General features: G+C 41.5%; 2 protein-coding genes across 2 annotated transcripts; one reads left to right on the forward strand and one right to left on the reverse strand.

The window, feature by feature from the left end:
* Window positions 1–14,589: 14,589 nt before the first annotated feature.
* On the forward strand, window positions 14,590–43,388 carry PTER (phosphotriesterase related; the record flags this gene model as incomplete). Its single annotated transcript, XM_082648139.1, is given in 7 exon segments — window positions 14,590–14,901; window positions 14,904–15,023; window positions 16,479–16,724; window positions 16,726–16,745; window positions 36,704–36,808; window positions 36,810–36,836; window positions 43,178–43,388. Coding segments are annotated over 7 exon segments (1,041 nt in total).
* A 3,226-nt stretch (window positions 43,389–46,614) lies between these two features.
* Window positions 46,615–53,415, reverse strand: C1QL3 (complement C1q like 3; the record flags this gene model as incomplete). The annotated part of the gene is made up of 2 exons (XM_082647584.1): window positions 46,615–46,794; window positions 52,828–53,415. 2 exons carry the CDS (start codon window positions 53,413–53,415, stop codon window positions 46,615–46,617), a joined length of 768 nt encoding a protein of 255 aa, XP_082503710.1.
* Window positions 53,416–72,089: the final 18,674 nt, after the last annotated feature.

Below are 72,089 nucleotides of genomic sequence, written 5' to 3' on the forward strand. Positions count from 1 at the left end.
GCCTCCTTGCAAAAATCCTCTTAATGTTCTGCAGCATTGCCTAAATGTCACCTCCTCCAGGAAGCCCTCGCAGCCCCTCCAGTACTGATGAATGTTGTCAAGGCAATACTCCCCAGAGCACTTGCTTGTACTTCTTTTCGAACATTTACTGCACTCTGCTTTATATCATAGCTGTCCCACCAATACACAGAAAATATCAGTTTGACATTGGAAGCTCACCCTATGTCAGGCACTTGTGTTGGAACGCTTCAGCTTCCTAAGGCAGGAGTGCTCCTTTTTCATCTTTGTTTACCATAGTATCCTTCTCCAAAGGAGATCAGCAGATCCTCAGCAAACGTTTGTAACACCAAATTGAAATGTACTCAGGTGAAATCTGTGGACGCCTGGGAGGCAGGCTCCCTTATGTTGCCTTCCTATGCTCTGAGAATTCAAGGACCAAGTTATCCCCTCAAACCTACAAATCAAAGTTACTTTTCTTAGTATTTCGAAAATTATAACAGTAGCTGGTCACAAGCCTAGAACGAGGCCACAATGCCAATGAGAACATCAGATTGCTTCCGGCTGAAATTACGTTCCATCAGTGTGGAATTGAAGAGTGGATGGAACTCAAGCTGTTCATTGGTTGAACAGACACTTTTTGAGCATCTGCTTCTTGCCCATAACTAATATAGCTCAGAGGTGGTACCTACTTCTGCGTGTGTGGGAAGTAGTGTTCAAAGCAAAAGTAGTTATATGTATAAATCCTCTTCCTCAAGCATGGGTGGCATTTCTCATATAGGCATCTGGGTAGAAAACAGATCATGTTTTGGAAGTCTCTAGAACAAGACAAGGAAGGCTACAATCAGGTGAAGAGTCCTCTGGCTCTCCTTGGCCTTTTTCTGCAGGAGAACTGGCAGGCCTACCATTTTTTACACCAAACAGGCTAAATGTGACAATCTAAAAGCACATACATGGTACTGATTCTTTTTAAGCTTAGCTAATTCAGCTAAGCAGGATAGTGAAAGTCAAGACTTTTTGAAGACAGTCTACTGTGTGGTCTTCAAAATAAATAACCTGAGATGATTTTGCGGGAAATGCCTTTTAGATAGTAGCTACTCGTGCAGTAGAAAGGCTTTCTGGGATTCCAGGAAAGTTATTTTGAAATTAAACTCTCTTAAAAAGAAATTAGGGGGGATGTCTATACATTTAAAAAATTAGCTGTAAGAGTCATTATCCAGTTTTACTCCTTATAAAGGAACGGTTACTGCTCTGAATCACCTGCAGTAATTTTACTGAGTGTTTTTAGTTTCTGGATTTATATTTGGTGTCTACGAATTCAGGTAGGAACTTCCTTGAAGATGAAATCACTTGACATTGTTTCTATATGCTCAAGAGTCTTGCTCTTATTTCGTAAGGGAAAGTTTTTTTTGTTTTGTTTTGTTTTTTAAAGAGCATATGTGGGCTTCCCTGGTGGCGCAGTGGTTGAGAGTCTGCCTGCCGATGCAGGGGACATGGGTTCGTGCCCCGGTCCGGGAAGATCCCACATGCCATGGAGCGGCTGGGCCCGTGAGCCATGGCCGCTGAGCCTGCGCGTCCGGAGCCTGTGCTCCACAACGGGAGAGGCCATAACAGTGAGAGGCCTGCGTACCGCAAAAAAAAAAAAACAAAAAAACAAAAAGAGCATATGTATTCCCATGTAGTACCGTGTTGGGTGCAGAAGGATAAGCTACAATGGCATGTTTACTATCTTCTGAGAGTTTAGAGTGCAAAGATACAGGAAAGTTGAAAAAACAAACATGGCCTCAAAATCCATAACCCCAAAACTTTTGGGAAAACAGTTTTCCATGCTTTTAAATAAGTTTTAGTGGTTTTGATTTAGGGAAATAACGTGATGTACCATAAATGGGACATGCTATGATCTTAGAATTATTTATTGTTAGATGCATATGAATAAATATTCCAGTAAAAAAATTTTTAGCCTTTTCTAACAACCATGAACCTGTTCTTCTTTTCTGGTCCTGGTTCTACTTCTGTTTACAATTTCCTTGCTTTGGCTTTAATATTTGTTTGCTTTATGTGTCTTTTGTGTAAGTTACCTCAAATCCTTCGCTGAATAGGGCTGGATTCAAACAAGCAAGCATATAGCTCTTAATTAAGGACTGCTATGTGCCAGGCACTGCCAGGGGCTGAGGACTGAGAGCCAGGACATGGGCTCTGCCCTCAAGGAGCTCAAAGTCTGATGGACAGACATTAACACAAGATGTGAGTTTCAAGGGTAAACTCAGACTATGAGAGCACCTAGAGTGGGCATCTTATCCAGAATGCTTGAGCAACAAGGAGGAACATCATGAAAACCTTCCAGTTAGAAATGATGCCAAGGAACTTCCCTGGCGATGCAGTGGTAAAGCATCCTCCTTCCAATGCCGGGGACGCGGGTTCGACCCCTGGTCAGGGAACTAAGGTTCCACACGCCGCGGGGCAACTAAGCCTGCGCGCCACAACTACTGAGCTCGTGCGCCTCAAGTAGAGCCCGTGTGCCGCAAACTACAGAACCCACGTGCCCTGAAGCCTGCGCGCCACAACTAGAGAAGAGAACACCTGCATGCCACAACTAGAGAGAAGCCCGTGCGCCGCAACGAAAGATCCTGCATGCCTCAACAAAAGTCCTGCATGCTGCAACTAAGACCCAAGGCAGCCAAAAATAAATTTTTAAAATTTTAAGATACTTAAAAAAAAAAGGTTGTTATTTTCAGCATTTCAAGGTCCTTTTTTTAAAAAGAAAAGAAAGAAATGATGCCAAAGCCTCATCCTGAAGGCCTAGTACAAGTTAGCCAGGACAGGAAAAGGCTTGAGGAAGTAGAGTGGGAGTAGCTGGGATTTGTCAGCTCAGAAAAAAAGAGGCAGAAACACAGTCAGAGACTTGAGACAGGTGCAAGCATGTTGAGTATCTCCCATAGGCTCTACCTGCCAAGCACAGGATCTTACACTTAAGGGATGCTCAAGAAATATTGATGGAATCTATGATAACTGGCTTTTTTTTAAAAGGATGGAGAAGCTGGATGTGAAAGGGTTAATTTGTGGAGGTTTCTGCAGAGAGGCGGATGGGGCTATGGCAGAAGGTACCTGAAGTGCATTGTGACAAGGGGGTGGGGCGAGCAAGGAGAATGTACTTAGGACCAAGTCTCAGGTGCCCTCAGGACCACACAAGCTTGAAAATAGAGAAAGCTTCTAAGGAAATGACACTGAGTTGAGAATTTAGCCACAAAATCAGTGGGGGAGAAAACAACACAAACTTTAGAGTCTGTAGGAAGATCGTGAGTGGAAGAGTCTGGCATTTTTGAGTAACTGAAAGGCCAGGGAGGAGAGGGGTCAGGGAGAAAGGGTAGAGTGGAGTGAAATGATTGGAGAAGGAACCAGATCACGCCATGCTTTATAGCTTATGCCAAGTATGTATCCCAAGGGCAATGGGAAACTTCCAGGGGATTTTGAAGGAGGGACAGAAATGATCAAATCTATGTATTATCAGGATCCCTAGTCTATGGAGAACAAGTTGGAGGGGGACCCAGTGGATAGATAACTATGTTTATTTCATCTTTTTGTTTTTCTGCTAACCTGTCAAAGGCTGTTAACCTTCCTTGAAAAAAGATTATTTTATGGTTTTGTCCTTATATGGTTTATCTTTACTTAAAATTTATATTGTTTGATCCCTCTTTTTCACTTATAAATAAATGATGACCCATACTGCATCATTTCTGACGTTTCCTATGAAATGACTCATTGACTATGCCCCCATCTGCATCCCTAACCACACACAGGAGTGTATTGCATAGTGGGATTTGTGGTCCTTGAGTGGCTTGACTGTCATAACATTTATTCAGGCTGCTGAAGCTTTTCCAAAATTCTCGTTGGGCTCCAGGATTTCAACGAGAGTCAAGTTCAATCCATGAAGGGCTCGGTCAAAGAGCCTGAATGTAATCAAAGCGAACCACAGCCACTGCAACGGCATGTAATTTGATCAGAAGTATTTGCACATGAACAATATCAAATCTCAGGCTCGACTGGCAATTAGCAATTCTGTGATAATAAAGAAGAAGCTGAAATAGCTCTTGAGTTAATAAATCTTTGTGTGTCTTAGCTGAGGATTCAAAATCTATATTCTATGAAATAATGCCATTTGCAGCAACATGGATGGACCCAGAGATTATCATACTAAGTGAAGTAAGTCAGACAGAGAAAGAGAAATACCATACGATATGACTTATATGTGGAATCTAAAATATGACACAGATGAACAAATGAACTTACCTACGAAACAAACAGACTCACAGACATAGAGACTTGTGGTTGCCAAGAGGGAGGGGGAAAGGGGGAGGGATGGACTGGGAGTTTAGGATCAGCAAATGCAAACTATTATATATAGAATGGATAAACAACAAGGTCCTCCTGTAGAGCACCTGGAACTATAGTCAATATCCTGTAATAAACCATAATGGAAAAAATATGAAAAAGAATATACATATATATGTATAACTGAATCACTTTGCTGTACACCAGGAACTACTACAACCTTGTAAATCAACTATACTTCAATAAAAATAAATACATAAATAAACCAAAATCTATACCCTATTATTTTACAGGTGACAATAGCATAGGCATACGATAGTATAGGTTTACACTGGTAAGATTGACCTTTTCTCATTTTACTCCCTTTTAATGATATAAATGAAACAGATATACATTAAGAAACTGGAACATAACATTACATTGTAATGAAGAAAAAAATTATCTATCTTTACTGTCTATTGCCCAAGATACACAATACACTTTAAGTTCTACTCCCATGTAGCCATATACACTCACCATAAATTTACAGTTTTGTATTTTCTTTCACATGTTATGAGAGCATTTTCTTCTATCCCTAAATAGTTTTTGAAACTACAACTTGAATGTTTGCATAATGTTCCATCACAGAGGGAAACATTCCTGTATTATTGGATATTTTGGTCACTATTCTAAATAATGCCAAAAAGAAAACTTCGGGCATAAATATTTTTTACAGGTATCTAAATATTTCCTGAAGACAGATCCCCAGCAGCACTATAACATTTAAAAACTCTAGCTACATATTGCTAAACTGCTTTTCAGAAAAGTTGGGCAAGTTGGCACTTTGCTAGGGTTACGTATAGGAGAGCCATATGTCACCATGTTCACTATGCTATTACTCATCTCTCACAAGCCAGACAGTGAATGAGCCATCTGTGTTTTAACCATCTCCCAACTCATACTTTCTACTGGATTCCCAAAAATGTGCCCACTTCTGCTAACTTTTAGGACTCAGTTGCCATTTAGAATGGAAAGCTTTTTTTTTTTTTAATGTGAAGCTAGATTTCTATCTATGACAAATTCCAAATGGTTAGCTGTGTTTCAAGTGTAAGTTAAGTTCCTTAAATGTGGTATACATTTTAAGTACTTTTATTATTAAGCATTGTTCACACAAAATTGAAACCAAGCTCCCCTCTCTGCCACCATGTTTTAGAGCTTACCCGGCAGCAGCAATTCCAAATAAGTATCTTATTTGATATTTGGACAGTTTTCCATTATGTTGTATCCATTGGCAATTATTTTATTTTATTTTTTTTTTCGGTACGGGGGCCTCTCACTGTTGTGGCCTCTCCCGTTGCGGAGCACAGGCTCCGGACGCGCAGGCTCAGCGGCTATGGCTCACGGGCCCAGCCGCTCCGCGGCATGTGGGATCTTCCCGGACCGGGGCACGAACCCGCGTCCCCTGCATCGGCAGGCGGACTCTCAACCACTGCGCCACCAGGGAAGCCCCGGCAATTATTTTTAAAAAATACATCATGCTTGAGGTTTAGTCTGTAGGCTGGAGAATTTTATATGTGTAGCCACTTCTGTCTTCATTTCTCACTAAGAAGGCATAATTTAAACTAGACTCTCACATTTGTTTGTATATAAAAGAAAAAGTAACTATTTGTGGGATAATCCATTGGGATTTGGAGTACAGTTGTACATATTATGTGCCCTTTCTACTTGCAAACTTCAACAAAAAGGGGGGGATTTTAATCTTATTGGAATGATAGAGTTATAGTAAATTTTCCTTTATTCATTTTAGGATGAAACTTTTTGCTGTTTCACTCATTAGGGCATAAACAGATGACTCTATTTAGTTCAGTCCAGTTTCACAGGTGCAAACCAAATGCTAGATACTATGTAAGTATAGCGGAGAAAAGAGAGATTTCCCCATTTCCCCTCCTACACACACACACACACACACACACACACATACACAGAGCACCTAGTCAAATGGAGACAAATCCCTTAATAGATCAATTCAGTACAATGTGACATTTGCTGGGATATACTTTTAAATTTCACTCTATGATATACTCACTATGAGTGACCGTCCCCACCATTAAGAGGTTTAGATAAACCAAATCTATGCACTAATGAAATGACCATTCAAAAACTAGTTCCCGTTTTAGCATTCCTGTTTCCTTAATCCTAATTTCTGTTCCTGCCTAGCATCTGAGTATCTTTTTCTTCAACTCTGCTGACTGCTGTAAATAGTCATCAGTATCAAGGGATATGATGCAAATAGACTGCAAAGTAAAACTGAAAATTAAAAAAAAAAAAGATGCAGTTTGTCATGATTTGAGAAAAGTGATATTGGAGAAATGCTATAATGTATACAAACCCAAAATAAGGATGTGACAGAATTAGACCTTTAACAACCCAAGAGGAGAAATTAACATGGATTAGTGCTTCAAAAGAGAATACGCAGCATAAAACTGGTTAATAGGGGACCTGGGTAAAAAAAAAAAGATAAAGTCTTCAGAAATATTTTGGCAAAAATAACCTTTTTCGTAACTGGGGTGTGAAAGTCAAGTAAAGGATGTCATATCACCTAATTTCATCAGAAAAATTATACATTCAGTTAATTTTTTAAAATCCAACATTCAATTAATTTTTTGTTCCAACCGTTACGGCACACTGATAATTAGGACTTATTTTACAGTATTTTATTTTTCTAATTTGAAATTTTAATCAAGTCCTTTAAATATGACCCACTATTCAGCTTTGGTCAATGTACATTTTGATTACCCGCTGCTGTGTAGCAAACCATCCCCCAAACCACAGGTTTCACGTAACAGCCATTTTATTATCTCCCATAATCATAATCCTGTGGGTTGGCCAGACTCTGCTAGGTTAGCTGTAGCTAGGCCTGCAGTCATGGGGGATCTTGGCTGGGTTCAGATGTTCAAGATGACTTACTTGTCTGGTACCTTCCCAGGGACGGCCACAAGGCGGAGCTCAGTGGGGTGACTCGGGAGCCTCTCCCACTATCCACGTAGTCCTAGGGTCCCTCCTTCTCCACACGAGAGGGTAGCCAGACTTCTTACATTGCAGCTCAAGGTTCCCCAAAACACAAAAGCAGAAGCTACTTCCAAAAATTTGGTTCCCCAACTGACATAGCATCACTACTGGTTAAAGCCAGTCACAGGCTAGCTCAGTCTGGAAAGAGGCTGCTGCCCCAGGACAGGAATATTGGAAAGCACAGTTCACTGAAAGCCAGCTATGGAAAGCAGCTAACACACTGTTGGAAGTCCCTTCATTTAAAAAGGCATTTCCAGTACCAGTTCTCTGTGGATAATGAAGGCCTCCTGTAGCTGTAGTCACTTCAGTGGGTCATTTCCAAAAGTCCAGTGAGTTGCGATGTCAATTGAAACAGTCAATCTGCTTCTAAAAACCATGGGCCTCAAGTGAAGGAATTCCTTTCTAAGCAAATTAGAGCCTCAGTTTGATTCATCAGCTCCAACCCCTTATTGTTAGGTTTTTTTAGAGAACAAATTTAGGTTCATCTGCCTAAGGATACTCAGCAAATATTTGGAAAAGAATTCAAAGTTTGGCAAATAATAATAATTCAGGACATGTACCTGGGGCTTTGTAATTTAGGTAACGCTTTTAGGTACTATCTTATTTGCTTTTCGTTTCAAATCTAAAGCAGTAGATCAGGCAGATCTATTGCAGTTTTCAAGTGAGAAAATCAACTCAACTCACTGTAAGCTTTAAAAATTTCCACAATTACACAGGTAGGAAACATTGGAGCCAGAACTTCAAGTTCAGGGTTCTTTCAAACCATCCGTCCCTCCTAGCCTCTTGGAGAGTTCTCTTTTAAGCTTAGAAGTAGCTGAAAGTGAAATTCATTCATTCATTCTCTCTTTCTCTGTCTCTCTCTCCATGTATGTAAGTATTCACATGTATATAAAATGTACATTTTTTTTTTTTTTTTTTTTTGGCTGCGTGGTTTGCAGGATCTTACTTCCCTGACCAGGGAGTGAACCCGGGCCCATGGCAGTGAAAGCAGCAAGTCCTAACCTCTGGACCAGCAGGGAACTCCCTAAAATATACATTTTAAAAAACATTCTTAAAGTACAGCCTTTATTCATAGTTAATAAGTGAAATTGATATTTAATGGATGAAATTCATTCTCTCTTATTATATGTATGTATGCATATCTATATAAAATACACATTTTAAAAACTGTTCTTAAAGTACAACCTTCATTGATAATGATTTCTAGAAAGTCAATAATACCCATTTCAAGTTAAAGGCTATCATAGAAGCATGGATGTCATCCAGAAGTCATCTGGTCAACCCCTTCATTTCACAGATGGGAAAATAGCCTCAGAGTGTTAAGTTATTTGCCCAAAGTCACACAGCTGTTTAGAGGAAAAGCCAAGAGCTTTGACTCTGACCGGACCATTCTTCCAACTAAACCAGGCCACCTCAAGAATAGCCTCCCAAATCAATCTGTGTGAGGAATATAGATATTTTGTGGACAAGACATTAATTTGATTTGCCAAGAATTAAAATTAGCACAAAATTTAAGATCCTTAATGACTAAATACAGTTAAGGACCAGCTGTGCAATTTGCTCAAAATATTGTTGTTTCCAGGAGACAACCTATTGCTAGGAATCCATGGAAGAAAAAAAAACCCAAAAAAAACGCCCTCTATAATAAGCTGAGAACTAACTTCACCTCAGAGAGTTCTTTACGAAGAAAAAGAAGTTTTAATTATTGTATCCAGTAACTTGGTGTATGTTTCTCTTCCAGGACTGCATGTTAGCAAAATCAAAAAGTCTCATCAAACATCCTCAAAGCACTGAGTATGGAACCTTCTTCTGAGAATAAGAAGGGCTAAGATGAGCTAAGATCTTAGCTTTTCAAATGAAGAAAAACACGAAGGTCCGTTCAGTTCTGCAGACAGCAGCATTCTGCCAACATTGCACAACGATTACTTATGTTACTATGATAAGTAGTAAGCAATATTGTATTTTGACCTCCATAGAAAGAAATGTTGTTTTTTCCCCCTCTCTTTTACCCCTACACCCACATCCTTCCTCTCTTTCTTTTATTGAGGAGAAAATATTTACCGTTTGTTGACTGAACAGGTAATGGATTCAAGAAGCCAGCAGTACAATTTACCAAAGTTACAGTGTGTATGACTTGAAGGGTTGACTAGTTAGCACATGGTTGACTAAATTAAAGAGTCAACGAAGTCACAAGCTCCATCCCTTCAGTGAAGAGCCCGGTGTAATTTCAGAGTTTAATAAACACTTGAATGACTTGACCTAGCGGTTTAGATGAACCGTTCTCATCAAGGAGCACAGGATGGGGAAGCGCCGAGCTGAGCCAGAGGAGGGGGGGGCATCTTTCCCAAGCACACCTGCCTGTGACCGCATTTTTCTAGGAATGTCACTTCCTGTGTACATCTCTGCCACCATCTTCATATTTGTTGTTTGAGATTTGGAAATATCCCGAGTTTGTCTCTCTTACTTCCTTAGTCAAATAGCAAACAAAAAACATAAAAAAACAAAAAAACTTGGGGATGAAACCCGCCATTTTCCTCTGAATTCCAGATACAAGTTGCTCATTTGTATCTCTGAGTAGTTTTGTTTTATGTATGTCACAGTTTGAAGAGCTTGCTGGGTCCCCATATTGTTCTGTGTACTGAGGTGGCTGGATTTCTTTCTCTTTATTCAGACATGGCTATTGATCTCTGGACAGTGTTTAATATGAAAAGTTATAAATCTCCACGCAGGAGAACCACTTAGCCAGAAATATTTGGGCAAGTGGACATGTGGGGACGTGTGTGAGGAGAAATTCCTCGTGTCACTGTTGTTCGGCCACCGGATGGATGCTGTTGGAGAGAAGGCATGTCAAAGGCTTGAACCTGCACATGACGGAAGTATTCAAACCAGCTTCCAAAAGTATTATGCGGTGTTTAAAATATTTTAGTCACAAATCGAATGTCAGCTTTAAGTGCAGCGTTTATGGAGTACTGGCTGCTCCGTATGATGTAACCCATAAAAAAATACAAGTGCCCACACATTTCCATGAGACAGCACTTTTCTCTAAGGAGCCCATTTATTTGGGGGATACTACTTTTATAGCACCAGCAAGGCCAGTGAGAAACTTCCATCTGTTGTACTTCTTTCTGCTTCTGCTGTCTCACCATCTCCACTGGCGTCAAGCTCAGACTAAGCCACCACTGGATTCTGTCCAGATTCTAGCAACACCCCGCTGGTCTCTGCAGGCACACTGGCCCCGCTTCTGTCCGTTCTCCGCACAGTTGCCAGGTTATTCGGATCATATCTTCTCCTGCATAAAACTCTGAAATGTTTTCCCATTTTTTTAATCCGTCAGGGTTTGATTAGGGAAAGGAAACAACTGTAAGTGAAATGGACCAAGGGATGTATTACAGAGCTTAGAACTGACACAGTTGTTGAACAAGTGAACTGAAAATCAGTTCATCCAACATCAACTTGCCAATTTCACCATTGCTTCTAAAATTATAAATTGTGTATCTCCAATCTGGTCTAGGACCTGGTACAGCGGATGTAGGGGCAGGAAGAGGGCTTATGTCTGTGAAATTGGACAGTATATTGCTGTTAAAGAAATTCCACACATTCATATGTTAAATATTCAGAGGTTCAGAAGTCCTACTCTCTGAAATATGAGATATAATTGAAATGGATCTCCACCCTAGGTAGACAGAAAAAACTCTTAAGAGTAATGGCTAGGGTGAAATAGCTGTGGCACAATTTCAGTGAAATGAAACTAAAATTGCTCCCAAACTACCTACTCACCACCCAACTCCAGTAATTTAGCCAATTTGCTAAACTTTTTTTTTTTTTTTTTTTTGCGGTACGCGGGCCTCTCACTGTTGTGACCTCTCCCGTTGCGGAGCACAGGCTCCTGACGCGCAGGCCCAGCGGCCATGGCTCACGGGCCCAGCCGCTCTGCAGCATGTGGGATCCTCCCGGACCGGGACACGAACCCGCGTCCCCTGCATCAGCAGGCGGACTCTCAACCACTGCGCCACCAGGGAAGCCCTGCTATACATTTTATAAAAGTTCATTTATGCATATGTTTTCCAAAAAGACCAATCCTGCATATTGTCTCTGGTTGCCAGCCCAGTGGTATAGTAGTGCTGTTCTCTGATTCTGTTCCTCTTTTTTTTCCTTTAAATTTCTATGTTCTTTTTTTTTTTAAATTCCATACCCATTGGAATTGGAAGAGTTGTTTCCTCTGGTCAGGCTGTCATAGTAATTGAAGATTGTCCTCAGTCTCTCTGACTGCTCAGATTTCATACCTGAAGTACAACAAAGCTTGTGGCCGATGTGTTCATAGCTCTGGCTAACCCTTTTCCCGCTACCTTCTGTGCAGGTGTATACAGTGTGGCAGCTTGCCACAGATGCTCTGTAAAATGCCTGAAGCCTCCTTTTTGCATGGGGTGGGGGGTCACTCCTGTTTGCACAGTTGTGCACTGCAGCTTTCACTGCCCACTTACCGTCTGTATTCTGTGCACTCTCTCTACGGAGGAGGGCCATTAACAGCCCCTTGCCTGCTGGCTGAGAAGAGAACAAGTTCCCGGGTGAATATAGACCCAAAAGGGCTCCCTCACTGCAGAGGAACTAGGAGATCTACCTGCATATTTTAATCCACTAAAAGATACATTCTAGCATACAGTGGTGTTGGCTATAGTTCTTTAATCGTTTATCTTTTAAGTGTGGGTTACATTGTATGTGATCACAGAAAGCACCAACTAGCTGTGCCTGAGAGTGTTAGAGGAATTTCCCAGAGGAGATGACATTTCCTAGGTGATGTTTTTTTCACGAAGACTCGCAGCTTGTGAGTTTGAAACTTACCAACATTGCTCTTTCAAATCTATATCAATTAAATACGCAGTGTGGTGCTTTTCTAGTAAAAGTGATAGTGTTTCGTCAGTTTATCCAAGTTTCTGGCCCCTGGCAATTCTCTAGGAACACATCGGTGAGGCCATCAGCCAGAAGGAGGGAAAGAACAAATGAATCCATATGGGATATTGAGTCTATTATTAACGGTACTTTGATTTCAGAACTAGCTACAGTAACAAGGAATAAGGCATGGAACAGTGAGTCCCTAGACATCATCAGTGGAAAATATTGCTGTCTGTAGTGACTGGTAGCTACAGACTGATTCTCTAAATAGATACGATCTTCTTCTGCTGTGCCCGCCACGTGAAGTATTTAGCTTTTGGAAGCCTGGCTTGCAGACGAGCACTCTCAGACAAAAATGAATGGCCATGCTAGCCACAAGTCCTAAAGTTCTCTGCCAAACAGTCTAAATCAATCATGTATGCATTGCACGCTAGTATATATCAAACACCTGCATTCCAGATCATTGTAGTGGCTTGATGTAAATGGGCCCCGTAACTCAGTATTCCTCTTTCTCCACCCTTGATTTATTTTCACCTTGTCTTATGTATGCGCTACACCCATTACAGACTTGTGCTATACCCATTGCTTTTCTAGTCAACCACTTCCTCTAGAAAGAAATAACCCAGGACGTATATAATAGTTTCCAGAAGGAGCGTAACAAACCTACTATTTTCTTGAAGGTATGTGCTGGGTGCCAGACACTCTTACAGGTCTTTTTACCTGTGCTATGTAATTTAATTCCCATGGCAGCCTATGAAATGTGCATTGTTGTTCTAATTTACAGATGGGAAAACTGATTCTCAGAAAGTCACAGAAGGCCATCAGAGGGATGTGCCTCCCCCATCAAAGGGGGAAAATGGTCACAGAATGTCTTTTAAAGGAACAACGTGAAAGAACAAATATTTAATGAAATATCTAAAAGAGGTAAATTCATAGGGACAGAAAGTAAATTGGTAGTTACCAGAGCCTTGGGGAAAGAGAGAATGGAGAATCATTGCTTAATGTTTACAGAGTTTCTGTCTGGAGTGATGAAAAAAGTTTTGGAAACAGATACTGGTGATGGTTGCATAACATTGTGAATGTAATTAATGCCACTGAATTGTACATTTAAAAATTGTTAAAATGGCAAATTGTAAGCTATATATATCTTACCACAATTAAAAAGAGGGGAGAGGAGGAAAAAAGAAAAAGGAACAATGTGAGAGCTTCGAAGGACACTGTTTTACTCAGGTCCCAGCAGACCGTTTTCCACCGTCCGTCTGGGTGTGTCTGGTTGGTGCTCCAGTGGGACACTGTCTCTGGCCGTGGTTTTGCCCCTGACTATGTACCTTCACCACTTTCAGGATCGTCTTTTTTCTTCCCAAGCCAAATCCCTTCATTTAGGAAATGAAAAGCATTGGAATCGGGTCCTTGCTGTCACCGATAGAAACTTGGTGCACACTTACCTTGTGTCACAAATGACAGAAAACAGAGGATAAACAGAGAGGTATTTGCTCTTTTTAGAGACAACAGACTTCAGTTTCAGTAACTCAGAGTCGCTCATTACGCCTAAGAATTTTTGCTTTTCAGTATTTTTGAAGTGTATTTCTGAGGTGCCCCCTAGGCAAAATAAAACATCTAGAATGGAGAGTTTGTTTTTCTTTTTCATTATTCAACCTAGATGTAGTCCCTCCAGCTGTTTTGGGGGGAATAATCTGTGAAATCGTCGTAGTCAGAGATTTTGTCGTATTTCTCTTTATCTATCCAATTTCTACATGGCGGACCTTCAAGAGAAATTGGTTCACGTGGATAGTGAATGAGTCATGGAATGATCAGTAGCTTCAGTAAATTTAATTTAGCCGAAAAATGATAAATGAAACAGTTCTGATACGTGGCTGCTTTTGAGACAAGTTATTGATTATGAAGTTTTGTTTTTTTTTAAACGGAGATTATTTTTGAATTATCCAAGGCAGCATAGCTATGACTAATGAGGTAAAATGAAGCAAAAGAAAAATGTGAACTGAATACCAAGAGATACTTCCAGTAGATTGGGATTAAATTAGGCAGAGGAGTCCCAGTGGAAGCGGTTGGGGGACATTTAACGCCACGCATGTCACTTAGAGCCGCAGTGAACTTAAGCAATTTACAAGCAGCAGACTCTGACTTTGGCAGGATGATAAGTGAGATCGTATCTCTAGTCTCATTGATTCTCTCTCTTATACCGGTATACGTTCACAGCTTCACATCCCCTATGGACAGAATTTATGTGTGTGTTAAATTTTCTGATTACGGTTTTCTTTTTTCCGGAAAACACTCTTTTTAGAACATCTCCTGGTCCCATCAGAAATGTCTTCCTTAAGTGGGAAAGTCCAAACTGTTCTGAGCCTTGTGGGGCCAAGCAAACTGGGCTGCACCCTGACCCACGAACACTTGACAATGACTTTTGACTGCTCTTACTACCCACCTCCTCTGTGCCGTGAAGTGATCTCCAATGAAACTATTACAATGAAAAATTTATTTTGGATCCAGAAAAACCCTTATTCCCATAGAGAGAATCTGCAGTTGAATCAGGAGACGGAAGGCATCAAGGAAGAACTGTTGGATTTTAAAGCCCAAGGTGGAGGAGCTTTGGTGGAAAACACAGCCACTGGGATCAGCTGAGATGTGCAGACCTTGAAGCGGATTTTGCAGAAGAGACTGGCGTCCACATCACATCCGGAACTGGGTTTTATGTGGATGTAACTCGCTCTTCAGAGACCAGAGCCATGTCAGTGGAGCAGGTCAAAAGCCCTAATTTCTTGGACAATATTTGCGTGTAAATTCAGAATCATCAGAACTTCAGACCGTGGGTTATCCCCACGTGTCATCTACATTTGGAAATGTCACTGGCTCAGAGGCACGCTGTAGAAGTTTGCTAGCTAGCAAAGGCATCTGTCAATGGGACCTAAATTAGGAACATTTCACTTCATAAAGAAAAAGCATCCAGGAAGGAGATCTTAATGCACTGGTCACCGGAAGACCCAATGGGTTAATACTTAGATTCATGTATATCATGGTGCGCAGTAGCGGTGGCACAGTCTGTGTGTAAACCTCAGTGTTCCATTAGAAGCTTCAGTTATGCAACCTCAATTTTCTTTCTGGATTTTATAATAACCAGCAATAAAAATTCACTGTCGGGTGAAACCTGGCAGGCAGAGACTTGGCACAGTTGCGAATATGTTTCCTTCTCCTTTTACAAACCAGGAGGGGTAGAAGAAAATCCATTTTCCTGTTTTTGTCATAATAGGATCTTAAGCAAGAATGGGCAGAAGGAAAAGTAAATCTTTCAGGGGCAAAAAGAAAGGATAAGCCATGAAGCCGTTTTGTATGTGTGTGTGCTCTCCTTCTCTATATACGTAGAATATACATTTAGATGTGTGTTTACACATATATGTATATATTTATATGTATCTTCCATTGCCTGTTTCATAGGCATAGAACGTCAGCTGCAGTCTTTGCAAAGAGTCAGTTAATCTTTAAAATACTTAATATTTCAAAATTTTATCTGCATTTTTTTTCCTCAGGCCTTTCCCTTTTATACATTTATATGATTTGAAGACTATCCTGATATCAGGGATTACACATTCTTCTAACCACTCAATATAAGTATTATTGTGTGTGCTGTGAATTTGGATAAAGGACAGAATGAATAAGAGAAAATTAAAGAATTACTTGCTACAGTTGACATAGATTCAGAGGCAGTCTTTTTACATTCTGGGTGCCCCTTAGGTTAAAATACAGATTTTTATCTCAATGAACGAATGTACAATGAATGTACTTCTCATTAAGTCACTTTTTCCCCTGCAGCCTCCTAAAGCCATGAATTTCTTGGTAAATAATCACAGTAAGTTTTATGGACTCGTTGATTTAGAGTAACTTGTTTTTCTGATTTAAAAAATTTTTTTATTTTATATTGGAGTAGAGTTGATTAACAATATTGTGTTCGTTTCAGGTGTACAGCAAAGTGATTCAGTTATACATATACATTTATCGATTCTTTTTCAAATTCTTTTACGGTAACTTGCTGAATTTGAGATTTGGTCAGTAAAATGCCTTTCTCATTGACCAATACTAACTGAATGAATGTTGGATACATTTTTAAAAGGATGAGTGACTGAATGACTAAATTCATTCACATACTGTGGTGACTCTATGTTGATAAAATCCAATCTATCAATTTTCATTCTCTTCCTTAGCTTACTGATGTCCTTGTTAATGAAATTCTCCATGGAGCTGATGGAACCAGTATCAAGTGTGGCGTTATTGGGGAAACTGGTTGCTCCTGGCCTCTGACTGAGAGTGAAAGAAAGGTTCTACAGGCAACAGCTCACGCTCAGGCTCAGCTTGGCTGTCCTGTTATTATTCACCCGGGAAGGAATCGAAGTGCACCATTTCAGATTATCCGAGTGCTGCAAGAGGCTGGAGCAGACACCTCCAAAACAAGTTATGTCACACCTTGATAGGTAAGCAGACCATCTACCAATTAGTGCAAACCATCGCAAGATTCATGAATGATCAAATAAATAAAATCATCAGATCAATAAAGCACTAGAAAAAAACTACGAACTACTTGGAAGATAGTATTTATAAAGTTTTACCATAGACGTTAATAAAAATCACCAATGCCATTTTTGTGTCCCTACCCCGTGTCAGTATCCTAGGTATTTTGCACAAGGCATTTCTTTTAATTTACTTAATCCTTCATAATGCTTCACAGTTGGTGTCCCCACTTTGTCTCAGGGTATGATGTCACAGTTGGTGCTAATTCCACGTGCTCAGTGTTTGCCAGTAGTTAAGAGTGATAAATTTATCTGCAAATATAAAGGGAAGGGGAATTGAATGGCTTTCACCCTGAGAATAAACACACACATAGAAGTGTTGAGGTGTGTGTTGTGACTGGTGGTTTGAATCATCTAAATTTTGGAAAATGCACGGCAAAAAAAATAATAGTAATATGTATATTATTTGTTTGGCGGTATTATATCTTAGTTTCCTATGGCTTCTGTAACAAATTATAAGAAACTGGGAGGCCTCAAACAATAGAAATGTACTCTCTGACAGCTCTGGAGGCCAGAAGTCTGGAATCAAGGTGTTGGCAGGGCTGCGCTTCCTCCAGGGATCTACAGGAGGAGGGTCCCTTGCCTCTTCTAGTGTCTGGTTGTTCCAGGCTTTCCTTGGCTTGTAGCCTAACTTCAATCTCTGCTGTCTTCACATGGCCGCCTTCTGCTCGTCTGTGTCTCCTCTTTTGCTTCTTATGAGGACCCTTGTCATTAGATTTAGTGCCCACCCAGATCATCCGGAATGATCTCATCTCAAGATCCTTAACGCAATTATGTCTGCAAAGACCCTTTTTCCAAATAGGGTCACTTTCAGAGATTCAGAGTGCTGAAACATGGACATGTCTTTCTGAGGTCCACCACTCAAGCCCCTCATATTGTATTAGACCCGTAGGGCTCAGCAAAATAACTGACTATATAAATAGACGTTGGCTGCAGTTATTTGTATGAAGAAGCCTAACAATGCTGCAGAGGCTAGACATCGGCCTTTACGTTGAATTGATGAAAGAATTAACACAGTACCAATGAGACTGATAATACGTTACAATTAATTCTATCTTGCAAAGTGGAATACAGCCATGTTAGCAGACTGATCAATCCTGATCATCAGACCCGACAGTCTGTTATTTAATAAACGAATGCTCCTACAGAACGTATTGGTAAAATATATTATAATTGTGGCAGAACAGAGAAGCCAGTGTTAACGGGGAACCTTAGGGACCTCAAGGTAAAGGCAGTTGTCCTGGCAGCTGGGCTGCTGTTGAGATCAATACTTGGCTATCTTCAGGAATCTTCTGGTTGTACTGATAAAACAGAGGGATGTTTCTGGATACTGGTCACAGAGGTAGTGCATCGCAGTGTGAAGAATAGAATCTTTGGACCCAGAGACATGTGCTTTTAAATCTTGCCTCTACCATTTGCTATGCAATCTTGGGTAGCTTCATTTGAATTTAAAATAATGTATTTGATAATATACTTTTGTATGATATGGAATATATGTAGCACCTTTAATCAATAAGGATGATTTTTGATTCTTTTTAAACAGTGTGAAGTATATCAGGCATACAAAAGAGTATAGATAATATATATTTAAAATTTTTTTAAATATTTATTAAGTTCTTGAAAACATTGCATTCTGCTGTTATTATATAAATCCTCTCTATATGCCCCTTAGACTACAGTTGTTAATCATGATGTTCAAATATTCTATATTCCTACTGATTTTTTGACTGCTTGATCTATTGGTTACTATGAGAAGTATGTTAAAATCTCTCATGGTGGATTTTTAGTTTCTGATTGTACATATTTCAGTTTTTGCTTCATATATTTTGAAGCTATGTTATCACATGCATACAAATTATTATATCTTCCTGATGAATTGAAACTTATATCAACATATATGGAGCTGTTTTATCTTGCAATGTAAGTACTAGTGTTTTATTTTATTTTTTTATTTTTTAAATAAATTTATTCCATTTATTTTTGGCTGCGTTGGGTCTTCATTGCTGCACGTGAGCTTTCTCTAGTTGAGGTGAGCGGGGGCTACTCTTTGTTGAGGTGCGTGGGCTTCTCATTGTGGTGGCTTCTCTTGTTGTGGAGCACGGGCTCTAGGCACGCGGGCTTCAGTAGTTGTGGCACGTGGGCTCAGTAGTTGTGGCACACAGGCTCAGAAGTTGTGGCTCACGGGCTCTAGAGCGCAGGCTCAGTAGCTGTGGCACACAGGCTTAGTTGCTCCATGGCATGTGGGATCTTCTCGGACCAGGGCTCAAACCCGTGTCCCCTGCATTGGCAGGTGCATTCTTAACCACTGCGCCAGCAGGGAAGCCCAGTACTAGTGTTTTAAAAGCTGTTTTATCTGATGTTAATATGACTGTACCAGTCTTTTTGTGTTTGTCTTTATAATTTACATGTGTCTTGTATAAAAAGCATATGGCTGGGTTTGGAGTTTTACCCATTCTCTTTTTTTATATGCTAAATTCAGTTTATTTGCATTGACTATGTTTACTGATATGCTTATTTCATTTTTTTTGTCATAGTTATCGTTAAAATTTCTTGATTTCTTTTTATTGTTTTTTTTTTTTTTTTCCACCTCCATATTCTATTTATCCTCTTTACTTCTTTGGAAGGTATGTGTACGATTTATATCCTATTAGTAGTTATAGTAGAAAATTTAACATGTATATTTAACACATCAAATTTAAACATTTTAGAATATAGTAAACAGGGCTTCCCTGGTGGCGCAGTGGTTGAGAGTCCGCCTGCCGATGCAGGGGACACGGGTTCGTGCCCCGGTCTGGGAAGATCCCACATGCCGCGGAGCGGCTGGGCCCGTGAGCCATGGCTGCTGAGCCTGCGTGTCCAGGGCCTGTGCTCCGCAACGGGAGAGGCCACAACAGTGAGAGGCCCGTGTTACCGCAAAAAAAAAAAAAAAAAAAAAAAAAAGTAAACAATTTTACCTTCCTTCCTTCCTAGTAATACAAGAACTTTAGAAACTTCAGTTACTCACCATCTAAGTCTTAGGCTATATTTTCCAGGATGTGGGGTCTACCTGATTTTTTTTTTTTTTTTTTTGGTCACACTGCACGGCTTGTGGGATCCTAGTTCCCCGACTGGGGACCGAACCCAGGCCCTTGGCAGTGAAAGCGTGGAGTCCTAACCACTGGACCACCAGGGAATTCCCTACTTGATTTTTTTTAATCCCAGTGATAAGAGATTATTTTATTATTAAAAAACATGGTTAATGTAGATTTAGATGAACTTTTTTGCTTTTTTTCTTGGCTTATCATTTCCTCTCACATCTCAGACCTTTATCCTTAAAGAATTACTTATTTCCTGAGGTACATCATTTGAAGTTCCTTTACTGAGGGTCTGTTTTGGTAATAAATGCTTAGATTTCATGTGTCTGCAAATGCATTTATTCCTTCATTCATAAGAGATCATTTAATATAATAGATAATTTATAATAGTGAATTAGAATAGATAATTCTATTTAAAAGTTATTCTCTCCAAGCCCTTTCCATTTTTATCTGACATGTATTATTGCTGTTATATCAGCTCAAAGTAATTGTGCTTCCTTTGAAGTAACCTGTCTTTTTTTTTTCTGATGACTTGTAGCATCTTTTTCTCTGGTATTCTGTATTTTCCCTATCTCAGTGTGAATTTCCTTTTTATTTTGTATGCTTGGAATTCCTCAGTAGAAGGGTATTTTTCATTGTTTCTGGAAAATCTCAGCCATTGTCTCTTCAAATATTGCTTCACCCATATTTCCAGATTATTTACATTGTAAACTATAAGTTGATATAGGTAGGATCTTAATACCTGCACTTCATACTTCCATCCGTTTGCATCTTTGAGCTGTAATTTCTTCAGTTCCATCTTCCTATTTACTCCTTCTCTCTCCAGTGGAATCAATCTGCTGCTTAGTCTATCAATTTGGTCTATAATATTAAGAACTATAGTTTTTATTTTTTCTTCTGTAAGTTCTATTTGGTTACTTTTCAAATCTCCTTGGTTAATTTTGATAATTTCTTTTTCCTTCAACACGCTTTCAGCTTCATCTTTAAAAATAACATTAAGCATACAATGTTAACCTTGCACTTAATAAATCTAATTCCCACTGTCTTTTTATTCTGAGTGTATAGTTTGTTGGTTCTTCTGGCCCTCATTCATTATTTCCTTGTAAAATATTACTGTGATCGTAGATTCCTTGGGAATTATTACAAATCCTGGGTGGGAGGGTCTTTTCCTGGCCTTTTGTTTGTTTGCTATGTTTGTTTCTTATAGGCAGTCAGGGGGCATTACCAACCTGAGACTACTTTAAATTTTTAAAAATTAAAAGACAATTTTTACTGTGGTAAAATACACATAACATAAAATTTACCATCTTAGCCATTTTGAAATGTCAAGTTTGGTTGTGTTCAGTACATTCACGTTGTTGGGCAACTGATATCTAGAACTCTCTTCATTTGCACAACTGAAACTCTATAGCCACTGAACATCAACTCCCCATCCCCCCACCCCTGGCCCACGGCAACCGCCATTCGATTGTCTGTCTCTACGAATGTGACGACAGGTACGTCATACAAGTGGAATCATACCGTATTTATCTTTCTGTGACTGTTTAAGCATTTGAGGGTTTTAGAACCACACAGGTGCTATGAATTCTGGCCCCTAAACTCAGTCAGTGCAGGTTTGTGGTTAGAGATTCTCATGGAAGACTTTTTTCCCAACTGCCTCCCCTCCACCAGAAGACAAGACTGAGGAAGACATATAATCTCCAAAGACTCCTTCTGTGGGCCAGATTTGCACTGAGTCCACCCACATGGGTGTTGTTCTGGGTGAGAGGAGTACTCCCTTCATGTGCTGGCAGAGGCTATGTCTCTGATTTATTTCTATTCAGCCCCAGTTCTTTCTCACTTCGTCCTTTAAAACCCCCCAGGCATCAAAAAAACAAACAACCCAATTACAAAATGGGCAGAAGGCCTGAACAGACATTTTTCCAAAGAAGACATACAGATGGTCATGAAAAGATGCTCAGTATCGTTAATCATCAGGAAAATGCAAATTAAAACCACAATGAGATCTCACCTCACACCTGTCAGAATGGCCACCATCAAAAAGAACACAAATAACAAATTCTGGTGAGGGTGTGGAGAAAAGGGATCCCTTGTGCGCTGTTGGCAGGAGTGTAAGTCGGTTCAGTCATGTGGAAAACAGTACGGAGGTTTCTCAAAAAACTAAAAATAGAACTAGTATATGACCCAGCAATTTCACTCCTAGATACATATCCAAAAAAGCCAAAAACACTGATTCAAAAAGATACATGCACCGCAATGTTCACAGCAGCATCATTTACAATTGCCGAGATACGGAAGCAACCTAAGTGCCCATCAACAGGTAAATGCATTAAAAAGATGTGATGTCCAGACCTACTAGAGAATGGACTTGAGGACACAGGGAGGGGGAAGGGGAAGCTGGGACAAAGCGAGAGAGTGGCATGGACATATATACACTACCAAATGTAAAATAGATAGCTAGTGGGAAGCAGCCGCATAGCACAGGGAGATCAGCTCGGTGCTCTGTGACCACCTAGAGGGGTGGGATAGGGAGGGTGGGAGGGAGACGCAAGAGGGAGGAGATATGGGGACATATGTATATGTATAACTGATTCACTTTGTTATAAAGCAGAAAGTAACACACCATTATAAAGCGATTATACTCCAATAAAGATGTAAAAAAAATTAAAAATTAGAAAAAAAGAAGGTGTGATGTCTATAAACAATGGAATACTACTCAACTGTAAAAAAGAATGAAATTTTGCCATTTGCAACAACATGAATAGATTTGGAGGGTATTATGCTAATGAAATAGAGAAAGACAAATACTGTATGATATCAGTTATATGTGGAACCTAAAAAATACAGCAAACTAGTGAATATAACAAAAGAGGAAAGAGACTCACAGATACAGAGAACAAACTAGTGGTTGCCAGTGAGGAGAGGGAGCGGGGAGGGGCAAGATAGCAGAAGGGGATTAAGAGGTACAAACTACTATGTATAAAATAAATAAACCACAAGGATATATTGTACAACACAGGGAATATAGTCAATATTTTATAATAACTAAAAATGGAATATAAGCTTTAAAAATTGTGAATCACTATGCTGTATACCAGAAACTTACATAATATTGTATACCAATTATACCTCAATAAAAAAAAAAACATGCAAACGGCTGCTCTAGGTCACCCCTTACTCCTTATTTTCTCTGCTCTCTCTTTTGTTTCTGCCCCCTGAACAGGTCCTTTGCTTTCCTACCAGCTTAGCCAGGCATTTAAAAATATGATATTTTGTCCCCTTTCATTTTATTCATTATTTTACATGTACTACGTTGGCAAGGTATCCTGTGAACGTTTAGCCTGCCCTACTGCTTGAACTGGCTCAAACTAATTCTTAAAGAAGAATCTTTCTAACTCTATTTGTTTATACTTAGACATGTAGGTAAGTGAGAAAATGAGGGCTGGCATTAATAGAACATAACCTTTCATTGAAAATTGTGAAATAAACGTTAACTTCTACAACAGTAGGACTGCCTTGTTCATAAAATCAAACTCTATGTGTGTGTGTGTGTGTGTGTGTGTGTATGTTTACTCCTCGCTCATAAAATCAAACAACATGTATAGGTACATAAAATGTATATACACATATGTATATGTATTTTCTTTTAAACAATAAAGCTACAGTATCTGAGATTCGTTGGCTGCCATTTCAATGCCTCCTTTTAAAATGGCCCAGGATGGAATGGAGAGCTTGAACTGACATCAGACAAACTCAGAGCATCCTAGAAAATCCTGAGACCAATTCTAGGACAGCCAGCCATTCTGTCCCTATATTATGGATTATTCAGGGGTCCAGGCCTGAAATACTATACCTAGAAGTATGAACATTTCAGAGGACAGGCAACTGGGGAAAATGGCCTTAGAAAAAGGAGTGCATTTGGAAAAACAAACCAAATAAAGTAACAGAAAAAAAAAATTCAGGGAGGCAGAGGCAGGCAACTTTAGCTTTTTGATGTGAGTGTTCACAGCAAGACAGTTGCCAGGCTGGCGTTTGACTAGGTCAGCCTTTCACAGACTCTCTGAGGTCTGCTGGGCTGCATACACAATCTGACCTGTACTGAAAGGGCAAGGACTTCAGCTTCTATAATGGGGACAAATCACAAAAGAACATGTATTTCATGCAACAAAATGCACATACAACACACAAAAAGAAGAGCATGCTGAAAACAAGGCCTCCCGGAAAACAACAGGAATTTTTAGGCTTGAAAGAGAAGGTTCTGAACCCACAGGCTGCTGTGACTGTGGGTAGCAAGGTAAGATGCTGGCTCTGTCCTGCAACTCTTTTTAGGACACTGGGCTTTCTAGCCGGACTGCCGCTCAGCCTTGACTACCTGTAAAACTGTTCATTCATCCCCCTAAAGGTAGGATTTCTGTCATTTGAGAATACAAAATAAAATATCTCCAGGTGTCCACAATCCATTGATGCAATTAAATTTTTTTAAAGTTTTTCTAATCTTTTTTTTTTAATTTAATTATTTGGTTGCACCGGGTCTTAGTTGTGACAGGTGGGCTCCTTAGTTGCGCCTCCAGGGCTCCTTAGTTGCGGCACGCAGGCTCCTTAGTTGTGGCATGTGAACTCTCAGTTGCGGCGTGCATGTGGGGTCTGGTTTCCTGACCAGGGATTGAACCCAGGCCCCCTGCATTGGGAGCATGGAGTCTTATCCACTGCGCCACCAGGGAAGTACCAACAATTCAATATTTTTAAAGATATATAAATCTTCACTAGCATTCATAATAAGGCATTTTACCTTAAAATACATGCACACACACATAAAACAACAACAACAAAACTGCTATGTGCCTATCCAAAAGAAGCAGTTGAGACCCTGAGAGAGAAGAGTTAAGGAATGGCCAGCACCTTAGGACACCTCTGAACCACACTGTTGTCATGTGACCACTTGTGACCTGCTTCAGGTCATTTGCCTGGAGAGCACAGCCTGACAAGATAAATCTGCTTCTGTGTCTGGGCCCCTCCCCTAACCATCTGTTTTCTTTAAGAAATACAGGCCTGTGGAAGTGCCTGTGGACTGCGGTGGATGTAACCCTGGGGAACATTGTAGGGGGCTGCCCTTGACAGTTACAGCCGCCCAAAGTCAACATTTGTCGAAAAATAACACCAGCACTTATGTGTTCCCGTTTGGGCTTTTAATCCACAAAGGCTTTATGTGTTTTAATCACGTATTAAAACTTGACTACCTGTTAAAACTCTAGCCACATTTCCAGGTGGCATGTGATCACAGCACCGCCTCTGCCCCTGGTTTGATACAGGGTATATGGGATTGAAGAAGATAACCCATGGAGAGTCTTTTTGCCATCCGCCTCCAAGGAATTTTCTCTGCAATGTACTATAGAGTAGCTGTAGGTATTTTTATGACAGCAACATTCTGTCATCACCAAGGCAAGCTGGGTAGAGCAACATGGCTGGAAGGTATTTGGGGACTAACTATTCACTGATCAAACTCGGAGCCACTGGGACGGCCAAAGACAGGTGCTACGCCTCAATCTTTCTTCTACTTACCAATTTAACAAACCAAAGGGCTTTCATGGAAATCCAGGGCCTAGAGTTTGATTAGAGGCACAATGATAATTAAGTGCAGGAACAGAGCACATCTCTCTCTTTGAAAATTTCTCCCTGTGGAAGGGAGAGGAATTTGACCCAAGGGTTTCTGAAAGAGGAGAAGGCAGATTGCAGTGGATGGGCTCTTTACCCCTGATTATTCAGGCCAAATTCGTCCACCTCCTTAAAGGACACAATTTAGATACATTTGTTTTCATGCTCTTAATTAGATTAAGTGAGTGAGTGGAAAATCACTTCATTTATTCATTCATTCAACAAATATTTGTTAAGTGCCTAATTACCATATACCTGACACTAGGATGTAGCAGGGGACAAGACCCATTTTCTGCCTTCAGCATGCTTACTTCATTATAATAATGGTGACTTAATCTTAAGGGTGTCTTTGTAAAGGCACCAAAAAATAATCATCTGGTATCCTTTGAACTGTACAGTTTTAACTCCTGTGAATACTAGTGAATGAATGTGAAACCATCCAAAAACAATTCCAGGCAAAAGTCTGGCAAACTTAAAAGTGACCAAAATATTTTTATATATTTAAATAGCGTGGAGGTACTTTTTTTTTTAAAAAAAAGAACAATTGGAATGTTTTGCGCATGAAATGGTTTATAACACTTAGAATCCTCTGCATACGGTGCTGTATTTCTTAACAGTTATTGTTAGGATCTTGGGTACGCATGCATTACGTGCAAAATGCACGGTGTGTGGTGAGAGGAATGAGTACGTCTTGTAGAGTATATACTTTGTACATGTTATATATAGTAAAGACAACTTACTTAGTCGTATCAGTTCAGATCCAACTACGGAGCGAGAAATTAAAGACATTAATTCAGGCAACAAAGTAGGGGCCTGATAAGCACATGAGAATTGTTAAGAGAAAATATTTACTAGTAACAGTGCCCTTTTCTCATTTCCTAATATCCACTGACATTTCTTCTGTTACCCGTATGGCATGAGACAGGAAAATGTAAGAAAAACGAGATGTTTTTAAACATACAATCATGGCTACTGGCATAGAATTAGGTATGACGGTAGCTAAAGTTTACATAAAAGTCTACACTGCAACCCACAGAATGGGAGAAAATATTTGCAAATGAATCGACAGACAAGGGATTAATTTACAAAATATACAAACAGCTCATGATCAATATCAAAAAACCAACCCAATCAAATATCAAAAAAATCCAATCAAACAATGGGTGAAAGATCTAAACAGACATTTCTTCGAAGAAGACATACAGGTAGCCAAGAGGCACATGAAAAGATGCTCAACGTCACTAATTATTAGAGAAATGCAAATCAAAACTACAATGAGGTATCACCTCACAATGGTCAGAATGGCCATCATCAAAAAAGCTACAAACAACAAATGCTGGAGAGGGTGTGGAGAAAAGGGAACCCTCTTGCGCTGTTGGTGGGAATGGAAATTGATACAACCGTTATGCAGAACAGCATGGACGTTCCTTAAAAAACTAAAAATAGAGCTACCATATGATCCAGCAATCCCACTCCTGGGCATATATCCAGAGAAAATCATAATTCGAAAAGATACATGCACTCCAATGTTCAATGCAGCACTATTCACAATAGCCAGGACACAGAAGCAACCTAAATGCCCATCGACAGAAGAATGGATAAAGAAGATGTGGTACATATATACAATGGAATAGTACTCAGCCATAGAAAGAATGAAATAATGCCACTTGTTGCAACATGGATGGACCTAGAGACCGTCATACTGAGTGAAGTAAGTCAGACAGAGAAAGACAAATACCATATGATATCACTTATATGTGGAATCTAAAACAATGGTACAAATGAACTTATTTACAAAACAGAAATAGAGTCACAAATGTGAAAAACAAACTTGTGGTTATGGGGGGAAGGGGGAGAGGGATAAATTGGGGTTGACATATACACACTACTGTATATAAAACAGATAACTAATAAGGACCTACTGTATAGCACAGGGAACTCTACTCAGTGCTCTATAATGACCTATATGGGAAAAGAATCTAAAAACGAGTGGATATATGTATATGTATAACTGATTCACTTTGCTGTATGGCAGAAACTAACACAACATTGTAAATCAATTATACTCCAATAAAAATTTTTTTTTTAAAGTCTACATTGGTTTGTAGAGAGCACTCAGTGACAAAGAAACACAAACCTTGAACACATTTCTGTGTGATGTCGTGTGGTGACATTGGCCACAGCTATTCTTTCATGAATGCAGTGCATATTCTATGTCTGCCTGGGACAATGGAGAAAGGGAGTGCTGGGGTCACTGTGTCTGATTCTATTTCTGACACCAGCACTTACTTGCTAAGTGACCGTGAGCAAGTCATTTAAGCCTCCAGTCTTTTGCTCATCTGTCAAAAGGCATTAAGAAAAATTATTTTTTAACCCTTAATGTGTTAGGCAAATGTCCCCGATTATCATTTATCATGGTTTTCCTTTCATTGCAAAACTTATTTTAAAAGAAATAGAAAATCCAGGCAAATACTGGACAAACTGAAATGGAGCAAAACTACTTAATATACCTAAAAGTGCCGAATAAAATACAATTAAGTTATGCTGGTAATTGGTATGTGTTGAGTATCCTAAATCGCACTCTTTAACAAAGACACTTGGGCGAATCAGCCCAATGTCAAGAGCAAACGAAGGCACCAGTCCTGTATTCTCTCTGATACATTATACCCACCAAAAGCTTCCACAAGTAATTTTTTTCTTCTAGAGACATTTTTCATGACTCTGACACCATTCCCGTGAAATGTGACATTATAACAAAAAGGATTGCCATGTCTATGAGATTTATCTTCACTCTCCTCAATACCATCATTCCTTGAACTGGGTATCGCTTACATGAAAAACGCAACCTCTTTTGTGCTCTGTGGTAGCTGGAAAGTTCATATGGTAAAAAGCTCTTCCTAGGGTGGATAAACTGTGAAATCCATTTTAAAATGAGGTTTTAATTACATTTCGCAATTCAGAGCCAACTTCTGGTTTTGGTGTAATTTAAACAAGAGTTTTTTTCTCTTGCAGCCATCTGTTCCTCTTCCTCAAGCCTACACTTATGTCATAATATTGAAAATGTGACGTCATTCCCTCCTATGACATCATTAAACATGTCTGTACGATAAAGACCCAAGAAGAGAACTGAATCACGTGGGAGGAAGACGCCTGTTCAGATATAGATAATGAGGAATACGTAAAATAAATACATTGCAATCGGAATTATTTTTCTATTGCTTTTCATTCCCAGTTACTCCTTACAGTTGAAAAGACTGTTCCATACAAGTAATGCTTTATCACCAAAAAATCCTCTAAAAAAGACAAAAGAATCTTTAAGATACCTACATATATGGGAATAAACTAGTATATTAATGTGAATGCACCATCTGAATTGATGGCTTTGAGTTTGTGTGAAACCAGAGTTCCTGGTAAATATTTAATTGAAATAATAAATTACACTTTCTAGTCACAGACAATGTTTAGGCCGTACATTAAAAACTTACTTCATTCTTTTCAGTTTCTATTTTTGACATTAAAAAATAAATTAATTGAAATTCATCAATTAAGAATTTTTCAGATTTTGTAGGTAAGTTGCAACTGCCGTTAATGGTACAGAAATATACGTAGTGTCTTAAAATTATATTAACGTTGAATTTATTAGGTTATAGTAATTTATACATTAATTTCTTTTAAACATTGTATTACAACTATTTTAAAAGTTATTTTAGGTTGTTACATCAACAATTCTAGGTGAGTTTAATAATTCTTTTAAGTGGTTGCTGAAGAACTCTCATAAAATTATAAAGAATCCCACATGACACTATCTGTACAAATACTCATTGGTTTTAAATTAAGAAATTCAGTGAAGAGGGAGACAGGACTTTTTTGGAGTTCTTTTGTGGTAAACAATTTTTATAATAATCAGTCATTGAAATTAAACATTGTTTTAAATAAATCGGTTATATATAAGCATCTCCTTAGTATCGTATTTTTAAGTTAAAAAAATTTTTTTAATTACTTGGTCGAGTTCATAAGTTTTGGCACTGAAGATATTCTGTGCTTCTGTATGTGTCAGGCCCTGAGCTAGTCCAGTCTCAAAATACAGCGACACTCACAGCGCTTACCCTCCAGGCCCTGGAATTCACAGACTGTAGTAGCTGATGAATTCCAACAAAGTCACTGCACAGTATAATGGAAAGTGCACTAGCCTAGGAGTTCCTGGAATTCCTGGGTTCTTGATCACTTAAAAGACCCAAGCTTTAGTTTCTTCATTTCTGCAACCGTGTTCATATGCAGCATCAGTATTTCACCCGTTCATTATGAGTTTCAGAACCTGCCCTTTCCATGCTCGTGGTAGCATTTAATGATGCCAACATCTAATGAACTGCCCGTGGCAGGCCCTTGATTCTCCTTCTACACTTCTGTCACTATGGAGACCGTGTCCCACCGCTTACTCTTCCTTCTTGCCCTATTCTGGTCAATGACAGTATTATTCGCCCAGATGTTAGTCTAAAGTCCCCTCCCCTCTGCAGCCCCACATGTTAAAACCTGTCTACCACACTAAGATCTCCAAATATAGCCCCTCTGATCTATTCCTCTGTTGTTCACTTAATTCAGATCCTCATTGTCGCCTGAACTACTGTAATAGTCTCCAAACAGGAACCACCCCCTTAGCTTTGCTCCCTAATCTAGCCTCCAAATTGCCATCATTTGGATCTTTGCAAACACACATCTGATTACATCCCCCACCCCGATTTACGATCCTTCAGTGGTTCTGTGTCACCTTCAGCACAAAATCCAAACATCTTGGTCATCTGGTCCCCACCCATCTCTCCATCTCATCTCCCACCCTCTCTAGTGCATAGGCAGAATCTGGGCTAAAGCCACACTGCCCGTGACTTTGAGTAACTTATTTCCAACCTAGTCCGTCTGGTGGAAATACCCTATTCTCTGCTCTACTAGGCAGAGTCTTTCTTCAATATACAACTCATCAGAGATTTTGTTCTCTATGAAGCTTTTCCTGGATGAGCCAAGCAGTGTTTGATATCTCCTTCTTTGTGTCAACCCAGTTCCTAGTAGTACTTTCTTAGACTTGGTAAGGTCTGAAAAGCCATTCTGTGTTTCCATGTCTCTTTTCCCTAACAGACACTGATCTTCTTGAAGGATGAGACCCTGTATTATTTGTCTTTTTTTCCCCAGCTCATACTTCGTAGTAAGTAGATGATCAACAATTTCTTATTAGATGGATGGGTGGGTGGGTGGATGGATGGATGGATGGATGGATGGATAGAAGCGTCTCCCCTCATGCACTTTAGCTCTGATAAATTACAGCCTTATCTTCTAGAAATGACAAGCTCTTTTACCTCTCAATAGGTGTTCTCCTGGATCATCCATCCGTCACCGGACACTTAAACCCCACCAACCTACATCTAAATAGTTTTCTTCAAGACTCAACTCAAAGGAGTCACCTCTTTCATTATTCTTTCATAATACTTTGTATGTATTTGTACTATAAAAAGCTTTCAACACATTTAATTGTAATTATTAATTTAGATATCTATCTCCTTCCCTAGACTTTCAGTTCTTTGAGACAGCAGCTTAAATTTCTTATTCATAGGAGTATCCCAGCACAAAGGCTAGCACGGGGTAGGTGATAGCACAAGACAGTAAATGTTGGCTGTATTAATTCATGAAGGTGTGCTTGAATGTATGAGATGAAATCATGTATTTGCGAGTATCTTGAAACTATAAAAACCCAAGACAAATGTTAGGTAATGTCATCATCTTGATAACACCACGTGTTATATCCTTTCCTCTGCTTCTTAGTTCTCGCTTCCCAGAGAGCGCAAAGCTCCTTGTCTAAATTATCTCTTCACACAGACTTCCTTGTTCCCACTCAGAGTGCATTTTGACATTAAACTACACCCCTCAGCTCTTGGATCAGATCTAGAATATAAAGAGGTTTGAAAAACAGAACCAACTGTCTTGCGTTTTAATACTGGCCTTAAAACATGTATGTACGTGATAACCATATTCTGAAAATGAAGATAGCCAAATGGCATCAGAGAACCATTTTCTTAGTCAATAGCAATATATTTGTCATAAATATAAGCCCGTTCCTTACATAGAGAGAATCTGTTTACTGGTTGAAGAGCAAAAGTGTCAAACATGCAACAAAAGAAATGATATAGTATGAATAACAAGAACAAATACTTGATTCGAGCACCTCATCTTCCTCTTGGGAAATCTCAGGACATTTTACAAATGACATTGCAATCAACTTCATTCACCTGGAAGAAGGGACTTTCTCCAGTGTGAAATGCAGTAGCTCTTCTGCATCTCAGAGTCACCTCATTGACTATTTAGGGCAAGAGGTGAAAGATATATACCTTAAGGGCTGGGGAAGACTGGAATAAGAGAGAATATAATTATTCATGCATATAGAATATGGAATGAGGAAAACTGGCTGCGGTTGACACCTTCGCTCTTATAAGAAGTGCTATGAGATCATGGAGGGGCAGGACCTCCGTTTAATCCTCTTCTGACAGACGTCAGGCAGAGTACATTTTCCCCTGGTACCATTTTGACATCTGGGGTCAATCCTTTCTCCAAGTGAAAAAAAATTCACATGCATAAATGCAACTTCAGTAGCACCCTGACAATCCCTGGAAGTCATCCAGCTGAATGTCACTTTAATGTAGTTAAGTCACCTTGTTAGACATTCACGGTGCAAGGTGAGATGCTTTTGTGATGGGGTGTTTTTCTCCATAGGTAAGTGCTGACGTAAGGAATGGAGCAGCTGAGGCGGGTGAATGCTGTCATCACAAAAGGGGCAGCAGGGTCTAAGAACATGGCTTCTGAAGATGAACGCAATTTGCATTTATTCACCACCTCCTCCTTTGGGAAGTTGAGACTTACAAGCTTTTCTGAGACTTAGTTTCCTCATCTATAAAATGGGGATGATCATACTTTTCTCATGTCGTTTTTGTAAAGATTAAATGAGAAAGGGCCGTTTATTTTGCCTGAGGATTATTGTTTTATTTTCTTGCTTCACCTACTTCTCCATCCTACCGCCTCATGAATATCTAATACCAAACTCATTTTATTTTCAGGGCTGTCTTCTGAAAAGTATGTCTGATCATTGACCTACTTTTCCCCATGGATTTTATACTATGTTTCCTCCTTCAATAGGGAGAATTTAAGTGCACTCATATCTTAGTTGCCTTCACACTAATGTTCAGTTATCTAGGGTGTGTCACATCATCAAATGTCACTAATAATAATAATATGTATGTATGTATGTACATACCTGTATGTATGTGTACGTATGTATGTATGTATGTATGTGTGTATATTTATCCTGGCTTTCTAATGACAGCAAATTTGTCTGCCTCCTTTTTAAACAGCATTCTCCTGATGGTCAAAATCAGCTTAGGGGCTTCCCTGGTGGCGCGGTGGCTGGAGTCCGCTTGCCGATGCAGGGGACGGGGGTTTGTGTCCCGGTCCGGGAGGATACCACGTGCCGTGGAGCGGCTGGGCCCGTGAGCCATGGACAATGGGCCTGCGCCTCCGGAGCCTGTGCTCTGCAGCGGGAGGGGCCGCGGCGGTGAGAGGCCCGCGTACCACAAAAAAAAAAAAAATCAGCTTAATTGCTTCTTTTCTGAAATTTTCTCGCCTACATATGACTGTGAAATTTTTAAGAGTGTTTTACAGAGGGACCATTTCCCTCAAAGACACACTCCTTTCTACGTGCTGTTCTACAGGGTAAGAATTCCCAGGGATTACATTTGAAACTTCCACGTGTAGTTGAATCTTACTGAACATGTTCGTCTTCCTCTAGAAAGTGATCCCTGCCTATGGTACCATTCTTCCGATAACATTTCCAATACAGGCAGGATTTATATATAATTGACATCTGGAGATCTAGATGCCTACGTTCCCCAGCCCTCTCTGAGATGAGGTTTTTGGAAGACCACATCCACGAAGATCACCTAGGGCCTCGTGGGCCACTGTTAAGGCCCTGGCTTTTTCTCGGAGGGAAATGGGGAGCTATTGGTGGGTTGTGAGCGGAGGAGAGACCTGATCTGACTTAGGTGTGTAGATAGATTTTGGTTGCTGTATTGGAGTAGACTGTAACAGAGGAAAGGTAGAGAAGTAGGGAGAGTACTTGGGAATCTATTGCAGGGATCCTGCAAGAGAAGATGGTGTTTTGGACCAGGAGGGTAGCAGGGGAGGTGGTGACGTATTTGGATTCTGGTCCTATTTTGAAAGTCAAACCAAAAGTCTATCTTGATGGGCTAGATGTAGAGTGACTCAGAGGAAGAAAGAGGACAAAGCTCCAGGATTTTTGGCCTGAGCACTGGATGGATGGAGTTGCCATCAACTTAGTTGGAGCAGCTGGTTTGGGGCAGGACATGAGGGGTTTAGTTCAAGGCATGTTAAGCTTGAGTTGCCTATTAGACAACCAAGTAGAGACGGCAAGCAATTAGGCATGCAGGTCTGAACTTCAGGAGAGAGGACCTCATTATAGAAGACCCTTAATATGTGCCACTTAGTATTTGTAAGACGCTTAGAGCAACATAAGGCTCCTAGTAAGAAAGTAAGCAATGGTCACAATTAATATAGTTCCTTCTCCTCCTCTGACCATATTATTAGAAATATCCAAAATACCTGTAATGGTCAAATTCTGTCTATTATATGTCGTTATGCTTTGAGCTACTGATTGAAGACCTCCACAAACTAAGCCTTTCTTACTTTTTCGGATAACTTCCATTTTTCAAGTGCAGTTTTTGAGGTTACTGCGGGGAGGGAACTACATTTCAAAATAAAAATTAAAACACACAGTGTGCACACAAAGTCAACGTAATTCTGGAAAATGTCCTTTGAGGATAAAATATGTAGCACTGGGACTTCCCTGGTGGCACAGTGGTTAAGAAGCACCTGCCAATGCAGGGGACACGGGTTCGATCCCTGGTCCGGGAAGATCCCACATGCCGCGGAGCAACTAAGCCCGTGTGCCACAACTACTGAGCCTGCGCTCTAGAGCCCACGAGCCACAACTACTGAAGCCCGCGCACCCTAGAGCCCGTGCTCTGCAACAAAGAGAAGCCACCGCAATAAGAAGCCCGCGCACCTCAACGAAGAGTAGCCCCCCCCTCGCCACAACTAGAGAAAGCCCGCGCGCAGCAGCGAAGACCCAACACAGACAAAAATAATAAAAAATTTTAGAAAAGGAAAAAAATACTAAACTTATCTCTTCCCCCTTATGTTATTTTAATTGTGTATATTTCATTTTTAAGCATGGTTCTTTGGGGAAAACAGAATATGTTTACTATAGTAAAACACATATTCTTTTAGCCTAGTAATTTTGGAAGCAAAAATGGTCTCCATGGTAAGAAGATAGAAAAGGAGTGGTATTAATAGAAGGTAGCACAGAGCTAATGTGCATTTTATAGCATAAAGGAAAGACGTTTTTAGCCTCCCTGCCTTAAACAACATCGTGAACTCTAAGTTACGCTAAACGGGTGAACAGAATAAAAACGAGCCAGCTACGATATGATGGCTGAGTGAAGGTCAAGACCAACTCTCCGGCAGCAGCCCAGGACAGCAGAGCCCTCTCACACTCGGACACAGAGGCTTAATTGGTCCTCCTAGGGTTTGGAAGAGAGGCTTTGAAAATACTTCTGACCCCTTAGAAGCAGATTTATAGACATACAGTAGTGCTTTAATCCTTGCATCCTGGCATTGCCAAAGTAATAGGATATCAGAATGGATAAAACCCTAATAAGACAAGGATTATCTGACGTTGCAACTCTTCTCCAAGCCCATCTTGGATCCCAAACAATCACTTCCTTCCTCTAGGTCCTTAACTCCCTTCACACAATGTTTAATGAAGTGTATTTTTTCCTTCACCTTTTTTCCATATTGCCTCCTGGTAGGATTTTTTCTTTCTTTCTTTCCTATTTCTCTCTGTGCTTAAATCTCTACGATGGCATTTTGGGAGTTAATTTTAGGCCTCCTTTTTACTTGTTAGAGTCTCAATTTCTTGAGATAATCTACTCGTTCCAGACTCAACTCTTCTGTCTGTAGCCTGCACTCATCCTATATTTTTCTCCTTTTCCCATTCATTTACACAGTCTTACAAAGAGTGATATTTTTACTATGATCTCTACTGAAGTGAGAACATAGCCGTAAAATTATCATAAAATAATAAATTCTGTTTAAAAAATAAACACACCAGAACACAAATATCTGTAGGAGTATTGCCCCTCCTTTTTCTAAAAAAAATCGCAATGATATTCACATATGCTTTGGAATTAATTTTAGAACAGATCCTCACAAGAAAATCGCCCTGTTACCTTACCTTGGCTTCCTGTTTTATCCAGATCAGTATTACTCACCTAATTCTCCAGTCTTGATGCCAAATTTCCTCTGATAGTTTCCACAGTTCACAGCAGTCCCACTAAGGATTTTCAAAGGAATACGGAGCATATCCTGAAGACAATTCTGAAAAAGAATTACAAAATTGTTTTGGAGATGGCAGCATAATTAAAATGTCTACAGTTCCCAAGTCCTTGAGATGGGAAAACTCCCTTTTGGATGGGAATTTTCCCTAATTTCTGGTAACAAATTGAACTATTTTATAGTCACATCATAAAAGCCAACTTAAAAGTTCTTTTACTTGATTTCAACTACATTCCAGTACATGGTGTGCTTAAAACTTTGAATCTGTCTATGCGAAAAATATGCTCTTGTTTTTTTGTTTGTTTTTGGCCACACCACGTGGCATGTGGGATCTTAGCTCCCCGACCCACCAGGGATCAAATTGGCGTCCCTGCATTTGGAAGCTTGGAGTCTTAACCCCCGGGCCACCAGGGAAGTACCTGGAAAATATGCTCTTAAGAGTTACAATATGGGGCTTCCCTGGTGGCGCAGTGGTTGGGAGTCCGCCTGCCGATGCAGGGGACACGGGTTCGTGCCCCGGTCCGGGAAGATCCCACATGCCGCGGAGCGGCTGGGCCCGTGAGCCATGGCCGCTGAGCCTGCGCGTCCGGAGCCTGTGCTCCGCAACGGGAGAGGCCACAACAGTGAGGGGCCTGCGTACCGCACACAAACAAACAAAGAGTAACAATATGTCTGTCTTATTGTCTCTAGGACTCTCCTTGACAAGAGGGAACTACTGGAGTTGGCTCAACTTGGCTGTTACTTGGAATATGATCTCTTTGGTTCTGAACTTTTCCATTATCAGTTCAACCCGGATGCCCAATGATAATAAAAGAATTGAAAGGTAAACATGATGAAATCTCTGATGGTCTTTCCTTTCACCATCTCTTTTGGATTTTCTTATCTGGGTGGGTATTAGCAAAGATTCAGAAAACAGTAAGCAGGCAGAACCAGGGACTTGCAGAGAAAAATATACCAATGCTGTTTCAGGAAGGCAAATCTCTATATATTATTTTGAGGAGAAACTGAATCAGCCTAAGTAGGCAGAAGCTTCGCAAAGCCTTAGTTCAGTGCAGATGGGCAGCTGATAAGAAATACAGACAAAATCTCTGCTCTGACAATAAAAGAACAAAAGACATTTCCCTCTTTTTTACTCTTAACGAAGTAAGCTGTTTCTTTCTCAGGTTGACCACACCAGAGGTCCTAACCTCCTATAATTAATTTTTGAAATGCTTTACTTAAAATATTCACTAAAGAGGTGACTGCAACGTACAGGCTATAAGTATAATGTCTAAAGGTCAAACATCACATAAAATCCAACCTCTCAAAATTGTCCAATATTTTGGGGGTGAAAGCAAATAATTGTACAAGTCATTCTCTGCAACCGAGTGGAAAATTTCCGGAGTCAAGGCTGGATGCTACCTGGTTTGTCTTTGTTACATGGTGATATGAAGACTGAATGCACCAAGTTAGGGAATGTGGGAGGAGAAATAGATTTGGGATTGACAGGATGACTTTATCTTGGGAATATCGTGTTGCTATCTGGTGGGGCCCTGGGATAAGGGTGTGAAGCTCAGGACAGAGACTTGGACATAAATCTAGACATTGTTGGCTTGCATGTGACAGTTGGAAGCGTGGGAATGAATGAGATCACTCAGAGAAGAGAATGAGGACAGAGCTCTGGTGACCACCAACACTTAAGGGATGAACTCAGGAACAGACCCTCAGAGACAGGTTGAGAAATTTTCAAAGCGTTAAGAATATCAGAGAAATGCATTTTTATTAAAGTTGTTGGAGAAGGATACTTAAAGCAGAAGGGTTTGAACTCTTTTAATATGTGGCAGATATCAAGTGAGATAAAGACTGAAAAGTATCCATTGGATCTCACAATCAGGAAGTTGTTTGGTTTTTTTTTAATTTTATTTTTGGCTGTGTTGGGTCTTCATTGCTGCACACGGTCTTTCTCTAGTTGCTGCAAGCGGGGGCTACTCTTTGTTGTGGTGCGCGGGCTTCTCCTTGCGGTGGCTTCTCTTGTTGCGAAGCACAGGCTCTAGGCATGCAGGCTTCAGTAGTTGTGGCTCGTGGGCTCTAGAGCGTAGGCTCAGTAGTTGTGGCACACGGGCTTAGTTGCTTGGTGGCACGTGGGATCTTCCTGGACCAGGGCTCGAACCCGTGTCCCCTGCATTGGCAGATGGATTCTTAACCACTGCGCCACCAGGGAAGCCCAGGAAGTCTTTATTTCAGTCAATAAGTGCAGTCTTGGCAGAAAAGGCTTGAGGAACGAGTAGAAGGGGACGAAGAGGACAGAGGCTACACTTTCAAGAAGCTTGATAGTAAAGGGAAGCAGGGCTGGAGCGCTGGAGCTAGAAGTCCAGACAGGACCAAAGGAAGGTTTTGTTAGGAGACAGAGAGAATGAATCCAGGGAAGTGGTGCCTAATCTACAGGGTCATTATAGAATTTATATGAAATAAAATATGTGGTTTTTAGCTGAGTGTCTGGGGTAGACTATGGAAGTGGTCCGTCAATGTTAACCGAAAAAAAATCTGGACAGGTAAGAGATACAGAGGAAGGCTCTTAAGGAGACAAAGAGATGGAATCTGGGCAGCAAATAGGAAGTTGGTTGAAAGGAGGTATACTTTCTCCATGGAAACGAAAGCAGGTGCGGCAGGTAATGGAGTGAGTGCAGAACGGTGTTTTGGTGAGAGGAACAGGAAACTGAGGACAGATGGTCCCGTGTGATCTCTAGGGCGCCTGTGAAGGAGACATGGTCATCTCCTGAGAAGGAAGGAATGGATTCAGGGCAGGACCTTGTAGAGGAGGATAAAGGCTGGGAGTGGATGGTGAATGAATGAGAGATACTGTTGTGTGGAAGACCCAGTGGAGGCCAGAGATCATGACTGCATGACGGTCCACTGGCACCAATGTCCATGATTTGGTGATTATTTTCCTAAAAAATGTTTTGTGTTTTGGTAGTAGGACCAAAGAAATTTTGTGAATAGAAGTAGAAGATGGAGACAGAGAGCTTGAGGGTTGGGATTCTGTCTGAAAAACGTGGTTGATATTGGGGGGACCACGGAGGGGTTGAGATGAGGGTCACGAGGTCCAAGCTGGAGGGAAGAAAGTGTAGAGAGAGATGGAGAGATGTCCAGGAATAACATGGCAGGGGAAAATCCCTGGATGCTTGAAGCAAATGGGTGAATACAGATAGTGGAAGAAGGTGAGCGAAAAAGTAGAAGGATGGAACTCCTGGTCAGAGGGGGGAAAGGAAGGTTGAGTGGAAGTCGTTCTCCATGGCGACACGGAGCAGAACAGGGTTCTGACTGTAGAAAACTGGTTGCAATGGGAGTAAAAGCCAAACTGGAGCAGAGAAGTGATGTCCAGAAACTGTGGGGCTCAAGCAGCAGGAGTTGAACACGTGTAGGTTGGGTTTGATGGGGAGGTCTTGAGCCAGCGGCCACAGCTCAGACAGCCTTAGGGTCTTTCCCCCGGGAAGTCTATCTTTACATGTATGCCTTCTACTGTCCCTGTGTACTGGCAGACCTCCTTGCTGAGCTTATTAACAGTAAAATAGGCTTCAAGTTTAATATCATCAGACAGAGTTGACTGACGTTACGGTAGTTTTGTATATAAATACGGAGACACTCAGCTCTACACGAGCAAACTGCTTTGACTGTTCTGACCAGAATCCCTAGGGCTTTTTTTTGTTTTTTTACTACTCAAACCAGTTCTTTGATAAACAGATTTATTGGTTGGTTGGTTGGTTTTGTTTTATGATTTTAATTTCCTTGCCCAGGAGTACCACTCAATACAGGCAAACAGGTTTCCTAAGAGTCCTACTAGCTTGGACCATACTCAGAGGTGAATATTCTCTGGAATTTAAAATGGGGTGCTGTGTAGACCTTCCTCATCTTTCATGATCTCAGAACCATGATTTCCTGATGAATGCCCTCAACACACGTTTTACAATTCATCTTCGAAATAGGAAGGTTGCTCCCAGGACCTGCTTTGTTTCTCTAAGCCCGTTTATGGCCGTGAGCTGTATCTTCTCCACCCCTATGCTTTCCATGACACTCCTAGACCTGAAATAAAAGAGGGAATCTGCAGAGGGAGGTCTATGGGGATATGAGCTTTCACTGAGCTAAATGTAAACATTCTAGATGTACGGAAATACATCAAAAAGTATATATATGTGCATGTGTGTTTGTGTATGTCTATGTATCTGTGTATGTACGCATCCTTAATCTTTGTAAATTAAAACCATGCATTAAGTCCCTGGACTCAAGTACAGCTCACGGTAATTACTAAATGACGTTTGGGTTGTGTGTGTATCCCCTTGTCCCTACCTCCTGGGCGCCTGATTTTCATCATTCATCAGCAGTCCTTCTCTGAGCCGCAGTAATCTCAAAGCTTTGAAGTGCAAGAACAGAGAAGCACGCTTCTGCCTACCTCTGGTTTTCAGCACCAGAAATTCTGGGTCTAACACCTGTTTTCAATCTTATGCTCCATTTCTCAATCTTATTATATCTCTGCCTTTTCACACTTCGTAGTCTCTCTCTAATATTTGTTTGCAAAACACTAACTCATTTGTATTGCTATAATTACTGTGATTTTTTGCCTTCTCCTCTGTATTGGTTCCTTCCTCCTGGCGGTCTCTCTCTAAATACTGTTCTTCTATACAATGGCGCAGCATGAGAGACGATCTCTTATTTTAGGAGTGACCAGGCAGTTTTCCTGAGAGTCAGGACATAATTATGTGTCTAGAGCCAGAACATTCTCTTTCTCATGAGATAACTGGTCTCCAGATTCTTGACTTAATGAGTTCTAAGGGTTCCCATTTTGAAATGAGTATCTTTCCACACTACTGCGCAATTCAGTGGCTTTGTGCTTCAGGATATGACACAGGCCTCTTACGGGAATTTGTTTACACAAATGTGCCTCTGTAGTAATAAGATATCTCTTCTTCTCAGACAAGGAAAAGAGACAAAAATGTTGAGAAATGCTCAGAAAATACACCGGGGAAAGTGTACCCTAAAATTTCCTGTAAGGTGATACTCCTTTTCAGTTGCGGATCAAGGTTTGTCACACTACGTTTCAGCACTGTGCATGCATCTGTCAAATCTTTCTCTCTTTTCATAAACGATCATATAACGGCCTTAAATAATTCCCTTAAAGAGAGTTCGTTCCACAAGTAACTTCAGATCAGGACTTTTGGACATTATACAAATCTCAGAGAGGCAGGTAATGCCCTACCCCTATAGAGGGGTAGGTAGGCATATAGGGAATTCAGAGGTAGGGGATTAAGAGGTATAAACTATTATGTATGAAATAAGCTCCAAGGATATATTGTACAACACAGGGAATATAGCCAATATTTTATAATAACTATAAATGGAGTATAACCTTTAAAACTTGTGAATCACTATACTGTACATCTGTAACATATACTATTGTACATCAACTATACTTCAATAAAAATAAAGAAAGAAAGAAGCAAATAATGGTGGTGGCACAGCTAGCACTCTAAGTATTCTTAGGACACACATGAGGTACGTGTGATGTGAATGCAGATTTCTAGACAAAACACCCAGGTTGGCTCTTTTCTGGCATTCCTTTGGCCTGCAAACATAAGATCTAATCTTTAAGTACAATTTCTTTTAAAATGTATGTTCTCAGAGGGCAAGGCTTTGTGCTCGAGTTTTTTGATGCAGTGGCCCACATTTTGCTTGCTGTAGTAGTTATTAAATATGACTCATGCACTAGAATGCCGAGAAATGCTACTGAAACAAAAAAGATACCTTTCAAATAATTAGCCCTTGGCGGAAGGCGCTACCCATCCATCTAGATCCATTTGGAAATCTAGGGATCGACAAGACAAGACAGAAAATGCCAGAGAACAGCCATGGTCTCCAAGCTGCATCTCCTGCCATCAGAGACCCATGGAAGTCACGGCAGACACTGCCCAGGGTCCAGACCTATACAGATGGTGGCTGTCAGAGGCGACCGACTCACATTACAGATTACAGCACTTAACAAAGCCAAGAGGATTAGATGTTTAGACAATAGGCAGGAAGCCATTCTGTAGTCAACTGATTATAAATTTAAAGGAACAGCTCATTATTTATAGCAATCTTAATGAAATGGAAGGAAGAAAGAGTAAATTTTTATTGGCCAATTTAATCCAATGCTCCCAGACTACTACTAAGTCAAAATTCCCATCGGCTTCAAAAGGACTAGCGCAGAGGGACCGTAACTGACCTTTTAAAAATGACTAGCAATCTAAAATATGACACAAATGAACCTATCTACGAAACGGAAACAGACTCACAGACATAGAGAACAGACTTGTGGTTGCCAAGGGGGTGGAGGGTGGGGGAGGGATGGATTGGGAGTTTGGGTTTAGCAGATGCAAACTATTACACAGAGAATGGATAAACAACAAGGTCCTACTGTATAGCACAGGGAACTATATTCAATACCCTGTGATAAACCATAATGGAAAAGAATATGAAAAAGAATATATATATGTATAATGGGGTCACTTTGCTGTACAGCAGAAATTAACATAACACTGTAAACCAACTATACTTCAATAATAGTTAAAAATAATTTTTAACTTGATAGTTAAAAATAACTATCAAGCTCATCATATGCCCTTCATTTTCAAACCAACTGATTTTACTCTCAGAATGTTCTACTTGTACAAGGATTCCTTTTGTTTCCCTATTTTAATCACAAACAGTCGTTGATTTTATTTGCTAGGAGAAAAAGGAGAGACAGAGAGAATGAAATCTGAAAAATGGGTCGACTAAGCGAGGCATTTTAGAATGGAGAGCTGGGTACAAATCCAGAATAAAGTTATTTAATAAAATGCTAAAGTGGCCACTTATGCAAACTGGCGCATCCTGTTAGAAGCTGTGTCTAATGCAGGACTGCCAGGCATCGTCATAAATATCACAAGCTGGGGATTTCTGTGTGCAGGGAATAAGGATCATGTTCCTACTAGGGTGCGGTAATATCTTTATCATCACCACACAATATTTATTAAGGGTCTCCCAGGACACGTGCCGCAAGGGAAGACGGTATCTTTATGACAACACAATAGGTTTATGAGTAAAAAGTTTAAGGCACCCTGAAAACTGTAAACGTGAGACCGATGCCATATAATGAGTTAACATTTTTCACAGGGTACGTCTTCTGGTGGATGAGGGCTATGAAGGTCGGATTCTGATGGCACATGACATACACACGAAGCATCGGCTGACGAAATACGGAGGTCACGGCCATTCTCATATACCTACCAACACTGTTCCTAAAATGTTGTTTAGAGGCATAACTGAGGCTGCACTTGATAAGATACTGATAGAGAACCCCAAGCAATGGCTAACTTTCAAATAGGACGGTTGTTCTGAATTCATACCTTGAGTATAAAGCTTGCAGGGAATAGACTGGGATTTCAAACCCACTGTGAGATATTAATCAGAGCTACATTGGACTGACAGAGCATTTCCTTTTTAGGAGAATTAGAAGACTTCCGCCTTCTCAGAAACTGGCTATTACATCTGTACGTTTAGGGAGTTACTGAGCCTAATTAAGCCCTATTGTTTTTCCTTAACAAAATAAAGACAAAAGTACCCATATCCAAACAACGATTTACAGTCTACATCCCCTTAGTGGAGTTTTGCTTCCTTTTGTTTTGTTTTCTTAATCTGTCACCAGCACTGCATAAGAAAATTTAAAGTGTTTCTAGTTAAATTACCCCTTTCTGGAGCAATCTAATGTTTCCTGTAATATTGATGATTCTACTAATTATCCTGCTGTCCTTTAATTAATGCTTAATGAATGATATGGCACGACAAAATAGCTTCTGCAGCAAGGGGAGTTAAATTTTGAGACTGTTTTTTCAAAAGATACTGTAATATAATTACCAACTCACAATGGTAAAAATATTGTGGAAGCTTAATTATATGCTGTTCACCTATCTATATATACTGATAATACATCAGTTTTGTTGCCTGTGGCTTTCTGGTATCCAGTTTTCCTATAAATTTTGTTGTGTTTTGAAAAATTTGTACAAGGGGACATGAACACATGACATAGTACTCAATTAGAAAAATTCAATCATAAAAGTCAAAATATATTACATAATATAGTTTAATGAATCATTACATTTATAGTAACAAAGGCCACAATTTAATTAATAATATAGAATGCAAAAAAAAAAAAGAGAAATGTTTGCCTTATGTATATTCTCTTTATTTCCTTTACCTTTTATTTGTCTTTCCTTGGGCCTGAACAGAGAAAATAACGCTTACTTATCTGGAGAAAATGTCAGATCTATTAGAAGTGACAGTCTGATTCTAGAACCAACTCTTTAAAAGACACCCAGCCCTGATGTTTTGTGTAAATAAAGCCTTTTTAAAACTCTCAGTTGACCTGTTCTGCTGTTTATAAGCTAATCTTTTGGTTGAATCCTTTGCTATGATTTGTTACCTAAAAAAAAATCTCCAAACCCTTACTGCTAATTCCTCTTTGATAAATACATATTGTTAAATGGAAATAAAATCCACTGCAATTCCTTTATGAGTTATCTTACATATTAGAAAGGCCAAATAGAATTAGCCATTATTCTTGATAAACGGGCTTACATGTTTTTAATCATATAAATCATGAGAGTTACTCAGACCAAGGCATTTAAACCAAGCAAACAGCACATTCAGATGGGAACACCAGGCATAACTCTTTTGGAAAGTTGAGGTTGGCTAAATAAAAGATATTTCCATGGATCAACGATGATCAAGCTTTCTGTGTATTAGAACAGAAAGTATCCAAGAGGAATGAGCCAAACAGAACAAACTAATTCCTTTAAATGAAAAAAATGCAAATGTCCTTCGCCAGTAAAACAGGCAGATTTTTCAATCTCTGTTTTTGAAATCTACTTCTCAAAGAGTCTTCAAAGGCACCTGAGAGTGGAACAGATTTTTCATTGTAATAGTGGAAGCTGTCTGATAGTTAGGACGTATCAACATGCATTTTAAATCTTTTTCTTAGATTAAAGAGATGGCTTTTGGCAGTGTACTTTAACCGGAGAGGAAGGATTTGCACTACTCTCAAAATCTACTTTACTGTCAGCTTCGGTCCACCTGAGAAAAAAGAAAAACGTTGCTCATTCAAATGCATATATTTCATAAACACTGCAAAGGACAGCTACTTCATCTCTGCAGTCCTAACAGTAACAGTCGGCCACAGAACGCAGTGAAAGTATTGATTGGCATATGGTAATAAAGAAGCCACAGACCTAATTTACAGACACATGATTTCCGGGGCATTTTAACCTAATAAAATTTAATTTTCTGGATAATTCTTAGAAGTCATCTAAATTATTTTGCTACTTCATATATTTTTGTCTTCCAAAATATATTTCAATCCAAGATAAGTCAAATAACTTATACACGTTTGTGTGTGTGCCTACACGTACACTTCTTTAAATTAAATTTTTGGGGCTATACAGCCATTGTGCCTATGGTCTGAAGCCATACATATATTTCATCTAACATATATATATGTACACATACATATATATATGTAGCAGGTTATTTGTATAAAATATATACACTTTATTGTCGTATTGGTTATATGTGAAATTGTTCACGTTGAAATAACCTCAGGCCATGACTTGTAGTAACTATTTGAAGGCCTTACTTAGTGTCCCCTTGGTGACGCATGCACCAGCGCAAATTAAACCTATATGCGTTGGGTTACGAATAATCTTTTGTTCCAAAGAAGGCAAAAGCCTCAGTCTGATTTAACACTAAAGAATAAATTTCTCTGACTTTCCAAGTAAACCTAAATGCATTCTATTGACAAACTGGACACAGGGGAATTTTTCTAAATACCATACGTAATTACACGTTTACACACTTAGAGGGTAATCCTATGATACAAGTTCAATCTCTACTTTTAAAGACTATCACCCGAAAAGAGAGGAAAGAAGATTCCTAAGAAAAAGAATGTGAAACATGATCACAGGCTTGGGAATTCCCTCAAATCCAGAAAATTCCAGGTTAAGGCTTAAAGTTGAATCATTCCCAGGTCTAGCTCTAAAGTTAACAGGAGTACAAGGCAGACAATTTCTTTGGGGACAAAGCAGCATTATGTCAATGAGACCTCCTCCTGCAGGGTAAAAATCATTCTTCCCTACACTACGAATGGACCCCGAGTATCATAATAAGCAGGTAAACTCACAAGAACCAAAGCTGACATATGGATAAGAGCAGCAAGATCACAGTACACCAAAGTATCATATATATGGAAGAAATAATTCAGTGTCTTAGATTTTTCTATAAAAATTTGTGATCTATATAGGACTTCATTCACATCGACACGAACAATAGGAATATTTGCTTTGGCGGTAGTGATCAACATCTGCTTATCTTGCTTTTAATATTTTTTTTTACATAATGTTTCTGAGTATACAGATGTGAGTCAGGTAGCATTTGAATTCCCCACATACACACAGCTGAGGCGCCCCGCATCCGGCATCCCCTGGGGTCCTCGATTCACTGACGTTAGCCACACGAATCCAGTGTCCAAACTCAGAGTAATAAGCTTAGTTTTTGCATGATCAGTCAGCATAGATAATAAATCCCGAAAATGTGCTGTATTTGTTGTTGTTTCCTCCGTGGGCTTTCCCACCATCTAATTTGATGTAGACTTCGTCTCCTGGCTCCAAATGAAGAACCACACTATTGCTCGCATAGTCGTAATTCTGATCGGCGTCTTGGGCGATCGCGCTAGCACGCACCTGTGTGAAACAGACAAGAATTAGAATGTGTAAGAGAGAATTCTCAGGCTTTCTTTTTTTAAAAAATATCTTTATTGGAGTATAATTGCTTTACAATGGTGTGTTAGTTTCTGCTTTATAACAAAGTGAATCAGCTATACGTATACATATATCCCCATATCTCTTCCCTCTTGCGTCTCCCTCCCTCCCACCCTCCCTATCCCACCCCTCTAGGTGGTCACAAAGCTCAGGCTTTCTTTTCTTTCTTTCTTTTTTTTTTTTTTTTTTTTTGTCATTCACACAGCATCATAAGCAGACTGGCTGCCATGGCACTGAATTTAGCACAGCCAAGTCCACCTTGGCCTTGGGGCTTTATGAGGATATCTTTGTAACAGTTTCGACTATGTTATTGGAAAGGAGAAAATAGTGCTTTCGTGAAGGTGATTCTAACAGTCTTTGTTTTTCTTTTTACTATATGTGGTAAGCAATGCATACCACTCTATTCTCTTCCTAAATCATGACTTTTTCTAATTCCTTGTGACTCTGTGCCCAATCACTTCTTGAAACGGCCACTTTTTTGCATTTTAATGAAAGCCAGGCAGCGATATCCTAACCAGCTGTTTGAGTGCAGAAGTTCAATCCAAATTTCTGTTGGTCCCCATGATTATTAGAAAATTAAGATCCACAGTACGTACAGACTCAAAGAAATCCCACTCCTGTAACTCTGCTATACAGGAAGAAAAAAAGAAAAATCATTTTGATTTTGGGCTTTCGAAATCTAATTCAAGGAAAAGCCCCTGTACCCAAAGCTTAACTCAATGAAACATCTTTGGTTTCAAAATCTTCAGAGTTCTTTTTTCTATTTGTGCCTTTTTATCGCTTAATTGTGATGTGTGTACGTAAATGAGCTATTTAATTTCAACACATCTACAAGTTATAGAAGGAACTACATTTCTATAATTTGAAGTCTCTAAAATTTCTAAATTCTTTTGAATGATCTCATTGAATACCCTTTCATATTGAGGTGGTTCTAAACGTGTGGTTTGCTTTGAGGATGGAGGTTGGCTTCTAATCCACTCAGGTTGAGCCCGTGATCTCATTAGTGAGCTGACAGACATCTGCAAACAGTCCAATTGCCCACCCATCATATCAAGTAATATGGACATTCTGTCACATCCTCAACTCCAATTAGGCTTCATATCCGTTTAGCTCTACTTTGATTCTGACTTTCAATAGGCAGACGTGTACTTGACTTATTTCAGTAAAACATCTACTTTGTGGCTTGTTTCTCTTCCACTGTAATGATATTTCTCCGAATAACACAGCAAGCGATTTAGTGGTTTTGTAAACCTGCACTACGTAATAATGCATGACTTGGGGTGCAGTATGTGAGATTTTATCACTTGGCAAAATGAGAGAAATGAGACATCAAAATTTAAATGATTGGTTTTCAAATTAAATTTTCATGTGGTACGTTCTCACATTAATGCTGAAATGTTAAAAAAGGAGAAGACTCTTTGACACTGCTGAACTTGTAAAGTAATTTGAGTAGTATTTAAAAAATTTATTCCTGGCTATCATATAGCAAAAGGAGAAAAGGGCTTAAAAGATTCAGAATTTCTTAACATTGTGCTGACACTCATAAAATGAAAGCAAAATATAATTACGCTCACAAGCACTGACTTAAATGTATACACCGACTTGGTGAGTTGATCTGTTTTGACCATTAAGTAATAATACAATTTAATGTCATAATATTTCCTAGGAATTAATCACTCGTGTATAGGAGTTGGATGCTTTGATTCATTAATTTCATCTAGTCATTAGTTCCCAGGGAAAAAAAAATCTACAAGGAGAAAGAACCGTACTCTTAGGACCTGATTTTTTTTTTAATGTGTGGATTTTTAATGGGTGAGAAAAATTAAAATATAAAATACTAATTAGCTATATTAGTAATCTATTAACTAATTATCAATCTATGATATACTTCTCACCTATGATTAATAACCAGACACACATTTTTATTTAGTGCTTTAGGTATTTAGTATTAAGTTCTATGGGTATCACGCTTTAACACTGTTTTCTACATGAGGGCATTTGGGAACTGGGGTTCATTAAAATCACTTGATTTAGAGACAACAGTCTTAAATATATATATATATATATATATATACACACACACACACATATATATATACGTATATATATATATAAAATGCAATTTTTATCCCGCGGGATATAACCACGAGCCCACAAAATTGTTAGCATTTTTATTCCGTAGGTGTTACCACAAAACCCTGCAAATGCATTACTATGATCCCACAGACTGGAAGGTTACCCTTATGGTTTTCACTTCCTTTGTTGGATAAAGCCAGTGTGATTGCTTTTTAATGAAAGTGATTCTCTAAGATTTGAACCATAAGACTCTCCCAATTAAAATACCTGCCATACTCCAGAGTACCTTGCGTGATTTTAGCATGCCTGCTCACCTGATCCCACTCTAAAGGTACAATGGGACCTGAAATTTCAAGCTGTAGTATCCAGCCCAGTAACTTCCAACAATTCTTCCTTTAAGCCATCAGACTATTGAGGAAAGTAATGCGTCCACCCTGGAGGCTATTTTCAGGTTCCTGAATGTACACAGATTTCAGCCTTTTCTCTGACGATATGATGCATCCGTTCCTTAGCCCGATATACCCATTTCTACCTAAATGTACTCTAATACCTTTCCATCTCGTAAGTTAACTATTTAGATTCTGCTGATCTTTGGTGCACGTTTCACAGCCCCTAAAAAGATAATTCATTTGACATTTCATTAATCTTGCTAATAAATGAGTAACAGCCCGCAAACTGTCTTGTTTCCAATATATGTCATGTTCAATGGTGCCATAACTAATAAATTCTTAGAGTAAAAACTAGTCTTTAATTATTTTATAGTTCTAACCTTAAGTCAGTTTTAGTTTTTATTAGACTGGCTTATTAGAGTGGTATTACAGTGATTGGATTCAAATAGCAATATTTTTTTATTCAGGTTTCCTGCTAAATGTATACAAACATTTAAAAAAATATTTCCAGTCTCTATGGAAAGCTATCTGAGTCCAACTTTTGCCTTTAATATGCACTGTCATGGGCTTTTTAGACATGGTAAGATTAAATTTAGGTTGATGGTTTTCTGGGGAATCTGAGAACCGTGGTCCTTTTAGTGCTGTGTTTGTGAGAATGTAATAGGCTATGCGGCCTTAGCGTTATCTTATTAGGGAGGGTTTGTCATTAGAGACAATATTTATGGTAACATTTGCTAATTTAATTAATCGCTACTGATGCTCTCATAATTTCATTCTCATTGTACTTCTGTGGAATCATAAACAAAAGGTTAAGTGGCGCATCAGGTTAATTTACTGGCCTTTGATGTTTCCATCTGTGATCCTGCATTCAAACACAAAGCATAAATAAAATGGTTCTCATGTGGTTATCGTCCAGAGGCATTCCTCTATCCTAGAGTGAACTGCATTTTTAGTTTAATTTTTCTGTGCTTCCCAAATCCACTTAATCCATAGAACATTACGCTGACATGGATCTCTGAGTTTCTGTTTTATGAAAACAAATTAGGTCAGCTCAGAGGGGGGAACTGCCTGCCAACTAAGAAGTGATCAGACAAGAGCAAAATTGAAAATCAAGGAAAAACTCTTTCTTTAATATTAATTAAAAAAGGATTTGTAAAGATTTCTCATCTGCAACGCCTGCAGACCAGACTTTACAAAACAGTTCTATTCTAGATATAGAATTCCTTAACAGTAATATTGCAATAACCATTTTGCAAAACAGTCTGTGCTGAACTAGAAAATATATCGTTTTCTACTATATTTGTTTTTCTGAATAACTTGTTGCTCACCTTTTGTAGAAGTATCAGCTTAATATGCCAATGCAAAGCATGAGACATTTTAAGGTCAGCTGTTGTGCCTTTTTTTTTTTTCTTCCCCCTCCATCCTCATAGAATGTACATGCTAGGATGATACAAAGACGCATGCTACACTCCAAACAATGAAAAAATTTTTAAAAAACCAAAATGCACACAGAAAACGTATATGGAATGGTTTCCTTGGAATCTTTACCTGGGCCTCAGCATCAACATTTAAACTAATTGAAATGTACTGTTCCCTAGCTTTTCATGCAGTTGCAATTTCCACATACTTAAAGAAGTGTGCTTTTATACACTGATAAAACTTGAATCTTATTCTATTTGAATTAATACCTCTGAAAACAATCTCTCCAGCCTGACAGTATCTGCCAGACGTAACCTTTGAGTCAGAAGACAGCCAATTTGTAAATAAATGGGTGCCTCATCACTGCCTGCTGAGGGGCTGTTCACAAGTCATTTTGTTAGGGTGACACAATAGCTCTATTTTGGTACAGTGCGTCATGGCCTTTTTAGCCATTTACCTATAACCGTCCCACTGCTCTGTGAATAATTTTTATTTACCTTAATATTATTTTCGTGTATAAGAACTATAATAAACAACCCTGTCAGTGCCTCCTGGTGGCCATTTTTCCTCTTTTTGTTCTATGTGACCTTAGGGTCCCTTAAGCTACTTACTTCTGAATTCCTTTAGAAGTGAGGGGTGGTAGGTAGCGGGAGGGACAGGATATTTTGTCCTTCCTCTTATACGTTTAGGGTATTTGTCTTTCACTTTGGAAGAATTCTGACACTGTGAATTAGGACTTTGGAATAAATTCTGCTTTTAATGTTGCTAATAGAAACCTGGGTTACAGCTAGAAAGGTCTGAATTCGAGGGAGAAGTGACCTGAAGCCGGAGAGCCCTTGTAAAATCACAGCTGGCCACGGCAGGGTGGGGGGGGGGGGCACTCCCTGGACCACCCAATAAGCAAAGTTGAAGCCCAGGCATTCAACCCAGACTGCAGGCTGCAAGGTCTCCCCCAGCGGCTGCTGATTCAGCGCCTGCAGAGGGTCTGATTACATTTTGAGGTAATTACAAATATTATTTTTCTCCCCCGATGAAGAGGTGGGACACACTTTGGTTTTGCAATGACCGCGAATTTCTCAAGCAAACGGGGAAGTGGCCCCAGCATAACACTGCAGACCAGTGGCCCTTGTGGCAGCGCCGGTCATCTCGGCTCAGGAGAGCAGGTCCTCTGGCCGAGGGCTGATCTGAGGCTATTTCACAGCCAAGGCCAAGGCCACTGCCGCCTGTGAGCAAAAGGCTGGGTTGGAAAGACCCTCACGCAGGCGCCCTGGGGCTCGCTGGCAGTGAGGCCCAGAGCCCCAGGGCTGGGCTCTTCCGCCCGGCCTCCCGACCACCTGCCCGTGCGCCCTCCGCCTCCCGCCAGTGGAGTTTGGGTTCTGTGTCTGCGAGCGTGCTTTACGGCACAAACCCAGAGTCTCAACTTTTCCTTTTGTTAGCAGCACTCATTGCATCTCCCCCTTCTTCAGCTGAAATCTAAAGCAGAGTTTTTGCATCTCGAATCTGACTATCTGTGAGTTTCCCGGGTCTGGGACGCCGCAGGGACCTTGCGACCGCCGGCCCCGTGGTTCTGCCTCGGCCTTGGACGCGCCCGGCTCGGACTCACTCCGCGCCCCTTCTTTCTCCCTTGGGCCCCGGTCTTTCTCCCCCGGGTTTGTCACCCTGGCACGCCCACTCCTGGCTCCCCCAGCCCTCCCATCCCCGCCAGGGCCTGACAGTGACCCCGCACGGCTGAGAACCCCGCAGCCGGGGGTCGCTCGCTGCTCCGGGACTCCCCGCGGTGCACAAACTGTCCCGGGGACCGAACCCCGGCTTCCACCCCTCGGGGGTCGCGCGCACCAAGTGCCGGTCCCGGGCTCGGGAACCACAGTCTCCAGGCCGCCGGGCGCTCTTTGGCGTACGACCCCAGCCTTCCCGGGGTAGAACGGCGTTGCCCCTCGCTCTCGGCTCCCGGGAGCGGGGCTGCCGCGCCCTTCCTCCGCGGGCTCCCACCCCCGTGCCCGGGGTCTCCTCCCTCTCGCCTGCACCTTCCCGCGCTCCCTCCCCGCCCTCCCCGCCGCCTGCCCGCGCTCACCTGGTTGTTTTTGCAGAGATCGGCCCACATGCTGGTGCCATCCCCTCCGCGCATCAGGACGTGGTAGGTGAAGAAGTAGATGCCCGGGATGGAGCAGGTGAACTTGCCCGTGGTGGGATCGTAGTGGTTACCGAGGTTGGTGACCACGTCGTCGAACTTGAGCACCTCGTAGCCTTCGTGCTGCCGCTTGAGGCCGGCGTAGAAGGCGATCTTGGGCACCGTGCTGTAGGTGGCGGCGCTGATGGCCCCGGCCGCGTTCAGGCCGGGCGCCCCGGGAGGGCCCGGCAGGCCTTGGCGGCCGGGCTCGCCCTTCTCGCCCGGCGGGCCCGCGGGGCCCGGCGGCCCGGGCTCACCGGGGGGCCCCCGCGGGCCCGCCTTCCCGGGCCTGCCTGCCTCGCCTTTGGGGCCCTGGATGAAGGTGGGCAGGGACTGCATGAGGCCGCGGTCGGGCGTGGCGGCCGTGCTGGGCGCCTTGGTGCCCCCGTAAGGGTCGCAGACCATGCGGCAGGTGCCCAGCATCTCGTAGTGCGCCGACGTGCCGGCCGAGCTCACCAGCACCGGGATGAGAACGACCAGCAGAAGCACCATCACCACCCCCAGCGCCCCGGCGGCGATCAGGCGCCTCCTGCTGCCCACCAGCCGGCTCAGCGCGGGGCGATCCTCTTGTCTGCTTTTGGACAAAATTTTGAAGGTTGGGCGGGGACCTCCTCAGAGCCGAAAACAGCCCCCTGCGAACCCCGAGTCCCCTGGGCGGGCGCGCGCGCCGGCCGCTCCTCGCCTGCTCTCGCTCCCCCCCAGCCGAGGCTGCGGCTGGGGAGGGAGCTCGGACGCCCGGCGACTTGCGCGCAAGTCCCCGAGCAGGGGGTGGGGTGCGCGGGGCGCCCTCTCGCCGCCCGCGAGCCCCTTCGCACCTGTGGCTGCCGCCGGCGCCGGCGCGGCCCCCGGGAGGGCAGAGCCGCCGCAGCCCCTCGCGCTCGCCGGGGCCGCTCACACTTTTCCGCCGCCGCCCGCGATCGACTTTGCCGGTTTTGCCGACTGCGCCAGTTCGCACCAACTTTCCGTCTGAAGTTGCCTTTTTCTGCCTCCTCTTCTTTCGCTCGCTGGGATCGCCCTCCTCCTGCCTTTTTTGTTTTTGTTTTCTTCTTTTCCTCCTCGGCAACCACCAGAACTCTAATAGATGCGCATCCCCCAAACCCCGCGCCGGTCGTGCGAGCTCAGGCCAGGCGCCCCCCGGGGGCGCGGAGCGGCGGCGCTGGGCACCGGCGGCTCGGGGAGGCTCCGGGCTGGAGCGGAGGGGCTGGCGGGCAGCGGCGAGCGCCTCACCGCCGGGAGCGGAGCGAGAGAGAGACTGAACGCAGAATTCTGCCTGGGTACCACCTGCCAGGAGAAGAGGAGGCTGACAAACGCGCGCCGGAGCAATTTATAGGCACCCAAGGCGCAGAGGAAGGGGAGCCGCTTTGGCATCTCATTGCGGCATCTGCTCTTCTCATCCCACTCAAAGGGAGTTTGGCATTACTCTGACAATGTGGGATTTTTCCCCCCCTCGGCCTCTCTTCTCCCCCCACCCTCTGCACATGGATGAACAGTGAGATTCTGAATACTCCCTTGCTGAGCCCAGCCGATGGCGGCGCTCTCGCTGGACAGATGGGGGTGGGGAGTGAGACAGACGTGCTGTAGCCTTCAGCACTCAAGAGTCACACCTAAGTCCCCTGTTTCCCCACTGCCTGCAGCCCCAGTCGGAGGGTGCAGTTGAAGGTTGAAAGGAGGGTGGCTGGGTCGACAGCATTTCTCTAATGGCTCACCCACCATCAGCGTTTCAGGTGTTTGTTCAAAATGCCACTTTTAACATAAGGAGAGCCCTCTAGAATTTTCCAGATGGTAGATGTGATTTTTTTTTTAACCTTATGGTTTTCCTCACCAGCCTTCCAAAATGAAATAAGATGTTTCCCAGAGAACAGTAAGGTGTGTTGAAGAGACAAAGGCCGCTTCTCAATGATTTAAATGAACGTGCCCACCGCATCAAAGCGGGGAAGGGCTGCTTCTTTCTACTAACGCTGCAGATGGTGGGTGTATACATACGAACACTTATTTACAGGCTTACAATTCTAGCAGCCTTTCAGGAGATTCAGCCACTGACCTAAGCTGCATTCACTTAAAGGTGCCACAGGCATGAGAAATAGGCACTTGTCAAGATGCCTTCAAAAGTCTTCAGATAAAGCAAGCAGCTTTCACCAAAGTACTGAGCAAGATATTTTCCTAAGGTATAGAAAGAGTCCTGTAAGTTTAGGAGCATATCTCCCGCGTGTGTCTTGGGGGAGGGGGAACAGAAGCAAAGTATGAGAGAGGAGAGCTCCCATCTGCCGTGGCAAACAGGAGAAGGAACAGGCTGGATTTATAATATTAACGGAAAGCCCCCGGAGTAGCCGTGAGGCAAGGTATCCCACCAACAAATATATAAGACACACAAGAAGGGCTTTAAATAAACAAGTAGGATTGATTCGTACATCATACGTCTGCATATTCAAGAGCAACGGATGTCACTCAAATGTGGGTGACATTTGCTTGTCAATACGGGGATGATGGCTGGGAAGATGGTGACTTATTACACACCAGGGCGAGAATTGAAATGAGAAGCAGAAACAAATAAGACTACACAGTAAGCAAACAATAACATCCCCGGCGCCGATCAGGGGCCTGTGGTCTGGTCCGTGGGCTCCACAGCACGGACGGACGTCCCCTCCGCTCAGCCTTCGGCCTACACCCCTTATCCCCAACCCACCAGTTCAGTTCTTTCTTTCCTCCTTCTCTGTTTCAGAACAAAATAAGGTCAAATGAGGAGGCAGAAGGAAACAAAGATTCATTGATTCTTCTAAGAGAAATGTCAGCAGCTCATCAGGTCTTTCCTGGGAGAATCACCACTGAGGCGTTGGGCTGTGAGGCCCAGCCCAGCCCTGGTCTCCCCCGTCTCCATTCTCCCTCTCTCTGGATGCTGACACAGGCCCTGCTCCTGCTACTGGGACACAGTCCTTCTCACTTCTCAAAGCTTTAACTTTTATTTGAGGGGGGTGCTTTTATAAACATGTGTCTTTACCTTGAGCATAATGACACGTATATTTCACACTATTTTTGTTCACACGAGCTGCATCATTTTCATGTGTTTAAGCAGCAAACACATAATAAGTTCTCTCCTGGCTACAACGCCTGTTTTCCTAAAATCTCTTCCGGGTTGCTTCTCAAAGTCACCTTTCTTTAGGGGGGTACAAAATGGTAACACATGGTGTCAGCAGTGGAGGGTAATATATTAATGAAACAGGCTCTTCCCTGATACACCAAATGATCAAATGTCATAAGACTTCCCTATTGCTAAGGAGAGTTGAGTGGGGATAAAAGGAAAGGTTTTTTAAAGGTAGAATTGTATAAATAAATTCTCATCAAAACCCTCAAGATACATGGACGAAGCCTCAGCTCATAAAGGAACCCATCAAGGCTGAAAGAGTTGAGTTAGAACGGACCCTGGAAAGCAAGTCTCTACCTGCTCGCTTGGCAGATGGTGAGACTGAGACCCATAAGCCTCGAGTAGAATCAGGGTCATCCCATGCGCTTGCTGGTACACCTCCCTCTACAACACAGTATCAGTACACCGCAGCCCAGCCCAGCCCAAGACCTGCGGTACTGTTCCTAGTAATTCAGGCTTTCCTCCTTCTACTTTCTCTAATGCCAAAGCAGAGCTTGATTTTTCCAAGTGAGGGCTCTAACATCTCAAAGTTCTGCTGAGATTTGGCCTTGGTGCTCAATCATCATCCTTCACAGTGAGGACACCATCCCCCATGTCACATGGCTGACCCTCGTCTTTCCATCGAGTGCACACACCTCAACAGTGCATGGACATTTGGCTTTTTAGTGAAGGAAGTTTAAATGATCCGTCTCCTTCCTTTCCTCTAGAAATGTCCCACCAAGTATTTGTACTCTGGGAGAAACTTCCTTTGTTCCCCCAAGATTTTCAGGGACGCCTGGGCTGTAGTTGAACTCATGGCTGGTTCCTGCCACTTTTCACTGCTTGAATTTCCCAGAAGGCTCTTTGGAAAGTTACTCACGCTTCAGCCCTTACTCTGACAGTTTGAATAAACCATCTGATATGGCATATTACTCATCATCTTTATATGTATATAATAATAGAAAATGTGTCAATTAAAAAAATATTTGGTTCTTTTCAGTCCTCATCAGAGGACCAAGTTTTCTCTCACAGTCGATATTAGCTTTGGAAGCAGGCCCTGGAATCTAATTTTCACAGGACTTCCCAGTCATTTCTCAAGAAAACACCAGGCTCCATCTTCCCATTCCTTCTGCCCCTGGGCCTTTGGGACCATTAAATAATAAAGTCAAATACAGAAACCCAGGGGTTTCCCTGGGTTTCCCGCAGTGGTTAAGAATCCGCCTGCCAACACAGGGGACACGGGTTGGAGCCCTGGTCCGGGAAGATCCCACATGCTGCGGAGCAGCTAAGCCCGTGCACCACAACTACTGAGCCTGTGCTCTAGAGCCTGCGAGCCACAACTACTGAAGCCCGCGTGCTGCAACTACTGAAGCCTGTGCGCCTAGAGCCCGTGCTCCACAACAAGAGAAGCCACCGCAATGAGAAGCCCGCGCACCACAACGAAGAGTAGCCCCCACTCACTGCAACTAGAGAAAGCCCGCGCGCAGCAACAAAGACCCAACAAAGCCAAAAATAAATAAATAAAAATAAATAAATTTAATTAAAAAAAAAAAAACAGAAACGCATGATCTGGGTTGGGTGATGCCCCTGTGATTTTCACCTCTCCCACATCATTTCTGTCTCTTTCGCAGAACTGAGCAGATCCTAAACACACGACTTCCACACAGACGAGCGTGGCCACCCATTAATCTTTATTGAGCACCCACTGGCAGCATAGCCCTACACCGGGCTCTTCCAAGGCAAACAAATATTTAGTCATGAGAATGATTTCCAAATCCAGCAGCACTTCAACAGAAATAGCATTTCTTATAACAGGAAAAAAAACAATGAATTCACAGACCCAAGGGCTATCTAAAGAAATAGATATTAAGAATGTAAAAAAAAAAAAAAAAAAATGGGGGTCGGATCAGCTATCTTTAATTTCTGGGTCTCAAAATTGTATTTCAGGACACACACTCGTTTGACTGAAGAATTGGAGGTTTCCAGCCATACAGGGTCTGCTTGGAGTTATGTAGGGAAGCTTTGGAATCAGAGGAGTCTTAACTTGAATCTTAGCTTCCACATTTAGTAGCTGGGGAAGTTACTTGTAAACTTCCTGAGGCTTAATTTCCTTTTCTGTGAAATACCTAAATCAGGATTGTTGCGAAGACTGAGTTAATGCATATAATTACAATGATACTCAATGCCCAAGAAAAGCCCAGTAAATGTCAGCTTTCATCTTAGTATACTGTAGGTCTACTGAGTAGTGTGTGTATGTCTATGAACTTGATGGTAGAACACAAGGCTCTCAAGGAAGTTAAAGCAAAGAGTCAGGCTTGAAACAAATGACATCTAATGGGCAATAAGTATTACAGACTTAGACAGAACGAGAAAGCACACAGAAGTTCTCCAGGAGAGCAGCCTTCTGTGTTCTAAAACAAGGCAAGACACAACTCAAAATAAAGATCACTTTACCCTTCTCCAAAGGAAGAAAACGTTTCATAGCCAGGTTATTTGAATTCACGGCAGTCTGCTAGACCAAGGTTTTAGACTTAGAACCTAGTAGGGAAGCATTAGAACGTGCTTTTTGTCCTCTGGAAAGTTCTCCAAATCCCAAGTGGCAAGTGTATTTAAAAATCACTGAGGTAGTTATTCAGGACCTGAGCCTCTGGGGGATGACTCTCAACAAAGCAAACATACCGGAGAGGGCGGCTTTGTACAGGCAGCCAGAAGAGCGATCACACTGCTGGGGACCTAAGTCATAAACATACTCAGGAGAGAATTCTCAACACAAAACTCTCCACTGAAGATGGTGAGCTGCACAGCTAGCTTGGCAGATCTACTGTCAGAAAATGGGAGGTAACCAGCACATGACGTAAGACTCCGTTACAATGTACGGCTTCAACTTGGTCTCCACTTCTTGCTGTATCATTCCATAGAAGGATGAAATCTCTAGTATGGATGTGATATTTTCGACTTGCCATGGGTCAAATATTATGGTCCCTATGACTCTACTTAATGTAGAATCGAAATGTTACAAAGAATGAGATCTAAGAGATCAGCGAGTCCTCCTAAGCTATGCTCAGGACAACTCAGTCATACAAGGTAGGTGAATGAACTCAAGAAACTAATAGCACTTGTTTACAAAACAGAAACAGACTTACAGATACTGAAAACAAACTTACGGTTACCAAAGGGGAAACGTGGAGGGGGGAGGGATAAATTAGGAGCTTGGGATGAACGTTCACACACTATCATATATAAGATAGATAACCAACAAGGACCTACTGTAGAGCACAGGGAACTCTACTCAGTATTCTGTGATAGCCTATATGAGAAAAGAATCTGAAACAGAATGAATCTATGTATACGTATAACTGAATCACTTTGCCGTACACCTGAAACTAACAGAACATTGTAAATCAACTAGACTCCAGTAAAATTTTTAAGAAAAAAACTAAAAGTGGCTGCAGTTAGACTGCGGGGAATTTTCCAGCAGAAGATACATCCTAGGGACACAGCTCAGAAGCTGTGCGCCAGACAGATGAACTGGTCAGGCAGTGATAAGAACTGAGGCAGTCGTGCTGTTTTGTTTAAAAAAATCTACAGTATCACGCCTTCTGAGAGGAGAGGTTACAGAGAGCTCCGGATGGAACCAGACCCTGCGGAGAGCAGCCAGTATTCCAGAAACGAGCTCTAAGAGTAATTAGGCTGCAGGGGGCGTGATCATCAAGTGAGGCTGCACTTGGGCCCACTCCCCCCTGCTACTCCTCCCAGGGCAACTGACCTTCAAATATGAACAATGTGTCCTATGAAGAAATACTGTGTCCCTTGGGTATCTGTATGTGAAGGGACGGACGTATCAGCTTTTCCTTAATGCAGGCAATCTCTTGGGAATAGTTTTAAACGGTGTAAAAATAGAATTTCAAACCGTAATCCTAAAAATAAATTGTGAAGGTAGTTTAGATTTGTAATAAGCTGGAAGGAAGAAAAACCAAAATTAACCTATCGGAGGTAGCTGCGTGTTCAATATAAGTAGGTGAATACGCCAATATTTCCCATTGAAAGAACCTGTAATGATTCATAATGCAATTAATTACTTTATCTTTAGCTCTGGAAAGTGGAAAAAGTCAGCAAAAGTCGATCCTACTTAGACCAGGGTTTTGTGATTTTCTTTTTCCTGTATCCACAAAGGCTCTCTGGTTTCACTCAGGCCCTTCTGACACACACCAGCAGGCAGGCAGATTCTGAGGGTGATGTTAATCATTCTGGGTGTGTTAGCCGTTTATTGCCCACTGCTGCCTTGTTGGGACCATTCCAGAAAGCCAGCAACTTCACAGAGGTGGGAACACAGACAAGATTGTTCATTTTACTACCAACGGCTGCTTTTGTGAATTTCTGGTAAATTTTCGTGGCGGAAAATTTTAAATTAGTGGCTGAATTAGAGGGATTAACTGAAAATGTCTATTATCCAATAGATGCCATTATGTATTTATATTTCTCTATATATAAAATCGCAATTATATACATTAAATATGGCACATTTATTATATTATCGTAATACAGGTACATATATATATACATAATACATATATGTATATATATGATTTATATATCAATATATTTGTGTGTATGTAAATATATATATACATATATATATTATTTTTTTACATTTACTCTTTTTTTTTTTTTTTTTTTGCGGTACGCGGGCCCCTCACTGCTGTGGCCTCTCCCGTTGCGGAGTACAGGCTCCGGATGCGCAGGCTCAGCGGCCACGGCTCACGGGCCCAGCCGCTCCGCGGCATGTGGGATCTTCCCGGGCCGGGACACGAACCCGTGTCCCCCGCATCGGCAGGCGGACTCTCAACCACTGCGCCACCAGGGAAGCCCTACATTTACTCTTAAGGAATTGTTTTCGTGGGTGGGCAGAAGGTCTTCATGGTCAGATAATGAGAGCTAGCTATGGACCACCCATGGTGGTTTCTCTTTGTTGAAAGCCCCAGAACATGACCTTGACACCCCGGGACACATGACCACTGGTTGGACCTTCTATTACACAGACCACTGGTTGGACCTTGTATTACACAGACCACTGGTTGGACCTCTTTACCCATTTCCCTCAGGGTTGAAGGAGGCATCCACATGGTCCTTTTTTACAAAGGCCTTGGGCAGAAAAGAGAAGAAGAAAAAAGTAGGAGCTGATTAGAAGGAATTTTAGGACAAGTGTGGTCTTTCAGAGAAAATCATGCATTGGGTCTAAGCTACATGATTAACTTTTTCCTCAGAAATTCAGAGCAAGCTCAGAAGGGGCTGATCTAATGTTTTATCTGGCGTTTGATGGTACTAGTTAGAATGAAGTCTCTGGATAAGCCGCTTCTATTATCTTCTCATTAACGTGTTCCATTTAATTCAATTTAATCTAATTGAAAACAGGCCAGAAGAGAGCCGGACTCGGCTGTCCCCTTCCTACGCCTCCAGCCTCTCCCACCTGCAAAGTGCTTCACGCGCAGCACCTGCAGGCACCTTCCTTCAGCACCTTCCGCGGACCCCACTGCAGGGCCACCTCTGTCCTCCCAATGGCTCCACCACCCACCTCCCCTCCTGCCACGACATCATTCTCCCAAGCTCCGTGAGTTTCCTTCTTCTTACAGCACTGATCTCATCCTGCTTTGCCAAAGGCCCGTGTCCTTTCTCCTGCGACTGCGAGAAAGTCCAGGTCTTTCATCTTCGGCCTCCCACCCCTCCCCTCCCCCTACCCACATGCACCACAGACACGTTGACTAGGGGCTAAATACATGTTTGTTGATGTGAATTGCTGAATTGGGAATCAGCAGCAGGGTCTGCAAAAGAACTTTCTAAGACTGAGGAAATCTGGATGTACCGAACACGCCTGGACTGGAAATGAGACATTTCCAAGGACTGAACATTCTTTAAACTGCCCAAAATGTTAGATTAAGAACGAGATTAGTATCCATTATTAAAAAAAAAAGAAACGACAGAACTGAGAAATAATCTGTACAAGAATTGGGATTCGAAACTCATTAGGGCCTTAGATGTCAGACCTAATATGTGTTTTCTCTGCAGGAAGTGATAATGGTGGACTCACTGATACCTAGCACCAGTCCCAATAGTTTAAAAACACTATTAGGTTTGTTTAACCGTCGTATTTTCAAAACACTTTATAACGTGTATGGTGGGAGCAAAAATTCTCCTGTGATTACCGAAGGGGAACATGCATTCCCCAGGGATTTCTGTCTGAGAGCATGGCCATATGAATCACCTATGCTAAATCCTCCAGTGTATCTTTTCTTTTTTTGCGGTACGCGGGCCTCTCACTGCTGTGGCCTCTCCCGTTGCGGAGCACAGGCTCCGGACGCGCAGGCTCAGCGGCCACGGCTCACGGGCCCAACCGCTCTGCGGCATGTGGGATCTTCCCAGACCGGGGCACGAACCTGCGTCCCCTGCATCGGCAGGCAGACTCTCAACCACTGCGCCACCAGGGAAGCCCCTCCAGTGTATCTTTTATGGGGTTCATCCCCTCCTTTCTTTAAGATGTGTTGAAACATTTTCTGCCTGTACCCTGTTTGCTGTCAACAAATCGAGACATACAAAAGAACAAAATAATGCCATTTGCAGCAAGCTGGATGGACCTAGAGATGGTCAATCTGAATGAAGGAAGTCAGACAGAGACAAATCATATGATATCGCTTATATGCGGCATCTAAAAAAATGGTACAAATGAACTTATTTACAAAACAGACATAGGCTCAACGGACGTAGAAAACAAACTTACAGTTACCGGGGGGGAAAAAGCAGGGGGAATAAATTGGGAGATTGGGATTGACATATACACACTACTATATATAAAATAGATAGGTAATAAGGACCCACTGTATAGCACAGTACTCAATACTCCGTAATGGCCTATCCACAGGGAAAAGAATCTAAAAACGAGTGGATATGTGGATATGTGTACCTGATTCACTTTGCTGTACAGCAGAAACTAACACAACAATGTAAGTCAACTACACTACAATAAAATTTTTTTAGAAAGAGACAATATATTTCTTCTAAAATACAGATGATCATATCAATTCTTTTAAACTTCAACTGTTTCCAAAGAAGTATTTGAAGTTTCTGACAAGGAAAAAAAAAGACATATAAAATAGTTCCTTTACAATAAAAATATGAGAACTAGAGCTATGTGATTGAAAGAAGGGCTAGGCAAGGGAGAAAAAAATTGCAGCAGAAGTATTACATCCAGGACAGTAGCTGCTCTATAGAAAATCAAATACTTCTGTGTTCCCCAATAGCCAAGGCAAAAAGGGAAACACCATGAGTTACCTTTAGCTCATCATTTGTTAAAAGAAACATCAGTCTTTCAGGAGAAAGAGAATGTTTCCTCTCACAGAATTCTAAGAAGAGTTTATCAAGAAGGGGGTATGAACTAATATGAGAGATAACAGTCAAGGTGGTTGAAGAATTATTCCCCAAACAGGAACTAAAGTAGCCCAAATCTTATTCAGCTTACTAGAACATCTTGAAATTCATTCAAAGAAAGCTGACATATTGAATAAGAGGCAAGTACTGCTCCCAGAAAACACGTCATTAGCAAGCACAGAATGAATGGGAGAAAGAGCAGAGAGTGGAGTTTCAACCAAAAGAGGTGACGACTTATTTTCAAATAAAAATCAAAAGTGCAGTAAACGTTATCCCCGGAGTGACAAAACTCAGCGAAAACAAACGCAAATAAATTCTACATTTCTGTTTCCTTTTAGTGTGTCATTTGAAAAGATCAGTCAAATGTGATTAGCTTCAGAAAAAAAAAAAAGTTAAACCATTTGGCAGAGTTGTTCCCAAGTCATGACTACAATATTTTGACCTGTGAATTATGACAGATATAAAAGTGTTACTCGTATTATAAAAACAACGTTGAGCAGATAGGAATTTGACTGAATCACACGTAAATCTCCAATTCTGTAAATAGAAAACGCTTGCATATAATATTTGATAATGATATTCATGAACACCAGGAACGACCCATATAAAAAATTAACAACTGTATGCACTCGTGAACTGCAAACACTGATCTACTTGCTGCAGATGAAAAAATCACTTTTCTCCCTTCACATTCAACTGGTCATTTATACGTAAGCGTATTTATTTCAATCCCAACAACTCCTTAATTTAGCCTAGAGTAAGCCACCGGATGTTTACTCACAATCTCTAAAATATGGACAAGTGTATGCAAGGTAAAAGCATGCCAGTACTCCTGAGACAGCCAATGAATTTTCTGAAGATTTTTGAGCATGCAGTATAGTGTGAATTTTAATGATTTTCAGCTCCTCTTAGAGCCACACACAAATATAGAAATATGTATCGGGCAATGCAAATGAACTTGAAATGGGTTCAGTGGATGGTAAAGCCAGCCCTGTGCTGAGTGCTTTAATACCCGGGGTTCAGAAACCACTCAGAAGGCAACATTCTCCCATCAGCAAAAGATAAAAGGCAAAAGGCAAACTGCTCTTACAAAGCAATAAACACTATGTAATACAAAGGGGGAGAGTAAATACTCTTCCACAACACAAAAGGGAATGGAGCCAGGGAGATAAAAATGACAGAATAAATACAGGTGGTTTAAACTAGTAAAGGAGAGTCTGAACAAGAGAGAAAAATCACTTGCTGGCTTTCTTTCTTGGAGGGCTTTACAAACCAAGCTTTCTTCAAATAACTCAAGTTTCAAATATGGCAGCACGGTTAAGTTCCGCGTTTACCTTTCGTCGTGGTCATGGAAAGCTTTGAAGCAATGGGAGCGTTTCCAAAGAACTGGGAACCCTTGGGAAAAGACAATTACGGTATTTATCAGTGCAACTGGAAATAAGGAATAGAGAGGAGTCAGGAACGGTGGCGATTCGCCATACAGGTGTCTGTTATTTCCTTTACCGAGTCAAAATTCGTTGATGCGCTTGGCACTCTGCCCTCGTGATAAACTGTGGTCCCTCACATTCATCAGGGACTTGACAGCTGGGCGTGGGCAACTCCAGATTAAAATCTCCCCTGTTTTGTTGGCCAGGAGATTCATTTTTGCTGTCATCAGCTCCATATACTCCTCCCTTTGTTTGCTGATTATTAATTTTGGACTCATTAGTGATTTAATTTTTCAACTACAAATGCAATTATTGTAATGATTCATTCGTGTAACGTTTTTTAATTTCAAGTAGGAGAGAATTCAATCTCAACTGAGTTCTTCAAAATGAAGGGGCCTCTTGATGGTAGAAAGCATATTTTAAAGGGGTTTGAAATCTTTGTGTGGAATTTAGCTTCAATGATAGAGCTCAGCGTTGCAGGATGGTTGGGGGATATATATACGATGACTTAAATAAAACATACAGGATTCAAGTCGGAAAACTCTTTTGGAGTAAACTATTCATGAAAATGGAAAATTACAGGATTTTTCTCACTCACATAAAATGTTGGGCTTTGGCAAGATGTCATTACAGCTGATCTTGGCAACGTGAGCTAGTGAAAGTAGATGAGATGGTTGCTTTGGAAGGGAGAGCCTTTGCTTTGAAGGCTGTTTGTTTTGTATGATTTTTCATACTGGTGAAGCCAAAAAAGGATAAAAGTATTTCTTCAGGTTGGTGAAGTAAGAGACCAAGAATCCAGTGAAACCTGCCTCCTTTCAGTTCTCTCACATTACCCAGTTTTGTACAGACGAGTCTGTATTAAGGGACTAGATGTATTTTTAACAAAAGATATCCTATTCCCTTTTATATCTCCCATAGCATCCACACCAGCACCTGGGTACCAAGCGAGTCTTCGATAATTGTTTGTCGAAACAGGTAAAGAGAACCATCTTATTTGCTGGTTGTGACTTACTGAAAGATCAAAGCATATACAAGGCTTACTATGCAACGGAAGGTTCTGAATCAACAACTAAAGAGATACGTTTATCCAGAGGACTGGACCCTGATTGGGGTGGTGGTCCCACTCACACTGACTCCTTGTTCCCTCAGATCAAGGGGAAGAAACCAGGGTGGACATCATGTGACCATGTTTTTCCTTAAGGAGCCATCTCTTTACCACCCATGTCTGGCTGAGCAGAACCTTGTCTCAAAATTGGCCACTGAAATGCTTCTCTTTCCTGATTTTTGAGACGTGGAATAGAAAGACGTGGAACTTGACAGCACGACTGAAGAAAGGCCCACAAAGGCCTCTTGCAAAACTTGTTAGAGCTGCTCTTGGTTCTTTTACCTGTCCTACTAATCCTGTGGGATATTTTATATCTTCCAAGAAGGCCCACCACCACCTTCCTATCCCTCTACTCTTCTTTTTTTTTTTTCTTTTTTTAACTTATTCTACCTCAAGTGGGATTATTTTGCTCACAATGGAGAGTCACAACACACGCAACCTGGTTGGGGCTTTAAGGGAGGGTTAAGCTCTCTTCTGTACCAGCACTGCTCCAATAGAGCTTACTGTGATGATAGGAATGTTTGATCTACGTGCTGTCACGTGCGGCTACTGAGCATCTGAAATGTGGCTGGTGCAACAAAAAAACGGAATTTTTTCATTTCATTGAATTTTAATTAAGTTGAAATAACCACAGGTGACTAGTGCCTGTGGACTGGATGGGTCGGTATGATGAGAATGTTAGGAATCCTTTTTCTCTATTTAAGGACAGAACAAGTGAAATGGATTTAATTGAAGCAAGGAGGCTACACGTGGGCTGTGAGCCAAACCTGAGAAAAAGATGATCCAAGAAGGTCCCTGGAACTCTCAGGCATACTCAGAAGTGGCCCCCAGAATAGAATGGTGGATCAGCTGGGCTACTGTAACCAAGTACCACAGACTGGGTGGCTTAAACAACAGACGTTCATTGTCTCCCAGTTCTGGAGGCTGGAAGTCCAAGACCGAGGTGTCAGCGGGGTTGGTTTTTTCTCAGGCCTCTCTCCTTGGCTTGTAGACGGCCGTCTTCTCCCTGTGTCTCCACGTGGTCTTCCCTCTGTGTGTGACTATGCCCTAATCTCCTTTATAGGATACCAGTCACACTGGATTAGGGCCCACCCATATGGTCTTATTTTATGTTATTTAGCCCTTTAAAGGCTCTATCTCCAAATATGGTCACATTCTGAGACACTAGGGATTAGGGCTTGGACATATGGATTTTGTGGGGGACGCAATTCAGTCCATAACTAATGGTCTAGTGCGGATATGCCTAAAAGACAAAGGAACATTGAGAATTCCAATTGTTAGTACAGCTGGGGAACTGCCGTCCCTTGAGACTGGAGACCTATTCAGCATTTCCAATCCAAGCGTGGCTGCATTTTCTTCATTTTAATTGCAGCAGCAGATGAACTACAGACATGGGCATAGCTTGACTCTAGGTTACCATTTCCAGGGAGTTTAATGAGTACGACTTCTTTCAAGTAACTATGAGATTTGAATGTCAATTGTGACTCAGTTGATTCTTCTTTAGAAACCATCTCTAATTTTGATTTTTTCTTCCCCCAATTGCTATCAAAAGCAGGTCTTGATGATCACATACCAGGACCCTCATCATAGCTTCCTGCACCATCTCCTGGCCTTCAGCTTGCTGGGTTCTTGTTCACTGTATGTACCGAGCTTAGATTTTTCTTCCCAAGAGACACCGTTCATTGTTCCTCCCATTTCTTGGAACCTTCAAAGGACTCTCTCTCAGCTTAGCTGTCTCAAGATAAATCCTAAATTCCTAACTTCATGCTAAGTCCATGCTTATGACTTTAATTCCTATTGCTACCAAACCAAACCAAACCAAACCCCTCTTGTGAATCCCCGCAGATCAATCTCCTCAGCTTTCCCCTCACGTATCTCACACACGTTTCCAAGCCCAAGTCCTTGCTTCCATTACTTCATCTGGAATATCTCCAAAGGCCCCAGGTCTCAAGAGACTTATCATTCATTAAAAGAAAACTTGTCAGACAGAGAAAGACAAACACGACATGACATCGCTTATATGCAGAATCTAAAAAAATGGTACAAATGAACTTATTTACAAAACAGAAATAGAGTCACAGATGTAGAAAACAAACTTATAGTTATGGGGGGTGGAAGGCGAAGGGGGAGGGATAAATTGGGAGATTAGGATTCACATATACACACTTCTATATACAAGACAGATAACCAACAAGGACCTACTGTATAGCACAGGGAACTCTACTCAGTACTCTGTAATGACCTATACGGGAAAAGAATTGAAAAAAGAGTCGATATATGTATATGTATAACTAACTCACTTTACTGTATACCTGAAACTAACACAACATTGTAAATCAACTATATTCCAATACAATTTTTTTTACAAAAGGAGAGAAAACTTGTATTAAATTTTACTTCCTTAGAAATGTTTTCCCTGACCATTCCGTCTACAATGATGTTCCGTCCACTGGCATCCTATCATGCTCCTTTGTTTTTCATTACTGGCTGAATTATGTCCCCCCTCAAAAATTCCTGTGTTGAAGTCTTAACCCCCAGTACCTCCAGATGTGGCTGTATTTGGACACTGGGTCTTTACAGATGTGCTAAAGTTAAAATGAGGTCATTAATGTGGGCCCTAATCCAATGTGACAGGTGCCCTTATAGGAGGAAATCAGGACACAGACACACACAGAGGAAAGACTAAGTGAAGACACAGGGAGAAGATGGCCATTAACAAGCCAAGGGGAGAAGGCCTGAAACAAATTCTCCCCTCATGCCTCTCAGAAGAAACCACCCCTGCAGACACCTTGATTGCAGACTTCCAGCCTCCAGAGCTGTCAGAAAATTCATTTCTGTTGTTGAAGCCACCCAGTCCGTAATACTTTGTAATGGCGGCACTAACAATACAGGTGTACACATTACTACCTACTGTTTTGGATCTGTTTCCCTCTACTGGAAAGTCAAGTTCATAAGGGCAGAAGCTTAAATTTTGTTCACTGCTGTATCTTCATTATCTAGAGCCTAGGGCCTGGCATATAGTAGGTGTTCACATAAATGAAGTTTGGAACTCCATTCTATATGCCCAGCTACACCATCTCTGCCTAATTCTGGGGAAGTCCATTGGCTGGCAGATAAAAACGATATCTCCCCAAAACCTAGCCTTTATTGGTAATAAAGGTAGTACTTCAGTCTCTGTTTTCGTTATATTATTTCTCAGTTGGTCTTGAACTTGGGCAGGGAGGAGGGGGTTTAGTACCCTCACTCCCTAACATTCTGTAGCATCTTACAAGTGCAGGTACTCAATGAACATTTTACCCCTACACATGTTTAGTCCTCTTTACATGTTTCCTCACAACTTCCATACACGTATATTTTGATTCCCGGCTAGATTCCCAGCTTCTAGAGGGCAGGGATTGTTCTCAGTACCTGCAAGTCTGCCCTCTTATAGTAGCAGCTCAATAAATCTTCAATGACTGAATGACCAATATACACGTGTTGTGGAACCCTGGGGGAGTATTAGTCTGGCTCCCAACGACTCCCCTTCTCTGAGGATCTTCTCAGTTCCCTACCTACCTCTCATCCCTCCCTCACAATGTACAGAGCACGGAGGTGGAAGGAGGCGAGTTTGTACCGTGAGTCTCTGCCCTGTTCCCCTCGGCCACAGATACTGGACCAGAGATGGACACTGTGCCGCTGAGATGACTTCTCCCAGGAATCTGGATTGAGACCGAGAGACTCATGCTGGTCTCTTGCAGCTGCTAGACTTATTTTTGTCCATTTAGATAACAGAAAGAGGGCAACTGGTGCCCACCTTGTGACACAGAGAAGGAAAGGCAGTTTGCAGAGAAAGCTAAGGCGTAGGCAGCCAGGCAGAGAGGAAGGGAGACAGGGAGCCTTCTGGAACCAGATTCCGTTTTCTGCCCATCATTTCCAGGAGACTCCCCTGTGTCTCTGTTACCAACTCCCCCCTCCCCTGCCCCATCTTGGCTTAAATTGTTTTGTTTCTGTTGTTTGCAAAACAAAGCAAAACACACAAGGATAAAACGAAACAAACAAAAAACAAAACCATTGACGCATTCACCCCGTGATGGTTTTTTGAGATGTAGGGGTAATTCCCTTCAGAGAATGAGGCATAAAAGTCCCTGAGCCCCTTCCTGTACCTCTTAAATCATACATTAAAGCCCATTTACTTCCAGGTAATTGAGGAGCTGCTGCCATGCATCAGCTCATGTACAGTGTTGGACAGTATTGCTTTGCAATTCTTTCCGAATAGAAGAAGGTACACCTGTGCTCCAAAGTCTACCAGGAACACTCTATGTTTTTAAATCTGTCTTTTTCTAAATTGCCTCATAAATTCTTGCTGTTCTCAGGATCACCTTTCTCAACTATACCAGCTGAGATCAACTCAGGTGGTTACCCTAACAGTTCCAAGATGTTAAATCTGAAATGCTAAACAAAGATCTTTATGGGAAGAAGGGCATTTAGTTATTTATTTATTTTCTCCATGTGTTTCCAGCTACACTGTTCAAGAGAAAAAGGTTGGGGGGCGGGAAAATCCTTGTGTATGAAATTAAATCCAGATCGGACTGAAAGGACAAAATTGTTGGAATCATCTTCAAGGACTCCCACCCATCTTCATTTGTATCTTTTTTTTTTTTTTTTTTTTTGCGGTACGTGGGCCTCTCACTGTTGTGGCCTCTCCCGTTGCGGAGCACGCTCCGGACGCCCAGGCTCAGCGGCCATGGCTCACAGGCCCAGCCGCTCCGCAGCATGTGGGATCTTCCCAGACCGGGGCATGAACCTGTGTTCCCTGCATCGGCAGGCGGACTCTCAACCACTGCGCCACCAGGGAAGCCCCATTTGAATCTTATTGATAACCAGTTAGGAGGCTGCTGGAATAGATCAGGTCAGATGGAGGCTTGGACCAGGAGGTCTCAGGGTGATAAGGAGTCAGCGAGGGATCAGTGAGAACTGAACCCGGGGGCCAAAAGGGAAGGAACAGAGCATAGACACAAGAATAGAATGAACCGGGCAAGGATAAATTCTGTGAAGAAGATAAAAGCAGGGAGGTGGGACAGTGCCCTGTGGGCTACCTTAGACGTAGTCTCGGAGGACCTCTCTGAGGAGATGATAGATAAACTGAGACCGGGAAAATATGGGGAGAAAAAAAATTAATCCAGGCTCAGGAGACAACTAGCAAAACACCCTCCCTTGTGAACAAGACTGACAGGCTTGAGAACTGCAAGGAAGGTCAGTATGGCTGGAACAGAGGGAAAGGAGGGAAAGAAGGTGGGGGGAAGGGGCAGCACCCCAAGATCTCTGGTAATTCAAAGGGTCTTTTTCTTGGCTGATTATATAGGATTTGTCTTTTTAAAAAAAATTGATATTTTTAAGAGCAGTTTTAGGTGTACAGAAAATTAGAGTAGAAAGTACAGAGTTGCTATATACCCCATCTGTCCTCCATACATGGTTTTCCCTTTTATTAATATCCTTGCATTCGTGTGGCGCAATTGTTACAACTGATAAACCAATACCGATACATTATTATTAACTGGTCTGCAGTTTACATTAGGATTCACTGTTTCATTAAAGGGGTCTTAGCACAGGCAGGGGGATGGGACTGACATGATCTGATTTATAATTCCGAAAGACTCAGGTTCACAAAAGTGTTGTTACTGGTCCTACTGTTTCTCTCCCCAAGATTCATATGCTGAAGTCCTAACTCCCAGTGCCTCAGAATGTGACTGTATTTGGAAATCGGCTCTTCATAGAGATAATTAAAGTAAAATGAGGTCACTGGAGTGGGCTTTAATGCAATGTAACTAGTGTCCTTACAAGAGGAGGAGATGAGGACACAGACACAGAGGGAAGACCATGTGAAGACACAGGGAGAAGACGGCCGTCTACAAGCCAAGGAGAGAGGCCTCTTCCTGCCCACATCTGATCTTGGACTTCCAGCCTCCAGAACTATGAGACGATAGATTGCTGTTGTTTAAGCCCCCAGTCTGTGGTAATTTGTTATGGCAGTCCTAACAAACCCATACAGCGGTAAAGACCTGCTATAAGAAAATCTACCTGATTTCGTTCAACCAAGTATTTTCCAACATTTAAAATC

The sequence above is a fragment of the Grampus griseus genome (genome assembly GCF_964374135.1).
Source record: "Grampus griseus genome assembly, chromosome: 2".
NCBI classification, from domain to species: domain Eukaryota; kingdom Metazoa; phylum Chordata; class Mammalia; order Artiodactyla; family Delphinidae; genus Grampus; species Grampus griseus.